The sequence below is a fragment of the Lactuca serriola genome, chromosome 7, assembly GCF_051521515.1.
Source record: "Lactuca serriola cultivar US96UC23 chromosome 7, Lser_US96UC23_V15, whole genome shotgun sequence".
Taxonomy (NCBI): Eukaryota; Viridiplantae; Streptophyta; class Magnoliopsida; order Asterales; family Asteraceae; genus Lactuca; species Lactuca serriola.
In genome coordinates, this window is record NC_136414.1 from 103,895,719 (window position 1) to 103,967,807 (window position 72,089).

At 35.3% G+C, this 72,089-nt stretch overlaps 1 protein-coding gene and 1 long non-coding RNA gene across 2 annotated transcripts; one reads left to right on the top strand and one right to left on the bottom strand.

Annotated features, from left to right (window-relative positions):
• Positions 1–15,183: 15,183 nt before the first annotated feature.
• Positions 15,184–34,076, top strand: LOC145062161 (cytochrome P450 CYP736A12-like). The gene is made up of 2 exons (XM_079009791.1): positions 15,184–15,933; positions 33,098–34,076. Exons 1-2 carry the CDS (start codon positions 15,259–15,261, stop codon positions 33,923–33,925), a joined length of 1,503 nt encoding a protein of 500 aa, XP_078865917.1. The 5' UTR covers positions 15,184–15,258; the 3' UTR covers positions 33,926–34,076.
• Positions 34,077–47,308: 13,232 nt separating this feature from the next.
• LOC145062162 (uncharacterized) lies at positions 47,309–49,582 on the bottom strand. Its single transcript, XR_013687462.1, has 2 exons — positions 49,373–49,582; positions 47,309–47,575 (listed from the first exon to the last, which is right to left on the bottom strand). It is a non-coding gene; the product is annotated as an uncharacterized LOC145062162 (long non-coding RNA).
• Between the last annotated feature and the right edge of the window lie 22,507 nt (positions 49,583–72,089).

Below are 72,089 nucleotides of genomic sequence, written 5' to 3' on the forward strand. Positions count from 1 at the left end.
AGTCATTTTGAAAGCTTCAATTATAAAGTTGGTGAGTTCATAAATATTTTTGTATGAAAATGGATTTGTAATTGTTTAAAACGATTTTGTATACTTTCAGAAAATTCGATATTTTCTATAAAATGTGTTGTTAGTCTTATATCCAAAACTAAGAAAAATGTATGTATGACTCTTGTATCTTTCCTTGTAAAATAAAAGTGTATGTATGTTCCAAGAAAATTCAATATTTTCTTATAAGTAAATTGTAGTCTTAAACCCTAAGACTAGAAATGTAGCCAATTGTGTACTGTAAAATGGTATGTAGTTTTATATTTTTATAAAACCGGTGAAGTGTAAGCTTCCTGTAAAGCAAGATAGTACTGTTAATCCCTATGTGAATTATTATAACCATGCTTAGTCTGACTTTAATGCCTGTACGACGTTCTTCAGGCGTCAGAATTGGTAGATATTTGTCACCCTAGACTGGCCCGTCTAGCTGTAGCGAACAACTCAGGTGTGGGGTTGTCAATCCTATATTTTATTAGAATTTTCAGTTTTATATTATAAAATTTTTCAATTACATATTTACCTTTTATATTTTATTTTTATTTTATATCTTTATGAACTTTATTAATAATAATTCTTTTGTTATAAATATATTATTAATGTGATATTTTTTAACTATAAACATCTTATTAAATTTGATACATAGACCTTACTAATTTATACAACTAAAAATACATCACTAACACCTTCAAACCAATACCAATTTTAAATATTATGGAAATTATATATAATAAATAAAACACATATTTCACATCATATTTATAACATTAAGAAATCACAAGACCAATTCAACATTAAATTAAAAAAATCAAGTAAACATGAATTTACAAGATCACTAAACTTGAAATTACTAAATCTATAAAATACATTGCTTACATCGCATTAAAGCGTGGTTGAGAATTTGGACAACTTTTTTGATTATGACCTGGTTGGTGGCATAATTCACATCTGCGAGGTTCACTAAGAAGATGCATGTCGATCTTGTTATGTATTCAGTTTGCACGCCTCCTACCTCGAGCAATAGAAAGTTTTGAGTAATCCGCTTCAATCACCCAATTTGAATCCAACGAATAATCAACATGGGGAAGTGGTGCAAAAGTACCATTATATTGTAGTTTATAGGTAACTCTAGTGTATACTGTTGGAAAATTAATTTTATTAATTTCCAAAAATGGATTTTCTCCATTTTTGAGCACAAATTTAATACTCTAAATATAATCAAAACGAGTTATTATATATATATTTGTGTTCTCCTCCGTGATATCTATGTTTCGATATATCACACGTCCAAAATGGATTAAAAATGAATGAGAAATTACTTGTCAAAGTAAGACAATTGAAGAGAAGATAAAGGAGTTAAGTGAGTTTTTAAAACTCATCTCACATTGGTGGAAGAAGGAAAAGAAAATTGGTTTATAACTAAAAAGACTAGCAACCTTTGTAAGACTAGCTATAACCAAGGCTCTCTCTTGCGCACGCACGCAGGGGGGTGCAAATGCGAGCCAAATTGGCTTCGGGCCACCGAACTTGTGTGCGAGCGCGTGTCCTGCGGACACAAATGCACCACCAGTCGACCAAAAAAGTTCAAGGACCTTTTTGCATTTTTTCTTTTTGGTTAACTGTTACAAAAACGAATTAAGAGCTATTAATCATAGATTTCGGTTTTGATTCTTCGATTAATTCTCTTATTTAATTGTGACAGTTACGACTCCATTTTAATGACATCGGTTACATTGGGTAGTATATATACAATCCCTATGTGACTGGTTAAACACACCGAATGAAACGAAATCAATCTCTTTCTCTCTTATGCTTCTGCTTCATCTTTTCTCTCTTGCTGCAACCAAGGTATAATCCGGGCCAAGTGAGGGTTCGGGCAATCTAGAAGAAGTGCTTTCCACTGTTGTATCTTGGGAAACAAACACCCATATAGGGCGAATTTGTTCTAAGGAAACTGTGTTAAACACAGGCCTCAGTAACTTTATGCTTTTGTTCTTTCGTATAATTTTGGGTTATGTTTTCCTAACTATCTTAAAACAAATCGTTTGTGCAAAACGAACTTGTGGAAAAAAAAATTAATTTTTTGTTTCGTCTTACAGTACTTATAAAAGCGATTTTTTTTCCTTCCCTCAGACTTGCATAATCTGTTTTTAGAATTCGTTTTCTAAGACATTTGCTGTTTATATCTATCTGTTTAAGTTTATTGCATCCATAATTTGTTACTGGTTTCAGAAACTGTTTTCTAAAACAGTTTTCAGATTCTTTCTTTGTTTCAAAGCTTTTCAGAACTTGTTTTCTGGAAATAGACAATACTTCACAGTATTAGTTTTTAATGATTTTAATCTTTAACAGTTTTACATTTGCTTCTTTTGTAGCATGACTACTGGTGAAGGTTCCCAACCACCAAAGCCTAATGGTACTCCTAATGCTCAAGAAGCTCCAATGATGACCATGCCGGTCAATCATGCTGAGAAACCTGAGAAGTTCTCTGGACTGAACTTTAAGAGGTGGCAACAGAAGATGCTCTTCTATCTTACCACATTGAATCTTGCTAGATTCTTAACTGAAGAGGCTCCCCGGATGCCCGAAGGAGAAGGAGATGTGCAAGCTTTACCTGTTATTGATGCTTGGAAACATTCTGATTTCTTGTGTAGGAATTATGTTCTTAATGGCCTTATTGATTCACTTTATAATGTGTATTGTGTAACAAAGACAGCCAAAGAACTATGGGACTCATTGGACAAAATGTATAAAACTGAAGATGCCGGGACAAAGAAATTTGTGGTTGCCCGATTTCTTGACTATAAAATGGTGGATAGCAAAACTGTTATGTCCCAAGTCCAAGAACTACAAGTCCTCCTACATGACATACATGCCGAGGGTATGAGGTTGATGAGCCTTTTTCTGTTGCTTCCATGATTGAGAAGCTACCCCCTAGCTGGGTTGATTTCAAGAATTACTTGAAACATAAGAGAAAGGAAATGTCCATTGAGGACCTTATTGTTCGCCTTCGAATTGAAGAGGACAATAAGATAGCTCAAAAGAGTAATTATACCCCTACTTCTGAGAAAGCTAATGTGGTGGAGCATGGTAAAACTTCTCGGAAGAATAAATCTAGAAAGGGCAAATTCCAAAAGAAAGGCATGGGTTCAAACTTGGGAGCAAAAGGTGGAACTTTTTAGAAAAAGTTTCAAGGAAACTACCATAACTGTGACCAATGGGGTCATAGGGCTGCAAATTGCAAGCTTCCAAAGAAGGCTAAGGAGGCAAATGTTGTGGAGAAGATAACCAAAGATGTGTCTGACATCGATCTTGCAACAGTTATTTCTGAAGTTAATCTTGTGGAGTCCAGTCCAAGGGAGTGGTGAATTGATACGGGAGCTACCCGTCATGTTTGCTCAAATAAAGAATGGTTCAGAAACTTCAAGGTTGTGGATAATGATGACAAGCTGTTCATGGGAAACTCGGCCACTTCTGATATCCAAGGTGTTGGAAAGATTGTGTTGAAGATGACGTCGGGAAGAGAGCTGACGTTTAATGATGTGTTGTACGTACCCGAAATTCGTAAGAATCTTGTGTCGGGTTGGTTGTTGAACAAGCATGGTTTTCACTTGGTGTTTGAGTCAGATAAATTTGTGTTAACCAAAAATGGTGTGTATGTGGGTAAGGGGTATGCTTATAGGGGTATGTTCAAACTTTGTGTAATGGCTCTTAAGCCAAGTGACAATGATAATGAAATGAATAACTCTTCTACTTACTTGCTCGAGTCTTCAAATATATGGCATGCTAGATTAGGACATGTTAATTTTGATACTCTTCGTCGTTTAATTAAACTCAATCACATACCACACTTTCACATTGACTCAAAATACAAATGCAACACTTGTGTTGAATCGAAATTAACACAACAATCTTTCAAGTCCATTCAAAGGACAACCGAACCACTTGGATTAATTCACACTGATGTGTGTGACATGAAATCATTTCCATCTAAATGTGGAAATAAGTACTTTATTACTTTTATTGATGATTACACTAAATTATGCTATGTCTATTTACTTAAAAGTAATGATGAGGCTATAGAGAAGTTTAAAGTGTATAAAAGTGAAGTTGAGAATAAACTTAAAAAGAAAATTAAAGTACTAAGAAGTGAGTGAATATGTATCACCATTTGAGGAATTTTGTACAACTCATGGTATCATACATGAGCTTACTGCACCTTATTCACCACAACAAAATGGCATGGCAGAAAGGAAAACTCGGACCTTAAAGGAAATGATGAATGCCATGTTGTTAAGTTTTGGGTTGCCACCCTCAATGTGGGGGGAAGCTATATTTTCCACTAACTACCTTTTAAATAAGGTCCCAAGAAAGAAATCGGATAAAACACCATACGAGTTATGGTCAGGCCTAAAACCATCCTACAAATACATTCGAGTGTGGGGTGCCTTGCAAAGGTGGTGGTACCTGCACCCAAGGTGGTTAAGATAGGACCCAAGACTGTTGATTGCATATTTGTTGGATATGCAAAAAATAGTAGTGCATATCGATTTCTTGTACATGACTCAAAAATTCTAGAAATTCACAAAGGCACAATAATGGAGTCAAGAAAGACATCGTTCTTTGAGAATATGTTTCCATGTCTTCACAGGTTGAGACAAATGCTTCGAAGTTAATTGAGCACAATGAATCCTCTTATGAACAAGAAATAGAGGAAGAAATAGAGCCCCGTAGAAGTAAAAGGGCATGAGTGGAGAAGTCGTTTGCAGATGATTTCTACACTTACATGGTTGAAAGAGAGCCTCAAACTTTCAAAGAGGCAGTCACCTCCTCAGAAGGACCTTAATGGAAAAAGGCAGTTAAAAGCGAAATGGATTCAATCTTGCAAAACCATACATGGGAGCTAGTGGATTTACCTCAAGGTTGCAAACCACTAGGCTATAAATGGATTTTTAAGAAGAAAATGAAAGCGGATGAAACCATTGACAAGTACAAGGCAAGACTAGTAATTAAAGGCTATAGACAAAAAAGTGGCCTTGATTATTTTGATACGTACTCTCCTGTCACACGTATTACATCCATTAGATTGGTACTTGCAATTGCTTCTATAGGAAATCTTGAAGTACATCAAATGGATGTTAAAACAACTTTTTTAAATGGGGATTTAGAAGAAGAAATCTACATGGAACAACCAGATGGGTATGTTGCCCCAGGAAAAGAATCAAATGTTTGCAAACTAGTGAAGTCATTATATGGGTTGAAACAAGCCCCAAAACAATGGCATCAAAAGTTTGACCATGTGATGTTGGAAAATGGATACAAGACTAATGAATGTGACAATTGTGTTTATGTTAAAAACACAAGTGAGGGCTATGTTATCTTGTGCCTTTATGTTGATGATATGCTTATTGTTGGTAGCAACGACAAAATGGTTCAATCTACAAAGAACATGCTAAAGGAAAGATTCGACATGAAAGATATGGGTCTAGCAGACGTCATCCTTGGTGTGAATATCACAAGGAATGAAAAAGAACTTACTTTGAATCAAACTCATTATGTGGATAAAATTCTTGAGACGTTCAACTCTGGTGATACTACTGTAGCTAGGACACCAATTGATACAAGTCATCATCTAAGTAAAAATAGAGGTGAAGGGCTTGTACAAGTCGAAAAATGCAAGAATCATTGGTAGTTTGATGTACCTTATGAGTTGTACCCGACCTGACTTAGCTTTTGCAATAAGTAGACTAAGTAGATATACCAATAATCCAAGTGCTGAACACTAGAAGAGTATTACAATACTTAAGGTACACTCGCAATTATGGGTTGCACTATACAAGATATCGCGAGGTCATAGAAGGGTATAGTGATGCAAATTAGATATCTGACATTAAAGACTCCAAGTCAACCAGCGAGTTTTTTTTCATACTTGGAGGTGGAGCTATATCATGTAAATCTTCAAAACAAACAGTTATAGCTAGATCCACCATGGAATCTGAATTTATAGCACTTGATAAAAGTGGAGAAGAAGCTGAATGGCTACGAAAATTTTTGGAAGATATACCAGGTTGGCCTAAACTAGTTTCTACGATCTCAATCCGTTGCGATAGTCAATCAGCAATTGGATGAGCGCAAAGTGCTATGTATAATGGTAAGTCTAGACACATCCGTCGAAGACACAACACCATTCGACAACTACTCTCAACAGGAGTTATCTCAATTGACTACATAAGGTCCAAGGATAACATTGCAGATCCGCTAACCAAAGGGTTAAACAAGGAGTTAGTTGCACAATCGTCAAAAGGAATGGGATTAAAACCCATGAATGAATAAGTTATTACGAAGGAAAACCCAACCTAGTTGACTGGAGATCCTAAGATCTAGGTTCAATGGGACAACCAACTTGCATATAACATATGTGGATCATAGTGGGGGTCAACCTCAACCCGTTCCTATAAATAACAGTGATGCAGTTTAAGCCTATAGTAGTTGGTGATAAGTTGGAAATCATCAAGCTATAGCTTTTAATGATTAGGATATAATCACCTATGTGAGAGAGAGGTGGGGTCCCTTCAAAGGGAATTGAATGGGCAAGTTCCTAAGAGCTCTTACAGAACCAGGCAAGTGTCTATGACCAAAACAGACATGTCCATGAGAACCTAACTAGATTAGGAAGAATCATGTGAGACATGTATTGATTATTTACACAAATGGCAGAACAGTTCAAGGACATCAAGTCTACTGGTCCGCTAGTAAAATAAATATGTATCTTTAGGGAAGGTTCAAAGGGTCAAACCTACTAATCATGTGCATGATTTAACAGCTGGATTTTACCTAAAGCAGCTAGCAATTGCGAATGTTGAAGCAATTTTCATTCATGTGGGGGATTATTGGAAAATTAATTTTATTAATTTCCAAAAATGGATTTTATCCATTTTTGAGCACAAATTTAATACTCTAAATATAATCAAAATGAGTTATTTATTATATATTGGTGTTCTCCTCCGTGATATCTACGTTTCAATATATCACACGTCCAAAACAGATAAAAAATGAATGAGAAATTACTTGTCAAAGTAAGGCAATTGAAGAGAAGATAAAGGAGTTAAGTGGATTTTTAAAACTCATCCCACATTGGTGGAAGAAGGAAAAGAAAATTGGTTTATAATTACAAAGACTAGCTACCTTTGTAATACTAATTAGAACCAAGACTCTCTCTCGCGCGCGCACGCAGGGGGGGTGCAAGTGCAAGCCAAATTGGCTTCGGGCCACTGAACTTGTGTGCGAGCGCGCGTCCTGCGGACACGAATACACCACCGGTCGACAAGAAAAGTTCAAGGACCTTTTGCAATTTTTTCTTTTTGGTAACTGTTACAAAAACGAATTAAGAGCTATTAATCATAGATTTCAGTTTTGATTCTTTGATTATTTCTCTTAATTAATTGTGAAAGTTATGATTCCGTTTTAATGGCATCAGTTACATTTGGTAGTATATATACAATCCCTTTGTGACGGGTTAAACACACCGAATGAAACGAAATCAATCTCTTCCTCTGTGACATACCCAAAATCACGGCCAAAAAAGACCAGTTTCATTTACGCTTTTAAAATAATTTCAGAGTAAATCTTTTGATTTAAAAGAGTTGTGGAATTTGCTCCCAAAACAAAATATGATAAAATAAAGTTTATTAAAGCATTTCATCAAGAGATGCATTTTCATTATATAACAATATTCGGGATGTCATGTTCCGATAAACACACGAAAAGCATAAACAACAAAAGATAGACCATACAACAGTTACATATAACAACTGGTCTAATATCAAAAGATCTTGATAAGTCATCTAACTTATGCTCTCGCACCACTACCTGTAATACAACAAAACTGAGTGGGTCAGGCTTGGGAGCTTGGTGAGCATATAGGGTTTTCAACCCACAATAAAGAATTATATTTAATTTCACCAACAATCCAACAATAACTCGATTACCATTCCCGTTATCCTCACTTTACGTCTCTAAAACAACATCTATTATAAGGGACCTAATCTAGGAGTTTCATCGGGATGGACCTTACTGCAAAGGGGTTTCCTCAACAGTAGATGTCCTAAAGGCAACCATGAGGGGATATAGTACACCGGTGAACACATCATTCACAACACTTACAGGTTATGAGCCTGCTAGCGTTCCACAGGACTGTCTAGAAAGAGTATGAGGTCGTTATCCATACCCCGCTGAATAACTAGATCAACAACAACAACATCGAGGCCTCTCATCTGTTTATCACACATCAATTATCTACCCATGTTCTACCCAACATATTAGTAGATAAAAATATATATTTTTATACATAGTTTAAAACCTGTATAGAATTCTCATTCAATACATATTCCAAACAACAGATGAGACACATACACATAACACGTATTTCATAGAGAATAAATCATATCTATGAGATAGAAGAAAATGAATATACATTCACACATATAACAACAAAATATACACATAACACGTATTTTGTATAAAATGCTTCATAATTATGCGTTAGAAGAATGTAACTACACACTCACTTGATTAGAAGATGATCGGACAGCACTACGACTTGTAGAAGTAGTATTCTTCGGTAGATCTGGAAGATCTTCACAAAAATTGGCTTCTCGCGGGCACAGCTTCGGCTCGGGAATCTCACTTCTCGGGATCTTCGGGGCTTCGGGATTTGCTTCGGGGCTCGGGAATGATACCGGGGCTTCGGGGTATAAGTTGCATGCAAAACGATGCAAAACTTGAGAGAGAGAAGAGAAATTGAGCAAAAGGATCGGCTGCCCTCGCATGCCTTTTATAGAGGCTGAAGCCTCGCATTACGTTGGGCGTAATGCTTAGTATGCGGGGCGTACACTTCGGATTCGTCATCACTTACATCATCGGAGCACTTGAGTGCAAGGCGGTGCATGTATCGGGGTATGCTGGGCGTACTCAACTACGTTGGGCGTAGTTCGGATCAGATCGGTGATTCCTTCGGATATCCATCCAAATTAAAGATTAAATAATAAATATTAATTATTTAAAAACTTCAGAAATTCATATCTTCTTCATACGAACTCCGTTTTCGACGTTCTTTATATCCATGCGTAGGTGAGACTAGGCTCTACAACTTTCGTTTAGACTCTGTTGGCTAATTTTGATTTTATTTTTTATTATTTATTTTTAGTAGGTCGGGACAGGAAAACTCCGTTATAAATTCATACTTCTTCATCTTACGTCCGTTTTCGTCTGTGTTTTCACCATTGCACTACTATCAACGAGATCCTCGATTCTCGTTTAGATTGTTTCGACCAACAATCACTCGATCTCGAATTCGAGTTTCGGGCTGCATACTGCTAAGCTGAAACTTAGAAAAATTATAACTTCCTCATACGAAGTCAGATTTGGGCATTCTTTTTATGCACCCTCTCGGTTTAACGAAATCTACTACATTCGTTTAGATCACTAAGGATAAATATCGCTCTAACGTAAATTCACTTTTTACGTCATTCAACGTCGTGCCGGTTCTGTCGCGAAACTTCGACAGGTCATAACTTCTTCGTTATAACTTGGATTTCGGCATTCTTTATATATTCGGAAAACTCGTTTCAACTACTACAACATTATCCATAGATATCGTCTTTATCTAATATTTCATTTTGACGCTTATTTTTATTCTTAATTAAATTAAGACACACAATTAAGCACAAAACACATAATACTCAAATAATACACTTCTATTATTTCAAAATGGGTTACAAAGGTTAACCTAGTCTATTATATCAACATTAATGACAAGCCCAGAAACACAGGCATTATATCCTCTCCTACGCTTCTGCTTCATCTTTTCTCTCTTGCTGCAACCAAGGTATAATCCGGGCCAAGTGAGGGTTCGGGCAATCTAGAAGAATTGTTTTCCACTGTTGTATCCTGGGAAACAAACACCCATATAGGGCGAATTTGTTTTAAGGAAACTGTGTTAAATACATGCCTCAGTCAAGAACTTTATGCTTTTGTTTTTTCGTATAATTTTGGGTTATATTTTCCTAACATATACATCATTCACAATTGAAATATGATTATCCGCTCTATTTCGACTACAAGAGCATGCAAACATGGAAATCTTTCAATTTGCCACTTACCACATGTGCATGTGTGTTGGAAATAATGGACAGTATGCGTAATTCCACCCATTCCATTTATTCGTGGCCTAGTAATGATTTTGTATACACATTCATTGTAGTAAAACTCGGATAAAGCATGTGTGACATCCCAAAAATCACGGCCAGAAAAGACCGGTTTCATTTATGCTTTTAATATAGATTTCAGAGTAAATCCATTGATTTAAAAGAGTTGCGGAATTTGTTCCCAAAACAAAATATGATAAAATAAAGTTTATCAAAGCATTTCATCAAGAGATGCATTTTCATTATATAACAATATTCGGGATGTCATGTTCCGATAAACACACGAAAAGCATAAACAACAAAAAATAGATCATACAACAGTTGCATATAACAACTGGTCTAATATCAAAAGATCTTGATAAGTCATCCAACTTATGCTCTCGCGCCACTACCTGTAATACAACAAAACTGAGTGGGTCAGGCTTGGGAGCCTGGTGAGCATATAGGGTTTTCAACCCACAATAAATAATTATATTTAATTTCACCAACCAACAATAACTCGATTACCCATTCCCGTTATCCTCACTTTACGTCCCTAAAACAACATCTACATCAAGGGACCTAATCTAGGATTTTTTTTCATCGGGACGAACATTACTGCAAGGCGTTTCCACAACAATAGATTTCCTAAAGGCAACCATGAGGGGGGGATAGAGTACACTGGTGAACACATCATTCACAACACCTACAGGTTATGAGCCTGCTAGCGTTCCACGGGACTGTCTAGAAAGAGTATGTGGTCGTCATCCATACTCCGCTAGATGACTAGATCAACAACAACAACATCCAGACCTCTCATCAGTTTATCACATGACAAGTATCTACCCAAGTTCTACCCAACATTTTGTAGATAACAATATACATATGCATACATATGCAACTTAAAAATTGATAAGATATTCATTTAATACTCATTCCAAATATACAGAGTCATTCCAGGTAACAGATAATATATATCTATATACACATAGCACGTATTCACTAGGAGATACTTTATATCTATGTGTTAGAAGAAAAGGAATATACACTCACTTGATCAGAAGATGATCAGACAGCACTATGGCTTTAAAAGTAGTATTCTTCGGTGAAACTAGAAGATCTTCATACACCGGGCTTCTCGCGGCAGAGCTTCGGCTCGGAAACTCTTTTCTTCTCGGGATCTTCGGGCTTCGGGACTTGCTTCGCGTCTCGGGATGATATCGGGGCTTCAGGATGGCTTCGAGGGTTCACAGAGCTTCGTCACGATAAAGAGAAGAAAATGAGCACCTAAACATGAAATCGTCGGCTTCTATTTATATCCCTATTTTGGGCGCAACGTTGTGGTCTTCTTAACCACGTCGTGGTGTTGATCCTATCCTCTTTCATGGACGAGACGTTTGCTGGCAACCCTGACACCCATCAGTCACAGTACCACGTCGTGGCCTTTTGGTGCCATGTCGTGGCCAGCCTGACAGCCTCAGATTTTGTGTCTCGAACTTGTAAAATCTGTAACTTCCGTGTACTAAATCTGTTTTCGACGTTCTATATATGCACGCGTAGGTGACATTATGATCTAGAACTCTCGTTTAGACATCGTTGGCTAAATTTGAATTTATTTTTTAACATATTATTAATATATTATTTTTAGTAGGCCGAGATAGGAAATCTCCGTTCGAAATTCATAACTCCTTCATCTGAACTCCGTTTTCGTCTGTCTTTTTATTTTTGGAATACTATCGATGAGATCTTCAATTTTCATTTAGAAAGTTTTGGCTAAATATCACTCGATCTCTATTTCGAGTATTCAGGCTGCATACCGCTAAGTCGTAACTTCAAAAAATCATAACTTCCTCATACGAAGTCAGATTTAGACGTTCTTTTTATGCATGCTCGCGGTTTAACGTATTCTACAACTTTCGTCTAGATCACTAAGGCTAAATATCACTCTATCTTAAATTTGTATTTTACGTCATTCAATGTCGTGTCGGTTTTGTAGTGAAACTTCGACAGATCATAACTTCTTCATTATAACTCGGATTTCGGCATTCTTTATATATTCGGAAACCTCGTCACGACCACTACGTTTTCGTGTATCAATATTGGGTTTATCTAAAATTTCATTTTCACGCTTATTTTTATTCTTAATTAAATTAAGACACACAATTAAGCACAAAACATATAATACTCAAATAAAACACTTCTATTATTTCAAAATGGATTACAAATGTCAACATAGACTATCACATCATCAATAATGTCTGGCCTAGAAACACGAGCGTTACAACATGACTTTGTGTGTGAGTATCATGTTTAACAAAGAGACACAACATACACGATGGTAGAGGTGTATTACATTTCTATGCAACATCACTATGCTTTATGAAAATTTGCACAATTATATTGAATGTAAGGTCAATACATACCCTAATCGGTAATTGTATTGCTCCTCGCAACACATTGTTCATACACTTAGAGATATTTGTTGTTAAGGAACCCCACCTGTGTTCTTTATCATATAAAAGACACCATTCACTTTTGTAAATTTGAATTAGATATAGTCAAGCTTCAACATCGAGTTCTTTTATCACTTTCTTTTACTTAATGACTTTTCTTTTTTGTGTTGTGCTACCAATAGACCAACACAATCTTTTAAGGCGCACATTCTTGTACCTTTCATGATATTACGTATGATGTGTCGAAGACAAAAGCGATGGTATGCTAATGGCTCTTTCCATTCCTATAAATCCGCCAATGCATGAATTATTCCTTGATTCATGTCTAAAATAACACATATTTGTCTATTTGTAGCAACAAATTGTCTAAACTGATAAAAAAAACCAACTCCAACTGTGCACAATCTCCTCATCAAGAATAACATAAAAAATTGGTAATATATGATTATTAGCATCTTTTGCAACAACAACAAGCATTTTTCCTTTGTACAAATCCTTCAAATGAGTACCATTAACATAAATAATAGGCCGACAAAAATGAAATGTCGTAATAGATGGGATAAAAGCCCAAAATATATATTTGAATGTTGCTACATGTGATGTGCCATTTGATTTATGAAACCAAGTGACAATTGTATCAGGGTTTAAAGACTACAAAGCTGCAATATACTTAGGTAACTCAACAGAGTTACTCTCCCAAGTTCCATAAATCTTTTCTATGGATTTTCTCCTACCATGCCATGCCTTATTATAAGAAACATCAACTTGCTAAATAGTTTTAATATCTGCTTGTATATGTTTCACCAGATAAGCAACATCTTTTTCAATCGAGTGGATGATATATGAAGCAATTATTTTTGAGTTCAAATTTCCTTTATCATTGCCAATACAAGATCCAAAACAATTATATGCATCTACCTGACGTGTAATCTGCCATATATTATGACTTTTCTTCTTAATTGCATGAATATACCATTGACAAGGTGATGCATGATGCATAGAACTAGAGCTTTCTCATTCATCTCGTACATGCTACATTCTTACATTTTGCTACCCATTTGGTACTTTGAACTCTCCAAAGTCATTATGTGTCTCATATCTATCATCATTAGGCAAAGGAAATGGTGCTTCAAAATTATGGAGGAGAACTATAAAACTAGTATTTATTGGTGGTGTTTTTTGTTCTATGTCATCATAAATTTTTTTTAGAATGGAAAATCTACACTACTCCTAAACTACTCCTAATACCACTTATGTCTCCAATGAGACTTGAACCATCAACCTCTAGGAGGGAGGGAAACACCCGATATTGCTGGGCTAGAAGCCCTTTGGTGTCAACATAAATTTGGCCACAATAATTTTCATCATTCTCAGTTAAATAATACATCATGTCTAAGGATGAATCATTTATGAGGGGTACCATGTTAGATCTCCCACAATATTGGTAACATAGTGACAAATTCAACTTATAGGCAGGCTTTTCAACTCATCATGGGTATAAATCAAATCTTTAAATTGTTTATACCGTATTTTGTGCCTAAGAATATCTGAAGCAGAAAAAGTTGCTTGGTCACTGTTGTTGAATCCATTTTCATATTCGATATTATCTCCCCAATATAAAATAATCATAAAGGGACAGTTTAGAGCCATAACACCATATATAAGAGACTTTAACTGCAAATCATATGACAAATAACATAAAATAATATCTTAAATTTAATGTTGACATTGTTTATATATGCAAGATATATATAAATAAATACACACCTTATGTTTGAGATAGAAAAAGAACTAATAATACAAAGATGAGAGAAATATGGAAACTGAGGATGCAAATATGAAAAAAAAAAATTCAATTCGGTGATTAGAATCCATAACATCTAAAAGTAAAATGTACTCGATTATAAAGAATTGAAATGACAATTCATCAATAATAGAATATCAAATGTACAATGACATTTTTGGATTCTTCAATTATTTTAAAATTGCTTTTACAAACATTATTATTGATTGGACAATTCATATATAAAATGTGTATATTAATTATTTTATATCTACTTCTAATAATATTTATATAACTATTTAATACATATAATTTTAATAAGCTTAATATTTATATTGACCGAAGGTAAAATAATTTTTTTTAATTATATAAATTATTAAGGTCTATGTATAAAATTTAAAAACATATTTATCAAAAAGTATGACTTATAAATCAAGGTGGAAATGGAAATGAAAATTGTTAAAGTCAAATATACAATTGAAAATGATAACTGCATAAAACTAAATGGACCATTTATGTAATTTAAATGTATACGCAAAGAGACGGGACTATAGTCCCATTTTTAAAATGAATTTCAAACAACACCTTTTTATAGCTCTTTTTGAAAACAACCCTTTTACAGAAAAAAACTCGAACAAGTGATACAAACAAAAGTTACAACGAAAGAAGCATTTACTCCTAAACAAATTAGAAGAAAACAAAATGGAAACAATGACATTGGTCGACCCAAGATATCTATATATCTTCATCACGAAGAAAATTACTACGACAAAAGCTTCAACAGGCGGCAACTATGTATTCTGTTATACTTGCAATATTATTAGTTTTCACCGGAATCTTGTTTTGGCGAGTGCGATTAGCTCATCTTCGCCTCAAGAAACTACCACCTGGCCCCACGCCCTTACCAATCATCGGAAGCCTCCACTTACTAGGAAACCTCCCACATCGTGCCCTCCACAAGCTCTCCCAAAAGTATGGTCCTATCATGTCGATCCGCCTAGGGTCCATCCAATTTGTGATAGTCTCTTCGCCGGAAGCCGCCAAACTCTTCCTCGGGACTCATGATGTTGTTTTTGCTTCTCGTCCCAATATCCAAGCAACAAAGTACTTTGCTTATAGTGGAAAGGGATTGACTTTTACGGAATATGGATCATATTGGCGAAGTGTAAGGAAGTTTTGTACATTGGAACTGCTTAGTGCTAAGAAAATTAATAGTTTTGCAGGGATAAGAAGGGAGGAGATCAGGTTGATGTTGGAAGAGATTAGGGTTGCGTCCATGGGACGTAAGGTGGTGAATTTAAGTGAGACTGTAGGTGCGCTGATTGAAGGCATGACGTGTAGGATGATATTTGGCAAGAAAAACAATGACAAGTTCCTTTTCAAAAGCGTAATGGACGAGAGCATGGAAGCAATAGGCATCTTCAATTTGGCCGACTATGTGCCCATGTTAGCTCCGTTTGATCTTCAGGTAATTTCATAATTTTTACCTCAAGTTTTATAAGGCTCGATTTTGATATAGTTTTGTTTTTGTGAAAAAAAAGGCATAGTAATTTAATCGAACCTTATAGGCTTACCATACAAATACCCGCATGTTGCGTAGAATACAATAATATATTTAGAATTTTTACAGATATATGTTTTTTAAATATATCAATGATGTTGTTGTTACCTCTTATATAATAAATCTTATAATAAGTTGGTATAAGCATTATTTGTTTTAAATTATATCATAATGTAGACATTTTTTAAAATTGTATAATCTTATTTGTATCAATGACATATACTTGTGGGTTACTAATGAATAAAATTAAATATAATATATGGTTTAATGATATTTATAGTTGTTTTTATGATTAATTAATTTTAAAAAATTTATTTTCATAAGATTTTGAATTCTATCATTGTAATTATGAAATACTGTTTTTTGTTTTTAAAGGTAACAATATAATTATTGTATATAATGTTACTTTTAACTATTGTTGTTGTAAGTTATTTATAATAACGTATTTGGAATCGTTTATTTATGTTTTGTTTTATAAATTTAATTTTTTAATAATTTATTTGATGAATATTGTTAGTTTCTTTTATTGTAATTATTTAAAACAACATTGTTTTTGGTTTTAAAGATAACATTATAATTTTTTTATATAATATTACTTTTAACTATTCTTATTGTAAGTTATTTTTAAGTTACTTATTTGAAAATTCTTAATGATTATAAAAAAATAGTTTCATGTTTTTGTTTTTGTTAATTTAGGACTACAATTTAGATTTAACATTGTAACTTATAACTTTTAACTATTTATAAAATAGTCTCTTGATTTTTTTCAAGTACTGAAATTTTGATTTAAATTAACCGTTTAACATTATATTGAAATTAATAATTTAACTATTTTGCATAAAATCATAAATTGTACAAAAGTTGTGACTTTAAAATGATAATTGCTCACATAGGACAACATATCTAAACTAATAAGTTAACTATAATATGTTAAAAAGTTAAAGTTATAATTTTATAAATAGAAGTAAAATATGATATTTTAATATTGTGGTTTAGTTAATTTCTTATTAGAATTTAGTTTTTGCATTAATTTAACATTATTAACAAATTTATAATAATTATTAAAAAGAAATTGAAAAGTATGAGATTTCAAATACATATGGTGCAAATAGAAATGCTTCTTTTATATATATATATATATATATATATATATATATATATATATATATATATATATATATATATGGGTTGATCTGACACACAACAATGTGTTTAATATTTATGGGTTGAATGTTCATAGACATATATGCATTAATTATCTTTTACTTTTCCATTAAAAGCATCATCAATGGTTGAGCTATACTATTGCTTTAAATTAGTGTTACTTCATCATTTCATTAATTTTTACCTCTAAGTAAATTATCTCTTCAATGGTTAACCTCTTCCACTTGCTTTTTCTTTAAATTTAACTAATCTATCCTAATTTATTTGAAATGATTTATATAACCCCCTCAATTTAGTTAGTCATTTTTAAACACACATAGTCATTTTTAAACACACATTGTATTAAACGTATTTTTATAATACATTTAAAAGTTCGTAAGATGTCACAAAATATTTGATAGATAAATTAAATAAAATGACAAATCAAATTAACTACTAAATAAATAAAATATTTGAAAACTAAAATATAATAAATAGGTAAATTAAAATATAATTAGAAGATGATGGGGTAAAATATACAAAATGTTAAACTATATTGACCACTCAATATATACCGAGTGGTCAATAAATATAAACAAAAAAATGATGCGCTCCAATGAAAATAAATGTTCGTTTATAAAAAGTCAACAATAATAAACTATAAAAAAAATCTCATTGAAAATGCTCTAAGACATTGCACCTTATTATCATATGTCATGTTTTAAGAAAATACATAAATTATTATTATTTAATAAGAGTTTCATCAAATCATAAGTTGTCATATCAAAAACTTCTTCTTGAAACACTATAATCAAATATAATTATTGTTCACAATTTTGGAACAACTGAATTACCATTAGAAACTTGAAGCTAGCTAAACATTAAAAATGATTACAAATCACAAGCAATAAAATAGCATTGCAACCAAGATACCGTGGTAATTTTTAGTTCGTGATTTCTATTAGGCTGGAAGGAGTGGGACTCGCCACGAGCTCGTTATAAACGCCAAACCCACTCCCATCAAACATGTTAGACTATTCATTTGGATCGGTGTGCTACTCAGTAGCGAGATGAAAGAGAAGATAAAGAGAGGAGAAATAGGATCTAAATGTCTGCTCCTTTTTTTTTCTTTTTTTTTTCAAAATAAAATACCATAATATTTAGTTGCTATCACTCCCTACAAATTTACAACTTCATACTATCATCATCTTATCCTATGTGGTTTAAAAAATCCTATGTGGAAGCAATTCTAAGCATGTTACCACTTCTTATATCCTTAACGAATGAAAAGAACATGAGCTTTCAAAAATAGTATCTTTAACAAACTCAAATTTTGTTTTCTAGTACCGTTAATTAACCTTATTTCGATTAATACATATTTTCATGTGATTACATTTATTTATCGATGTAGATTAATATATTTGGTGATGATATAATGATAGCCAAGTTAATAATATAGCGCACAATTGTTCTAATCATAATTTTGCTCTTATTTGGTTTGAGTGAATACACTTTGGTCTTCTTCAATACTTAATAGTTGTCCTTCAAACCCTTCAATTTTGTGTTCTTTTTCATTAAAAGGCTTTAATATGGTACCAAACATCTCCTTATGATAACAATTCCTAAAGTGGTACTCCCCATAATTTACCGTATAAATATTTACCCGGGAAAACTGCAATAAAATCCCTACATATTGGCCTCATAATCGATTTAGTCATTATATATTTTTTTTATTCAATTAAGTCTCAAATGCCAGTAATCGTATTCAATTTAACCCTTTGATCCGGTCAACATGTCATCCAACTTTCAAAAATTACATTTTTGGCCCAGATATCAAAATTTATTACAAAATCGATACAAAATTTACACTTTTGGCCTAGATTTTAAATTTTTTTACAAATTTGGTCCAAAATTTACCCTTTTTGCCTAAATTTTAGAATTTTATTATGAAATCATCCTAACTTTAGTTGTTTTTACAACTTTTTTTTCTCAAAAATTTGTTTCTAATATGTTTTTTCTTTATAAACTCATATTTATACAAAAAAAAACATATTTTCACATAAAAATCTTATTTTTTCTATATAAAAAGTTTTTTTGTATATAAAATATCTAGTTATAAAAATAGTTTTGGATTATTTGTGTGATATCTCTAAAAATATCAATTAAGAAATTAAAAGTAACCATAAATTATAAAAACAAGTTTGGATTATTTGTTCTTTAATCACATTTATATGAAAGTTTAAACTAGTTATATGAAAGTTTAATATATATATATATATATATATATATATATATATATATATACTATAATTATATTATATTTTATTCGTAAGAATTTTTTTAAGAAAAAAGTTAAAATCATAATTTTGATATATTTTTTATAACTTTTTAATAAATATATTATCTAAATAAAACATATCTATTCATGGCACGTGTCCGATCTAGGTTGTGAATTTTTATTGCCAATCAACCTCTTCTTACTTGGATTATTTGTAATCTTGTATTTCCTTTATTTTTTAATGTCTATTATATGGAATACCTGTTGCAATTTATTATCGATAAACATGTTTTTAGGGGAGTGAGAAATGACCAAAAATACAATAGCAACATAAATATATAAAATATTATAACTATCAATAACACAATAGAATACTTTAACTAAAGTTCTAAAGAATTTACACATGAGTTTTGTTAAAAAAATTACTCAAAAACATGCTTTAGTTGAACTTCACAAGGAAAGTATCACAACCTACTCAAAAACATGTTGTCGAAATTTTTTAATAAAATGGTTTTTTATTTCTATGAACTACAATTAAGAGCTAACATTATTTGTCTTATAAATGTGATTAAAGAACAAATAAATAATATTAAAATGAGTGTGATTAGTTTTTGACAAACTAGAATTTGATAGTATAATTTAGGGTTACTTTTAATTTCTTAAATGATTTTTTAAGAGAAATCACACAAATAATCCAAACCTATTTTTATAAGTAGATATTTCATATACAACAATTTTTTATATAGAAAAAATAAGATTTTTATATGAAAATATGTTTTTTTTTTTGTATAAATATGAGTTTATAAAGAAAAAACATATTAGAAATAAATTTTTGAGAAAAAAAGTTGTAAAAACAACTAAAGTTAGGATGAATTTATAATAAAATTCTAAAATTTGGGCGAAAAGGGTCAATTTGTAAAAAAAATTAAAATCTGGGCAAAAGTATAAATTTTAGACCAAATTTGTAATAAATTTTAAAATCTGGGGCAAAATGTAATTTTTGAAAATTGGAGGACCTGTTAGTTGGGTCAAAGGGTTACATTGAATACGATTACCGGTATTTGAGACTTAATTGAATAAAAAAAATATATAATGACTAAATCGATTATGAGGAAAATATGTAAGAACTTTATTGTAGTTATCCATTCTTCTTGCATTTTAGTACTTCTAGATACAAAATGTAGGCCACTTTACATATATAAATCAGTGTTAGGATTTTTGGTTATCTTGATGGTGCGAATATCATAACAATGATGAAGCTGAATGGATTATAAATAGCATTGTTGCTTCATGGATATATGAAACTGTTAGTGATGAATCCTGAAGCATGACTATCTCACCTGATGATACTACTTGAACTCATGATAAGTAGAACAATATTGTATTATTGTGTCTCTACTCTCTATTTCACGATAATCTAGGCCCAAAATGTTTCACACCCTCTTCACGTCATCCACATAAAATTTGGGTTAATTCAAAAACAACAAACAAGTTACGCGTCTAAAAAACCATAGACAACCAAAGTGTATCCGTCCCACATAATTAATAAATACTTACTAGTTTAAGATTTTTTTGGAGACAAATTTTTTGGTTAAAACAGAAAAAAGTAATTAAAGTTTTAGGTATTTTAAAACTAACCCATTATTTTAAATTTATATATATATATATATATATATATATATATATATATATATATATATATATATATATATATATATATAATTACTAGTTTAAGATTTTTTTGGAGACAATTTTTTTGGTTAAAATAGAAAAAAGTAATTAAAGTTTTAGGTATTTTAAATTTAACCATATATATATATATATATATATATATATATATATATATATATATATATATATATATATATATATATATATATATATATATATATATACTTTCTAGTTTAAGATTTTTTTGGAGACAAATTTTTTGGTTAAAACAGAAAAAAGTAATTAAAGTTTTAGGTATTTTAAAATTAATCCATTATTTTAAATTTAACCATATATATATATATATATATATATATATATATATATATATATATATATATATATATAGGGGATAGGAATATACATTACAGCCCCACCTAAACTTAGATACTAAACCTCTAAAATATGTCATTATAACTTGGTAAATATACCCGGTTTGGTTTCACTTGGTAAATATATCATCCTCCATAACATTTCTTTCTTTTATTATTGTTTTACCAACTCCGTTTTCTTCCCTCCATTATCGTTTATTACTTCACCCAAGTGAACATTAGTAAACCCTAAACCTAAACCCTAAACCCTAAACCTAAACCATAAACCCTAAACCCTAAACCTAAACCCTAAACCCTAAACCCTAAATCCTAAACGCTAAACACTAAACCCTATTGTGTCGATCTTGAATTTACATCTTAAAGTATTAATCGTGAATCCATTAATCGTAATCTTTATATAGTAAAACAATGTATTTTCAAGAGGTTTAGTACCTAAGCTTAGGTGGGGCTGTGATGTATTTTCAAGAGGTTTAGTACCTAAGCTTAGGTGGGGCTGTGATGTATATATATATATATATATATATATATATATATATATATAATTTATATTTCAACCGATTTATAATTTTTAGGGAAGTTAAATTTCAATTTCTATTAAATTGCACAACAAGATACAAACCAAATGCTCATGGGTTATTTTGAATAACATATTATCTATATAATCTTTAGAATTTAACTATATGGTAAATTACACAGACGGTCCACTGTTGTTTGGGGGAACTTGCACGCTTAGTCCCTAACAAGATTTTTAACTCGGACGATACCTAAAGTTTTGGTCATTGGTTTGAAGGAAGGTTATATATTATGTTTTTTTTTATCATTTGTTCTTCTCATCTCCATAATATAATCTCAATATGTAACGACCCAAAAATCACAACTAAAAATTTCTTTAAAAACATTACTAAATCATATTTATAAAAACTGTATCATAAGTTATAACATAATCTTCGAGTATAAATTCAAAACATATTATCATTATCAGAGTCAAACATTCCCAGGTTAACTGACTATGGTGTGTGCACTGCAATCTTCCCGAGCTCCTCCTTTGAAAACTGAGTACCTGAAACCAAAACTGAAAACCGTAAGCACAAAGCTTAGTGAGCTCCCCCAATCTACCGCATACCATGCAATAACATATAAAGCACATACTGGGCCTTGCCCACTGCATCGGACCGAGGTCCGGACTAACTGGGGCCTTGCCCCCTGCATCGGACCGAAATCCGGAGACTGATAGGGACCTTGTCCCCTGCATCGGACCGATGTCCGGACTAACTGGGGCGTTTCCCCCTGCATCGAACCGAAGTCCGGAAACTGACTGGGACCTTGTCCCCTGCATCGGACCGAAGTCCGGACTAACTGACTGGGACCTTGTCCCCTGCATCGGACCGAAGTCCGGACTAACTGGGGCCTTGCCCCCTGCATCGGACCGAAGTCCGGAACTAACTGAACATCACATAACATGAACATATCAACTAGCATGAACACACATATACTGCATACTGCATTGGGCCGTAGCCCGGAACACATAACACATAAATCCTGTCTGAGCCACGAAGGCATCAAACATACTAACTACTGCATCAGATCAAAATCTGGAAACTACTGCTAGCTAAACGGGCCGGCATTGTGGCCTTAGACCCGTTCCTACTGGAAGGAAACTCACCTGAACTTCTGAGCTCCGCCGATAATCCTCTGGCTGCTGATCGACAATCCCCTAAGTCGCTGCTCCTCCAGCTCTCCGAGCTACCAATATCAATATGACACTTAGTCTGACAGTCCTCTAAAAGTCAACAAGGTCAACTCTGGTCAAAGTCAAAGTCCTGGTCAAAGTCAACCTTCCAGGTCAACCCTACTCGCCGAGTCCACCTAATGACTCGCCGAGTTCATATGCTCAGGGTCTTTCTATTCGCGACTCGACTCGCCGAGTCAGTCCATGACTCGCCGAGTCCAACTATTTCCGAGTCCTGACCTGTCCAACTCGCTGAGTCTCCACCCGACTCACTAATTCGAATCTCAACACGAAAGGATTGGGGTTTCGCGACCTGACTCGTCGAGTCCACTAATAGACTCGCCGAGTCCAAGGCAATCTTCAACCAACTCGTCGAGTTGTTCTTCCAACTCGCCGAGTTCATGCTTAACTTCATCCGACTCGACGAGTTGTTCATCCCACTCGTCGAGTTCCTCCTCATCTTCATGCTACTCGCCGAGTCCACTCGAAGGACTCGGCGAGTCCATTCAGATCTACATACATGCAGAGGACTTTTGAGTCATGCATGGACTCCAAACTGTAGATCCACTCTTCTAAAGCCTATTCCTTACGTAAAGTGGCAAACTTTACGTGTAGCTAACGAGATCTAGTCTCAAATCACTATAAAATAGGGTTTGAGACAAAGGGGCTCAACAATCAACCCATAGACTGATGCTTTATGATTCTCTAGGCCAAGATACACATAGATCTGAAGTAGCAACTTCAGATCTGGGCTTCTAACTCGAAATAGGTCATAAACTTGTCTTAAAAGTCCCAAATCCCAAGATAAAGGTTGATCTATATGCAAAAGAGGGAAGGTAGCGACTCATTACCTTCAAAAGCTCTGGAAGACCTCACAAACTCTGGATCTACTGCCAATTCTTTAATCCCCAGTGTGTGCCTTCCTCCTTCTTCCTTCAAATCACCCAAATTGGCAAGAAAGCTTGATTGAGCAACAATGGAGGCTTAGGGTTTCTGGTTCTGGACTATAGGGTCGCAAATGAGCCCTAGGGAAGAGATTAAGATGCTTAAATAGGGTACCAAGTCCCGAAATTAGGGTTTCCCAACCCAGACCTGACTCGCCGAGTCCACTTGCCGACCCGCCGAGTCGGTCACTTGCTTTACACCCGGGTCCCGCTCCGACTCGCCGAGTTCCTCCCTGGACTCGACGAGTCAACCCTCTTTAACTTAGGGTTTTTCCTTTCCTTTCTTGACCTTTCTGATTTTGGGTGTTACAACTCTCCCCCACTTAAATTAAACTTCGTCCTCGAAGTTTGCTATGGCCAACTGTCCTGCGAACTGCCTCCAACTCTCTGTCTGGGAAAACTAACACCCTTTTGTCCATTACTCTAGCCACTCACAGTGCTGGTCACTACTGTTGGTACATACTGAATCCTTCTCTTTTCCATAATTTCCTCAAGGTTACTTCCTCCGACCAAAAATCCTGTTGCCCCTCATCCACCTACCGGATGCACTGAGACTACCCAGGTCTAACTAATCTGCCGATCTCTGAGTTACCGGACTCCCACCGGTCACTACACTCCATCGCAATCTCCTAGTCGCTCCCAGCGACTCCTGAAGATACTTCAACTATCTATAACTGTTCTATCCATTCTGCCATCCATATTGAATCGATGCTGCTGGAACCAGCCTAGTTATCTCTCATTTGACTACTCAATTCCTACTAACTCGAGCCTTCCAGCCTGAAAGAAAAGCTACCTGCCTAGCTATCCTTACAGATCACTTATACTTGGCAGAAGGCTCAAATGATCCTGCTGAGAGGGACTTGCCATTACCAAATCGACCACCTATACTGTCAGCACTTGCATTCCAACACAAATACTAATACTGTCTAAAACTCTAAAACTATCCAAACACTAAACTGCCTGCAATACTAAACATGCCTGAAACTATGAACTAACTGAAACACTGAGCTGCCTAAATCACTGAACTGACTGAAACACTGAGCTGCCTGAATCACTGAACTGACTGAAACACTGAGCTGCCTGAATCACTGAACTGACTGAAACACTGAGCTGCCTGAAACACTGAACTGACTGAAACACTGAGCTGCCTGAAACACTGAACTGCCTGAAACACTGAACTGACTGAAACACTGAGTTCCAACTCAACTGTGGAGTCAAAGGACTCCTTACTTAGTCGCTCCCACGACTTCTGAACGAAATCTTTCTCTGGAACTAGTTTCCACTAGTTATCCTGTCACTGTGGCTCTAACAACCTTCCGATCCAACCGATCGGGTCCATACATCACATCCTGACATCATCAATTCCACGACTAACAACATGATGGCTCCCAGACTGACGGTAGCCCTTAACATACCCGAACCCCAACGGTCCACTGCTACTCTGATCTCATAACTGATGTGATGATCTATAGCCAAATTGCTGACTTAGCCATAACTGAACCATTTGGGAAATCTGAAATCTAACCCGTGGATTCCCATATCCTCACTGCTGCACCCGAACGGGTGGGAACTACTGCTTTCCCGCGCTCATGCTGCCTACCAATCTGATAAAGGCCACGGCTACACCCGCGGACTTACAAATCTCTAATACTATCTGGCTGCTAATGGATGCTACGGCTACCCCCGCAGACTTACAACACCACTACTACTATTTGACTGCTAGTGAATGCTACGGCTACCCCCGCAGACTTACAACACCACTACTACTATCTGACTGCTAGTGAATGCTACGGCTACCCCCGCAGACTTACAACACCACTACTACTATCTGACTGCTAGTGAATGCTACGGCTACCCCCGCAGATTTACAACACTACTACTACTATCTGACTGCTAGTGAATGCTACGGCTACCCCCGCAGACTTACAACACCACTACTACTATCTGACTGCTAGTGAATGCTACGGCTACCCCCGCAGACTTACAACACTACTACTACTATCCCGAGGACATCCTGACTATCCCTAGTCTCGCTAGTGATTCCTCATCACGATTTCTCAAAACCAGCCCTCAGTCTTTGAATACTGCATCATCCTCGACATCTTATATCCTTAATATACTTAGCGCTTCGTCGAGGAACTCTTCGGCTTGGTTCCCAAACCAACCGTCTACTAATCCGGATACAAGAAGCTATTGTTGGGAAGTTTCCAAACTCCCAACTCCTGAATCTACACAATCCTGCATGCTGACTCTATCACTGGCTACTAATACGAAAACATCTCTTGCTAACCGTTCTCAGGATCCTCATTCCGATTCACTTGAGCCCCTACAGGTGGTCCTCCAATCCTGGATTCTCAACCAGCTTCCAACCATCTCGATCGCACGTGCTAACTGGTGGGGAGTTTCTCAAACTCCCAACCCTGAATCCTTAGTCCATCAAACGCTGAACTACTTCTTTTCCTTCTCGGAGGCCACATACTCGCTCTGGGTATGCGTGCTCTTACCTGGGCACACTCGGAGGATTCTCCCCCACTTCGATCCTGCTTACCCCTTGTTGCTCGATACTCAAAAGAGATCCCGATCTTTACTGCCATTCCATAATCATTCTGCTAAGGAACCCAAGCCTGCCATAGCTAGGGATCTAACCAATCCATCTCTAACACTCTGCCACTCCGAACTAGCAAGACGCACCAAATCCCTCCCAAGCATGCTACAGTTACCGCAACCTAGATAACCCGCTCTATTGGGGAGCAACCGCTGACTATGAATCTAAAACCAAGCTATGCAAATGGCATATAACTCAATCACAAGCAGGTAGCATAATACTCACAGATACATGCTTACTAACATCGATGCAATACTATAACCATAGAGTTACTACAAAGGAAAGAATTCAACAACATACCTGCGATCTAGTGCGGCTCGATCTTGAATTTCTGTGGAACGATGGGCGCCTGACCCTGAACTCTCTCCACCACCAAGACGGGACAGCGAGACCTGAAATGACCCGGCTGGTGACAATGAAAACATCTCTGATCCTGCTTACAATCCCGATACACATGCCCCCTTTCCCCGCACTTGAAACACCTGAACTTGTGACAAGCAAACCCATGAGTTCCTCCACACTTACCACACACCTCTAGGTCCTCCTGACCTCTAGCGCCCAAGTCAGCTGAGTAGGACTCCACACTTCTTCCCAATCTCCCTGCGACACATGCTCGCTTCCTTTTTCCGAGTTGCCCATCCAAACCAATCTCCTGCTCCTGAGTGACCCCGACTACTCCATCAACCGTATGAAGAGCAGCTGGTTGTCCCTGGAACTTAACGGTCAATCGACCAGTGACCCGCTCAATGATGTTGGGTAACTCCTCACGAATGACTAGCGAAACCTCATTAGCTACCCAATCATGCAAGGGTCTCTCCCGGAGACAAGGTGCCCCACTCACTCCTGACCCCTGATGGCAAAAGTCAGAAATGGAATCCCCCTCTCTGATGGATCCCCGAACTCCATAAGAACCGGGCTCTAGACGAGCCCCAAACTGCCCTGAAACTATCCCGGCCCTAAAGGCCTCAAGATGATTGCCCATAGGCTCCACGATGGCCTCTCTAACTGAACCAAAAATCACTGGAGTCTGATCAATGATGCTGCGCACAATCTCTGCGGAAATGAAATCCCTCGTCGGATCATCAAGTTGCCCGGCTCTAGAGCCTGAGCCAGATCCCTCCCCAGCACCTGAACTGCCAACTGATACCTCGCGCAACGTCACCATGCTAAAAACATAACACAATAACTGATCAATACACACCGCTACTGAGGGATCTCACACACCCTCCACCATTCCCTGGTTTCGTCTTGGCCCCCCCTTGAATAGAGTACGGATCCTCTGCTTTCAGTAGTATGGGCCCCTACTACCTTCTACATCTACCCGTACTTTCCTCAAGAGTTACCTCAACTCCACCAAATCACTTCTACTACTACTGATCTCTGCTACTCTCGTCCTAGGCTTGCCCTAAGGAACTTCTGACTCCACCTAAACCAGTCCTCAGCTGCTGAAGGCCTCCTTGTAATGCCAATTAGCCACCACCTGAATACCATCACATGCAATGAGGCTCGGATAATCCTTCGAGTAAAAGTCTCGTCCCTACAACGGTTAGACTCAGACGAGAGCTGCGCAATAGGGCCAAATCCAGCACTCTGAGATTATTCAACCCTGATCACATGTGGTGTGACGTATTTACCTAATGGCTAACTCCCATCACTCAGAATCCCACAAAGCACAAAGCAAACAACATTCGGATAAAGGAAACATACTCAGGCAAAATTATTCTCATAACAAGAAACTGTACTAGCATACAATGCTAAGCTCATACTATCAGGCATAACCTACACAGGCTATCCTACTACTGTCTACTCATTACTAGCATGAAATTCTTATCAAGCTGAAACACATAAAGCAAGCACATAAGGCATCATCCTAGATCCTTAGTCCTATTCTAGCATGCTGTTCTACTGAAGCTGAAACTGAAACTGAAAATCATAACATAACTCGTATGGGTAAATTGGGAGTACTTACTTGAGCTCGGCTGATTGCATGCACCACACCCTTTTCTTTTTTCAAAACTCTTTTTGTTTTTTCTAAAACTCTTATCTTTATATTTTTTCTAAAATTGTTTTCTTTTCCCAAAATCCTTTTGTAACCATGGTTTTTCTTTTGAAAACTCTATACCACTTCCTTAGTTTGAGTTCAGAAACACTCAGGAGTGCGCTCGAATCCCTCAAACCAAGGCTCTGATACCAACTTGTAACGACCCAAAAATCACAACTAAAAATTTCTTTAAAAACATTACTAAATCATATTTATAAAAACGGTATCATAAGTTATAACATAATCTTCGAGTATAAATTCAAAACATATTATCATTATCAGAGTCAAACATTCCCAGGTTAACTGACTATGGTGTGTGCACTGCAATCTTCCCGAGCTCCTCCTTTGAAAACTGAGTACCTGAAACCAAAACTGAAAACCGTAAGCACGAAGCTTAGTGAGCTCCCCCAATCTACCACATACCATGCAATAACATATAAAGCACATACTGGGCCTTGCCCACTGCATCGGACCGAGGTCCAGACTAACTGGGGCCTTGCCCCCTGCATCGGACCGAAGTCCGGAGACTGACTGGGACCTTGTCCCCTACATCGGACCAAAGTCCGGACTAACTGGGGCCTTGCCCCCTGCATCGGACCGAAGTCCGGAAACTGACTGGGACCTTGTCCCCTGCATCGGACCGAAGTCCGGACTAACTGACTAGGACCTTGTCCCCTGCATCGGACCGAAGTCCGGACTAACTGGGGCCTTGCCCCCTGCATCGGACCGAAGTCCGGAACTAACTGAACATCACATAACATGAACATATCAACTAGCATGAACACACATATACTGCATATTGCATCGGGCCGTAGCCCGGAACACATAACACATAAATCCTGTCTGAGCCACGAAGGCATCAAACATACTAACTACTGCATCAGATCAAAATCCGGAAACTACTGCTAGCTAAACGGGCCGGCATTGTGGCCTTAGACCCGTTCCTACTGGAAGGAAACTCACCTGAACTGCTGAGCTCCGCCGATAATCCTCTGGCTGCTGATCGACAATCCCCTAAGTCGCTGCTCCTCCAGCTCTCCGAGCTACCAATATCAATATGACACTTAGTCTGACAGTCCTCTAAAAGTCAACAAGGTCAACTCTGGTTAAAGTCAAAGTCCTGGTCAAAGTCAACCTTCCAGGTCAACCCTACTCGCCGAGTCCACCTAATGACTCGCCGAGTTCATATGCTCAGGGTCTTTCTATTCGTGACTCGACTCGCCGAGTCAGTCCATGACTCGCCGAGTCCAACTATTTCCGAGTCCTGACCTGTCCAACTCGCTGAGTCTCCACCCGACTCACTAATTTGAATCTCAACATGAAAGGATTGGAGTTTCGTGACCTGACTCGCCGAGTCCACTAATAGACTCGCCGAGTCCAAGGCAATCTTCAACCAACTCGTCGAGTTGTTCTTCCAACTCGCCGAGTTCATGCTTAACTTCATCCGACTCGACGAGTTGTTCATCCCACTCGTCGAGTTCCTCCTCATCTTCATGCTACTCGTCGAGTCCACTCGAAGGACTTGGCGAGTCCATTCAGATCTACATACATGCAGAGGACTTTTGAGTCATGCATGGACTCAAAACTGTAGATCCACTCTTCTAAAGCCTATTCCTTACGTAAAGTGGCAAACTTTACGTGTAGCTAACGAGATCTAGGCTCAAATCACTATAAAATAGGGTTTGAGACAAAGGGGCTCAACAATCAACCCATAGACTGATGCTTTATGATTCTCTAGGCCAAGATACACATAGATCTGAAGTAGCAACTTCAAATCTGGGTTTCTAACTCGGAATAGGTCATAAACTTGTCCTAAAAGTCCCAAATCCCAAGATAAAGGTTGATCTATATGCAAAAGAGGGAAGGTAGCGACTCATTACCTTCAAAAGCTCTGGAAGACCTCACAAACTCTGGATCTACTGCCAATTCTTGAATCCCCAATGTGTGCCTTCCTCCTTCTTCCTTCAAATCACCCAAATTGGCAAGAAAGCTTGATTGAGCAACAATGGAGGCTTAGGGTTTCTGGTTCTGGACTATAGGGCCGCAAATGAGCCCTAGGGAAGAGATTAAGATGCTTAAATAGGGTACCAAGTCCCGAAATTAGGGTTTCCCAACCTAGACCTGACTCGCCGAGTCCACTTGCCTACCCGCCGAGTCGGTCACTTGCTTTACACCCGGGTCCCGCTCCGACTCGCCGAGTTCCTCCCTGGACTCAACGAGTCAACCCTGTTTAACTTAGGGTTTTTCCTTTCCTTTCTTGACCTTTCTGATTTCGGGTGTTACACAATATACTTTAGAAATTGTAAAATACAATAAAGTTCAATACAATATCATTTTCATTGATAAAATGGTATCCTTGATACAAATCATATTCATTACAATGCAATCTAAACAACTGCGGTTACATGACATGATCTTGAACCTGACATTACAACTTGTAAACAATTATCACAAAAAACAAAACCAACTGCTTATTAACAATGTCTTGAGATTCCGAAAGGACAAACCATGTTTAAAGCCTGATAGATATGAAATAACAAAAATACTCTCAACGTACTTGTCACGTGGGGGGTTTCTAACCACAAAACAGACATGATGTTGAGTGAGGGACCAGGTGGGTTACAAATTTTAATATTAGGGGTCGTCCGTGTTAAAAATTTTGCTCAAGTACTAAGCACGCAAGTTCTCCTAAACCATAGGGACCATCCGTGTAATTTACCTTTTATATAAATGTGAGTTATTTTCCTTTATATAAATATGTGAGTTATTTTCAAAACTTAAAGATTTGCAAGAACTCGATAACTCCTAATACGCTCATTAATTTTCAAAACCAAGACAACTAATATATTCTCAAAATGGTGCGTCAAATTCATGTCTAGACTTAAAAAAAATTAATTTTTTTTGAAATGTTCCTGTATGCAAATTTGAATATATATATATATATATATATATATATATATATATATATAGTTTTAGGTTCTATGGAAAACAAAAAACCTTAAAAAAAACCTTAAAAATAATAAAAATTAATAAAAAATACTTAGAGATCACAAAACTTTTCTTTGACTTTTTTTTAATAAAATATCACAGGTTTTTCTTAAAATTCACTGAGAAAAAATAAAAAATCAATTTTTTTATAATTTTATTTTTTCAAAATTTTTTCCAGCCAAGTAGTATAGAAAGTTGCGATTTTTCCAAAAAAAAAAGTTTCGTGATTGCTAAGTATTTTTTTATGCATTTTTAGGGTTTTTTGTTTTCCAAATAACCCTTCCCTATATATATATATATATATATATATATATATATATATATATATATATATATATATATATATATATATATATATATATATATATGCATGCATATTTGTGTTTTTTTTCAATATTTTTCAAATCCAACACTAAAATGAGACTCTAATAGAAGTGTTTAAGATAATCACAAATTGAAAACGTCCAAAAAAAAATAGAAAACATAAAGATTTCGTGCATGCATATTTAGATGTGCATATATGCATACTTCAAAAAAAACAAGAAAAGGTTCATCAACTCTTTTTTTTTAGGCATTGATCCCTCTTAGATGAAACCTTTATGAATATTCGTGATCTTGGTTTTGAAAAATAACGAGTAGATTAAAAATTTTTGAATTTTTGCAAATCTTTAAGTTCTCAAAATAACATTCCTCTCTCTTTATATATATATATATATATATATATATATATATATATATATATATATATATATATATATATATATATTGTGTGAAAAAAATAAATGATTATATTTTTTTTAGTAGATAATAATTTCTAATAACCTACTTCTTAACGACATTTTTTCTACCATGGGACTTAGATTTGCAATAAGAGAATTCAACCATCTAATACTATTAGGGCAATGTCCCTATATAAATATATAATTATATAATGAGTGAAAAATATGTGGTTGGTAAAACCCTAAATAAGACGTATACTTAAATGATAATAAATTTGTAAAAAAGTTCAAATGATATAAAATTCAAAAATAACGTTCTATTAAGTTAGAGAAGTGAGGTACTTGGTCAAATGTGAGCATAGCAAACATTCCTAGTTACTTTTACTTTCATAGACCCCAACAGTACCAAATAATTTATTAATATGAAAATTATAACAAGATTCCCATATAATATCGCAAAATCGTGTACATCATATATTGTAGACCGATTGATTGGGATTTGGTAGTTTTGATGACTCCTTTACTCTTTTGTCACGATAAATCTAATATTATGTGTCCTTTTTTTCTGATTCGGATTTGTAGGGCTTGACTAAACGCTTTAAGTTGTTAAGCAAGGAACTTGATGAAATTTTGGAGACATTGGTAAATGAGCATGAAGAACAAATAATCATTAAATCTCAAAGTCCTGAGGAAATGGATTTCATCGACATATTGCTTTCACTAAAGCACCGGTATTCAAATACCCATGATGACCTATCCTTTACAATTGATAGGTCTGGTATGAAATGCATTTTAGTGGATTTGATAGCTGGCTCCATTGACACTGTTAAAACTTCTGTTGAATGGATTTTAGCTGCACTTATAAAACATCCTAGAGTGATGAAGAAGCTACAACAAGAGTTGAAAGTTGTGATTGGAGATAAACATGTGGTTGAAGAAACAGATTTGACAAACTTAAGTTACTTGCATATGGTAGTTAAGGAGACTTTAAGGCTTTATCCCATTGCTCCACTATTGGTTCCACATCAATCAGTGGAGGATATAGTGATTAATGGTTACAATATACCCAAGAATACACGACTTCTTGTAAATTATTGGGCATTTGGACGTGACTCAAAAGTTTGGTCAGAAAATTGGGAAGAGTTTCTTCCAGAGAGGTTTCTAGACACAGAAGTTGATTTTCGTGGACATGATTATCAACTTATACAATTTGGAATTGGTAGAAGAGGATGTCCTGGAATGAATTTAGGATTACTAAACACTGGCTTGGTGGTTTCCAACATGGTACATTTCTTTGATTGGGAGCTACCGAGTGGGATGTCACCAAGTGACCTAGATATGAAAGAAAAATTTGGATTAACTACCCCTAGGGCTAATCCCTTATTAGCCAATCCTATATACCACAACTGAGGAAGATGGACTCAACATTTGTTAAAAATATTTGGCAGACAACACTTGATCATGATGTAACTTTACCATATCATTTTATAATATTTCATGTGTGTATTTATGTAAAGTTTGTTATTTGTTTCTGCCCATGAAAAAGCATAAGCTAAACTAATGTCTTGGCTCATCAAAAATTATACTGTGTTTTAACATGGAACCGTTATTCCAAAGAGTTGTTTGATTGTACGCATAATTGAACTATCGTGTAGGTTTCAAGCAAACAATTGACATGATCGTGAGGGTGTATTAGGAGGAGAAGTGAGAGCAGATTGTGTGAGAACAAAGTTGGCTAGAATTGTATGTTTATTAAGAATCACAAACTAAATCGAATGATTACAATAAAAATCAGAACCTCTAGCCTTCGAGATGCTAGTATCACCCAAAGCCCTCGCTCTAACTGAAAATCAGTTACAATCAAAGCATAACCTACTAATTCAATGACCTCTTAATTATAACATGGCTAACCGACATAACGAATAAAAGACTACAATAACATGAAACAACTATCCTTATAACATCCTTATAACAAAACAGAGAAAGACTTCATCTTTTAATCTGTTTGTTCTGTTTGAAAAGTGAATCACAAAGGAGGTTTATTCAAGTGTATACCCATACCCATATGAAAAAATCATACCTTGTTCTCAAGATTGCAATCTGTAAATTATATCATCATTTATTTAAAGTCTTCCCATGAGGCTTTAAAGGCAGAAATGTCTTTCCATTTAATCAACTACTCTAACTTTCCGGCCCAACCTTCCGAAAGGTTAACGAATGTCTAAAATGTCCTCTAGGATAGTGTTGGGTGAAAACTCAAGAACGATTTGATGATTATAATGCGGAATATAAGAACGCACACAATAATGAAGATGTGATTGATGAACAAAATATTTTATTCAAGAACATGAGGAAATTACACTATAAGAAAATATTAAAGTAAATCTATTCTACCTAAGAAACCTCAATATTATTGGCGGCTACATCTTGCCTCACTCTTAAACCTAATAATGAATAATACATGACAATATATAGGGAATAAAACAAGTCTTGGGCCTAATAACCTACACTTCATCAAGGGGGCCCACTGTCATAATCTATGGAATAATTTGAACGCTACATTCTCCCCCTCAAAGTATGTAATGTATGACAAGGCTTCAACTTTCAAAACAAGCATCTAGCAAATAAGAAAGATCTTGTAACGAAGAATATCAAAAGCGATCCACGAATCTTGATTCTTCAATAGTTTTCAATCCGGGTTCTAGGATATACAAATACGAAACCAAGTACCGAAGTAATGTTTTTAAACTTCATATTCTAATGTAATCCCAAAGATCTTCAAGAAAGCCAAACCCGCCATAAAAACCCATTTCGGAATTAAGAAACAAAATCACTTCTTGTCTTTGAAGAACTCCCCCTCCAAGTCACAATGTTCTTCAAATAAGCTAATGATATAAGCCACCAAAAATATCATGTAACAAACCAAATTTAAGATTTGTAACGCCACTTGATCGAGAAATCACTAAAAGTCAGATATATTAAAAAGCTTTAGAGTAGTTCGATGTGAACTTCTCTGTAAACGCTACTTCTTTGTAAAAGCTTTAGAAGAGTTCAACGAGAACTTCTTTGTAAAAGCTACCTTCATATCGCTACCATAACCTTCATAAAAAAATCTTCAAATTTGAAAAGTTACAATCCAATTTCGAATGACCATATAAAATTCTCCCCCTTTTTATAATAAAAAATGTGATTATAAAACCTCCAAATGGTCATGAGAATGATCTTGAATTGGGTAAACAATTGTTATGCTCCCCATGACAAAATGGAATAAACAATGAAGTTTAAAATCCGAAATAGTCGGAAAATTTTGACGTTCTTATGAAATACAACCTTCCGAACCGCCAAGACTTGTTGGAATCTCATGTGTATTGTTCACGAAAAAATCTGTTCATGAAAAATCCAAATTTGTTCATCAGCCCTTAAATTTGTAAGCATTTTGGAATATTGGACTGAAACTGTCACTGTGCTGAAAGTCAGGGGACTGAAATGTTAAAACTTCATCATTTTCCCCTTTATTTGTAACAATTTCGGAAATGTTAAAACTTCATCATTTTCCCATTTGTTCTGATTAAACGAACACAGCAACTCGTAATCATGAAAATCGATTCTAAGGGGGTGTTTGGATAGGAAAAAAATAGGTTGCTTATTGCTTATTGCATATTGCTTAATCCCACCGCAATAAGCAAATTTAAGTGTTTGGATAGGAGTCTTTAAAAATCAGCTTGTTGCGGTAGGAATAAGCTAAATAAATTGATTTTAATAAGCAAGGGGAGATGCTTATTGCTTATTGATCATTTTACTCATATAAGCTGTTTTCTTTGCCAAACACTTCAAATGCTTATTGCTTATTCCCACCGCAATAAGCTAATCCAAACACATTTTAAAGAAAATGTTTATTCCCACCACAATAAGCAAATAAGCAATAAGCAAATAAGTTAAAAAGTATTTATCCAAACACCCCCTAAATCCACTCGTAATATGAAGACCGAATCCGAGATCAAACAAAATTCCGAACTCCTATCAACCCTAACGTTCCGAGCACACGATCTTTTCCGATAGTAGATGTGAGTTACGATTCCGAGCCCATTCATAATTTCGATTCCAAGCAGACAGTAACGCCGAAAATGGTTCTAAATTCGATACCAACCACCATCACAATTTCGAAACCGAATTCCGAGAACGGGTATTAGTTCCAATTCCGAGATCGAGTTCTTCCAGTTGTGAACAGTCTTCAAATCAATTCCGAACACAATGAATTCCAAATTCAGAATTAGAAACAACTTCTGATTCCAAAATAAATTCTGACTCGACAATAATTCATAATATGGTTCTATTACCGAACACTTCCACATCGATTACATCATCCCAATTTCAAATGGTTTTAATTTTGACTTTTCTGGTTTGACCATCCAAATCGAGATTCAATCCAATTCATCCATTCGTCATCTGTTTATCATAAGTCTTCAAAGTTTGCATTCAACAAACACCCAATCGATTTTCCAAAGATCGATTTCATTCACAGATCATCAGAATTTTTCAAGTTTAACACGAATCAAATTAATAAGCATGAAATCAAATCGATTGTAAGAATACAAATGAGAAAATCGATGAAAAATATGATCTTGGATTAAAACAAACAAAAATCGATTCATGAGAACTGATGTACACACGTTTACAACCAATATGTCACACCCCAAAACCGAAACGGCGGAAACGTTCTGGGGTGGATGACGTCATGTCAAGTATCACAACATATGCAGTATAGTAATCAAAGTACACAACCATTGCATTAATAGTAATAGTTTTACATAAGTTACATTTTATAGAGACATCAAAATAACATAGAAACTAGTATAGATGCAGCTCGATTCTAGGCTGGCTTCACAAACACTCCCGGGTGTACCTGTTTATTGCTGACATGAGAATACAAGTTATTTTGAAAGCGAGTATCAGCATTTTTATAAATGCTGGTGAGTTCATAAGTATTTAGTGTCATTTGTGTAAGTAAGTATTTTATTCAAAATAACTTTATAAAAAGTAGTAGTTTAGAATCTACGGTGTACTAGCATCCTTTCCAGAAAATCCTATATTTTCCAATTAAAGCAGTCTTCTACCAAAACTCGTGATAGCTTCATTTTATTTACTTCTTTTTATAGTTTTTTAGCGCATTCCATTCGCATTTTAGTTAATTTCCATGCATATTTTCCTTTTTGTTATTTTTATGACCATTTCGGGTACTTTCTAGTTTCCTGAGCATTATTGCAGATTTTAAGGAAACTAGAGGAGCGGGAGTGTGCGGGATCTTTTGGAAGGCGATTGGACTTGAAGAGCAGTGGGGATGTCATGCTTGATAGCTTTAGAGGTGATCCAGGGAGTAGGATTGTCGATTGCTTGAAGGCACAGAAGTTTTGAACTTTAAATTTGAAAGGGCGCGAGAGAATTCTTGAGTGTGCTAGATCGATGTTTAAGAGTTTGCGGAAGTTTTGAGTGATGTGGAAAGACAAATTGGGCTTTAATTGGAGAAATATTGAAGAAAAATGGACTAGAAGCTGATTGGACTCGAACTGGGCCAATGGATTAGCTGTGGGGGCCCAAGACTTGAAGAAGCCCAAAATACCCGTCAGATCCCGCGGCCTGCCTAAGATTCCCCGCGGCCCGCGTGGATTCCTGACAAGGGCAATTTCGGGATTTTGCTAAGAGCTCTATATTGAGAAGGTGGGTGTGCCTCTTTAGCCTAATCTTGAAGGTCCGAGTTTGACTTGTTCTCTTTGGAGTTTGGAATGCTTTTGAAGGCCAAGAACACCTCAAGAACATCTTGATTTCACCTCTTGATTACTGTAACATGTTTGGTACAATTTCCTCTAACTTTGTTTCTTTGAGTTTAGCCATGCTTGACTAAACTAATCTTGGTTGACTTTTTGTTGAATCCTTTGAACTTTTGTTGAATGTTGAAGAATCCATGAACTTGTTCTTAAATCTTTATGGAAATATTTTGTGTTTTATCATATTATCACTACTAGTATGTTTTTATTCATGAGTTTAAATGTGTTTGTGGTGATTAGTTGGCTAATTTCTTGATTAAGTAAATGATCCTCAAATTAGCAAGCAACAAATGATTTTTGTGTTGTTTTTGCTTCACACAATCATAAAAACATTTCCTCCAACATGGTGGTGAAAGCATTTGACTCCTCTTGGATTTGGTGACTTTTTGGTTCTTAATGCTAGTTGGCTTTCACTAATTACATGCTATTCGGAATTAGTGACTTTGACTAAGGAAATTGTTATGAGCTTCTCTAGCCATTTCAACAATTAAGAAAAGTCTAGGTAATCTCAAGCTCCTTGGATTACTATAGCCAAATTAAGGATTTAAATCAAAGTATTGCACCATTGGATTCTAATGATATGTTCATCAAAAGTCAAAGTGAGGAAACTTTAAGTCAACCATCTCTCCCTTATTGATTTTACATCAAACTCTTATTTTTGTTGCATTTGTCTATTTAAATCATAGTTAATTCTAGTTTGTTTCAAGTATTTCAAAACACCAAAACCCCCCATTTTATTTTTATTGTCATTTTACAACTATTTTTACAAAGAGATTTTTCATAGAGTTATAAATTGAACCAATCTCCGTGGATTCGATCCCTTTACCACTAGACACTATTTTAGTGTGTAATATTTAGGATTATTATTTGTGTTGGCCTCGACAACCACCAACTCGACAGTGTTATGTTTAAACATCCATATCCTCCACCTTCTCAACAACCTAAAATGCCAAGCATGTCCTTAGAGGACATTGTGAAGAGCATTGCCACATCTACCCAAAATTTCCAGGAAACAACGCAAGTTAGCCTCAAAAGCTTAGAGAAACAAATAACACAACTTTCTCAAACAATAAGTATAATGGAAGCTCAAGACAAAGTACCATCTGAAGAGAGCCCATGTCATAGCACATGTGCCATTCCTTTGAAAGATGAGAAAATTTTTGATGGCTCAAGAGTGTTATGTGAAGAAGAGGAAGAAGGAGCAGATGTGGAAGAGGCTATCAAGGAGGAAGAAGAAATTGAGAAAGATGTCAATGAAACTATAGAGGACATGTTGGGGGTTAACAAAAGAGAGGTTGAGCCACCCACTACCATTGAGAAACTAACTCCAGTGGTAGATGAACCACAAGAGCCGGGAATGATAAATATGTCAGACCCTTTAAAGGATACATATGTCGAGAATGAAGACGCCTAACCGGTCACCAACTTGACCATCATGTCAAAGATGGAAGAGTTGGTCACCTTACTAAACAAGTACAATAAAGAATATGGTTGGATGCTTGCTATTATCAAAGGTCTATGTCCGGTATGGTTCTCCCGTAAAAAAAAAGTCAAATACAAGAAAAGAGTCCCAATGGAGGTGTGGAAACTAAAAAATGTCGACACGGGGCAAATTTTCAATGTTAATGGACATCGGTTGAAACCTTTCTATGAAGGTTTTGATTCAAATGTCCAAGATTTCGTCCATTTGGATGCCACAAAGTGTTAAAGTGAAGTTTGGAGGCGTCTCGCCAAAGACGTTAAAGAAGGGCATTTTTGGGAAGCATTGTGCTTTCGTCTTTATAAACCGAATAAAATGATTTTGAAAATTTTTTTGTTTTGAAAATGTTCATTTTTGAAAAATTTTAAGCTTTATTCTCACCTTTGGTCCAAACCTTTTATTGTGTTTTTGAAACCGGGACTTCGTGGGAATCATTTAGGCCAAAAATCAAGTTTTTTGTAAAATTTCAAATTTTAAGGTGCAGGAAGTCACGCGGCCCGCGGGAAAATCCACGAGGCCCGCGTAAGGTCATGTGCGGCTTATGGTGCGGCCCATTCCTTGCCCGCGTAAAACAATCACCTCTAGCCCTGTTCAGCTCACGCGGCCAGCATGCGGGTTCCACGCTGCCCGCGGGGCTGGTTTCAACACTTAGTATTTTTTGAGCTTCAGTTCACGTGGCCTTTACGCGGCCCGCGTGTTTTGACCCAAAATTCTTCTGAACCTTCTGTGAACTCAAGAGGAAACCAAGAATGTTACACGCGGCCTCTACGCGGCCCGCGCCCCGCCCGCGCTCCACACAAAAACTCGATTTCCCGGAGATCTACCGGTCAGAATCCCGCGAGACCACCACCATTATTCACCATTTTTCCTCCTCTACAAACCCTTATGCTCTACCCAACCCTCTGATTTAGGTCATTTCCGCCCTTTCCTTAAGCATTGAGGACAATGTTTGTTCTTAAGCTTGGGGTGGGGCATTTCCCTTTCTTTTTAATTTTTCATGCATTTTTCTTTAGCTAGGTTGCATAACATATTAGTTTAAGTTAATTTGCATTCATTTTTTAATTTATAAAATTTCAAAAAGATTTTATTTTCTTCTTTTCCACTTTTTATTTTTGCATAACATTGAGCTTAAGGCATTAACATTCTTGCATTTTTGTTGTCTGTTTATTCTCACCTCTCTTGGATGCCATGGAACAGGTTCACAGTTATTGCATCATTATTGGTCCAGGATCTTTTTGCTACCTCACCCATCGAACCGGGACCACTAGCTGCAGTTTGGGATTTCATACTTGGGATCAGATGCTGGTAGCTTAAAGGGGTAAGTGATCATGGCCAGGTAGTTTCATGAAAAATTATGCATACAATACTAACAACTATAGAATATACTATAGAAATGGATGTTCTTAGCCTTGCGGCCACTACCGCTGAGAGGATCACACTTGATCATGTTTGAACTGTTAGGATGAAGCATTGGTGCTTGTCCCCGAGTAGAATCCATATCCGGTCTCTTTACATCACCATATCTTTTTGCGATTTTCTTAGAATTTTAGAGAGTCTTTTAGTCCACATTTGGACATTTTCATTATCTTTGAAAAACCACAAGTTTGAAAAGGAGCTTACATTACATCTTTATGCTCCACACATGGTCATTTTCACACTTAGGCCATTCGGATTATATCATTACCCTTTCGATTCCACTTACACACCTTTGGGAACCAAATTTTGAGTCAAAGGGTTTTCTTGTTAAAAATTTCGATAGTTAATACATTACCTTCATGTATTTAAAAAAAATCAAAAAAAAAACAAAGCAAAAAGAAGCATGCAAATTTTCAGTTGCAACTATCTTAGATAGGTGGCCGGTTCAATTATTGAACAAATTTCCCAACATCTTGGTCACCCGGTGCTTGATATTCATTTGTATAGGTCTGTTTTATTGTATATAGATCGAGTTGTTTTTTTTTCTCTCGCAAATTGGTGATGTTAGGGAGACTGTCGAGTCGGATAGTACGGAAGGTTTGGGCCAACACTATGTGAACTGATTCCTACAATGGTACCCGAGCGATTAAACCTAGTTACACATGAGAGAAACCGGCAGACGTGAGATCAAAGTGTGCACTTAAAGAAGAGCTCCACCCGAGCCCATCCGGTTGCTTTCTCCCTACTACAGATGTTCTTCATTGTATGCATGTTCCATTGAGGCTGCGACTGCTTATCCCTCCTTACTCACCTAAAGGAGTTGTCCTGGCTGTGGTTTATGGTTCCATTGTCATCGGATGAAAAAGTTGTGAGATAGCAGCGAGATCAATTCTGACCATGTTGACTAACGTCGAACAGGTTCCATGGTTCTATCCATTCTTTTTATTTCTAGGGTAGTTCGTCCCAAATTCATTTTAGTCTTGTCTTACTTGAGGACAAGTAAGACTTAAGCTTGGGGTGATTTGATAGCTTCATTTTATTTAATTCTTTTTATATTTTTTTTAGCGCATTCCATTCGCATTTTAGTTAATTTACATGCATATTTTCCTTTTTGTTATTTTTATGACCATTTCGGGTACTTTCTAGTTTCCTGAGCATTATTGCAGATTTTAAGGAAACTAGAGGAGCGGGAGTGTGCGGGATCTTTTGGAAGGCGATTGGACTTGAAGAGCAGTGGGGATGTTGTGCTTGATAGCTTTGGAGGTGATCCAAGGAGTAGGATTGTCGATTGCTTGAAGGCGCAGAAGTTTTGAACTTTAAATTTGAAAGGGCGCGAGAGAATTCTTGAGTGTGCTAGATCGATGTTTAAGAGTTTGCGGAAGTTTTGAGTGATGTGGAAAGACAAATTGGGCTTTAATTGGAGAAATATTGAAGAAAAATGGACTAGAAGCTGATTGGACTCGAACTGGGCCAATGGATTAGCTGTGGGGGCCCAAGACTTGAAGAAGCCCAAAATACCCGTCAGAGCCCGCGGCCCGCGTGGATTCCTGACAACGGCAATTTCGGGATTTTGCTAAGAGCTCTATATTGGGAAGGTGGGTGTGCCTCTTTAGCCTGATCTTGAAGGTCCGAGTTTGACTTGTTCTCTCTGGAGTTTGGAGTGCTTTTGAAGGCCAAGAACACCTCAAGAACATCTTGATTTCACCTCTTGATTATTGTAAAATGTTTGGTACAATTTCCTCTAACTTTGTTTCTTTGAGTTTAGCCATGCTTGACTAAACTAATCTTGGTTGACTTTTTGTTGAATCCTTTGAACTTTTGTTGAATGTTGAAGAATCCATGAACTTGTTCTTAAATCTTTATGGAAATATTTTGTGTTTTATCATATTATCACTACTAGTATATTTTTATTCATGAGTTTAAATGTGTTTGTGGTGATTAGTTGGCTAATTTCTTGATTAAGTAAATGATCCTCAAATTAGCAAGCGAAAATGATTTTTGTGTTGTTTTTGCTTCACACAATCATAAAAACATTTCCTCCAACATGGTGGTGAAAGCATTTGACTCCTCTTGGATTTGGTGACTTTTTGGTTCTTAATGCTAGTTGACTTTCACTAATTACATGCTATTTGGAATTAGTGACTTTGACTAAGGAAATTGTTATGAGCTTCTCTAGCCATTTCAACAATTAAGAAAAGTCTAGGTAATCTCAAGCTCCTTGGATTACTATAGCCAAATTAAGGATTTAAATCAAAGTATTGCACCATTGGATTCTAATGATATGTTCATCAAAAGTCAAAGTGAGGAAACTTTAAGTCAACCATCTCTCCCTTATTGATTTTACATCAAACTCTTATTTTTGTTGCATTTGTCTATTTAAATCATAGTTAATTCTAGTTTGTTTCAAGTATTTCAAAACACCAAAACCCCCCATTTTATTTTTATTGTCATTTTACAAGTATTTTTACAAAGAGATTTTTCATAGAGTTATAAATTGAACCAATCTCCGTGGATTAGATCCCTTTACCACTATACACTATTTTAGTGTGTAATATTTAGGGTTATTATTTGTGTTGGCCTCGACAACCACCAACTCGACAGTGTTATGTTTTAAAGAGAAATTTTCCCTAAAATACTATCATTACCAAAATACGGTATTTGACTTTAAAGAAAGTAGGAGACTATCACTAGTAAAATGCTAGTGGAAAATAACATATGCCTTAGCAGAAATACTGATGACCAAGGCAAAAGAAATCATAGACTCCAGGAGAGTATCAAATGAATGATACGCCTGGCTCAGTCTAACAAAAGGAAACACAGACCCAGACGGTATCGAATGAACGATACGGCTAGCAAGGTCTAAAACAAAGAAACACAGACCCCAGATAGTATCAAATGAAAGATACAGCTAGCAAGGTCTAAAACCAAGAAACACAGACCCCAGACAGTATCAAATGAAAGATACAGCTAGCAAGGTCTAAAACAAAGGGAAAATCCTAAGTGGGTTGTTTCAAGAATATAGTGTTAGATTCTCGTTACCTTAAGGCCATGAATTATAAGGTAAACATGGAGATACTCATAACCATACTGATTGACACTAGAGAACTTGACGCCCTGCAAGCGTCGGAATAATTATGACATTTGTCACCCCTTGGCTTGGTAGGCCGTGGACTGTAGCTAGCAGTCAGGGTGCGGGAGTGTCAGTACCGTATAGATCTATACACACAATGCCCGATCTCCCTACAGGAGACTCTGGTTACCAACTCGACAACGGGGAGATCCGTGTCTTGAAGATGCATCTCGGATTCTGAATTCTATTGGTAGTACTGGAATAATGATGTTGACTCACGAATGAACGGACTCTTTTGGAATTCTCGTACTAGAAAGAGTAAATAGAGGGTCCTAACTATTCCTATAATAGTTACTAGTGTCTCTGATCTATGAATGATGAATGGAAGGATGCCCTTTCTACCCAAGGGAAATGAACTGGTCGATGTAAACCTTTATGTTTATACATGTATACATGTTATATAATTAATGTTTAAACGACCTTCGGACGGATATCTGATACCCACCAGACCACATCCCAACGAGGAAAAGGAAATAGGGCGAACTAGCCTTCCTAAGTCCTTTAAACATTATTTATATAACTATACAAGTACAGGCATGCATTTAACGAAGTAGAAGCGTAGAAGCATAGAAGAAAACTTTGACAGAAACTTTGGAAAATCTTTATACTTAAGAAAATCGTGACTTGATATCCTTTTGTAAAATAAGCTTGACGACCTTTGGAAATCCTTTGAAAACCTTTCATAAACAAGTTTTGAATATAATTTTGATAAAACAATATAAGTAAAGAAAACCTTTGTTTAAAATACTATTGTAACTGGTTTTGAAGTAAAACATACCGCCCGAGAGACAATTTGAGAAAAGATTTAAACAAGTAAACACGTTTTGGAAAAACCACCTATAGTATTATACTTGGTAAAACAGTTGAAAGTGTGATAAATCCTTTTGCATGCGGGTTATCAATCACATATGATTAATATGATAACTAGCATGTTTTAACTTGTATTGCCCCCCCCCCCCCCATAAAAGCATGTAAAAACATTTAAAAGGTTAATTCAGGGGTATGAACTCACCTGTTGTAAGTGGATCGGACGGAGGTGCTGGTTGGGTGCTCGGTGTCAAGTGAAGACTTGAACACACTTAGTGACCTATTAACATATGATGACATATGTTTACATACAATTAGTAAATACTAATTAAACACGTAAACGCATCCTAATGTGCGGAAAACACTTTGGTCAAGTGCTAGGAGGCTATTGGGTTGCAAATAGGGGAGTGTATGGCCTAGATAGGGAGTTTACTCTTCAAGAGTAAACTCTTTATAGAGTTTACGGCCCTAAGACCATATCCCCATGAGTTTACAGCCGTAAACTCATGGTGGGGGTGTTCTAGGATGCTTTAAGGTCTTATCTCACTCGTAGAATTAGGCTAGGTCCAAATATAAGGCATATGAAGGGGTTTAAGGCTCCAAATGGACCATTTAAGGAGTTCACGGCCCTGAACAAGGATTTTACGATCGTAAACTCTTACATGCTCTATCCTTTGGTGTCTTAAATGGTAGGGAATAAAGTTCTATGCATTTTTCCAAGTCAAATGAAGAAGTTAGGGCATCATTTGGTTACTTTTTGGGAGTTTACGGCCCATGGACCAATCCTAGGGGGGTTTACGGCCGTAAACTCCTATGTCCTTGGTTTCTTTGATGTTTAATGCCTTTACTTCAATGGGGGTTTCTTCTAGACATTTTCCCAAGCCATAGGAGGTGTTTGAGGGCAATTCTAACACCTTAAAAGGTGTTCACGGCCCTTGAAGAGGGGTTTACGGTCCAAGAGTGTTCTTGGGCCGTAAACTCATGTTTACTCTCCATATCATAAGGTTTTGGTGTTCTAAGCTCGAAGGTGTAAGTCCACGAGTCATATCTAAGCCCTAGGGGTGATTTGGAAGGGTTTTGGGGCTTAAAAACCCCACTTATGGGTGTTTACGGTCCAAGGGTGTTCTTGGGCCGTAAACACATGATTTGGCCCCTATTTGATGTCTTCAACACAAATTTGCATGTTAACTAAGCTACACAACAAGTTAGGATAGATTACTTACTAGTTTGGGGCTCGAAACGGGCGTTTTAGATCGAAAGCAAGTTGTAGGGAGAGAGTGTAGAGGGAGAGTGGAAAGTCTCAAATGGACTCCACTCACCCTTATATAGGGGTTTGAGTTAGTGGCTCGGTGGAAATCTACCCGATACTGACGTTAAACGGGGCTTTTGGTCGCACCCGATTAAATGGTCGCATTTTGACTTGGTTGAAACTAAAACTTTTCAAGGGATTATTGAGAGTGTTTCTAATTTGTTTCAACCTTTACTAAGTCCTTTTAAAAAGTCCCAAATTAATTAACCAATCCAAAAGGTTAACGGACAATTTAATAAAGCGAGACTTATTAACGGAAAAAGGGGTTAAAATGACGGAATAAATTTCGGGTTGTCACACAATAAATACACATATATATTTTTCAATTATGTTATTGTTTAACTTTTATTGTTTGACTTTCAATAACAAATACTAAATTAAAACATGCCCATAAAATAATTAGACACAATAAGAAACATATTTTTTCTAGAGAAATTAAAATGTCTCCTACTTTTTATGCCTACAAATATATTTCTACCCACTAACATTATGACACGTATTATCATTCCATCATTCAATTTAATTTGATTTGATATATTCCTAATATACTCTTAATTAGACAGTTAAAAATATATAGAATACTGATATTTGTAATCCTAATCCTAATAAATAAGTACAAGTCTGCCACGTGTCAATCTATAAAACCCCCAAAATCGAGTTTCCCGTTCATTTATTCATCTATATTTACGTAAATGTCATTCAATCCAAATGAAATCAAACTTCAAACTGATGCAATAAATCCGGAAAATTGAGCAAACAACTGCATTCAAAATATTCAACCAATAATTTTAAATGAATAAAAGTTATGGAAATAATTTGAAAAAATAGGTTAATCAAAATTCAGATTCGAAATTCCCGATTAAATTTGAAAGTTTGTTTATTTTGATTGCAAATTAAATAATTTGCAATCATTAAATCCCTAAAAATCTGTAGTATTCTTCTTTGCAAACGTATTCTTCTTGATTTATAGAAATCTTTGCAAACGTAAATACCATTTATACGGTTCTTTTGTTTTTACCATTCTGCTACATAGAAATTCTGCTCCATAGAAATCTTTGCAAACGTATTCTTCTTCATTCTTCTTGATTCTGCAACGCTTCAATAATCAAATATCAGGTTAGTGTATTCAAATATCAGGATTACTAATATTTCTATGCTCTTCATGGTCTGATTTATTAGTTTCTATCATGCTGTCATTATATGAGTGATCTTCTTCTTCTTCTTTTTCCTAATTCTTCTTAATCATCTTCTTCTTCTACCTTTTCAGTTAAAAGGACGAAAAAACTAATGAACATGAGAACTTGATTTTCTTTAAAAAAAATAGTCTTCTTCAGATCTGAAGCTTTAACTATTACAGTATGTTTTTTTTGTTTTGCTGTTACATTTACTTTGATTTGCTGTTACTGTAAACCTAATTTATGATGTCAATTATTATTACTTTGTCTATTTACGTATGAATGTAGATGAATAAATGAGCATTTAGCAGTACAAATTCAAGATATCTACATTACCATTACTAATTGTTATGTTATCTATTAGTAAGTTGCAGGGGCATTGTCGGTATAATTGTCGTTTTCATGTTAATTTTATATTTAAATATATCTAAATGTTAAATATATTGTTTTTGTGTGATTTTTAATTTAGGGAAAATGCCATCTTTTTTCAAACTGTATAAAAAGGTTAAAAGATTAAAAGATTGTACATTTGTATAAAAAGGTTAAAAGGTTAATTTAGGGAAAATGCAGAACACTGGTAAATGCAAAAAAAAGGTTAAAAGATTGTACATTTGAATTCACTAGGGTTGGATGGAAGTGAAATGGGATGTCACAGGGGTATAACGGTCTTTTTTTAAAAAAACAACATAATGGTTAACAATTAATGACATAAAATCAAACAATAAGAACCTAAAATTCTTTATTTTTTGTATAATTTGTGGGAAAAAAAATTATACATTTGCTTTAAACCTTTAATTCAGGAACTATTTTTGTTCATTTTTTTGACAGACCATTCCTGTAACTTTTTTATACATATACACACATTGCTATTTGAGCATTTTTACACCATTGGATGGTAGATGCCTTAAAACGCATTGTACTTTCTAACTTTAAGTCTATATAACATTTTACTTTGTAAGTGTATAAAACAAAAGTAAGTTGCTAATTTATAATATTTTAAAAAATAAGAGCATTTTATTAGATCTTGGAAAGTAAATTGCTAAAAGTCAGTGAGCAATATAGTGGTACTTCTTTCAAGATTTATTTCTCAAACATCCTAATAAAAACTGATCATTTGCAGTTATGGATTATTATTATGTAATTTGCATCTTTCTTAAACAATGAGACAGGAGGATGAGTGTCAATTTCGATTGCTTGAAATAAATGTAACTTTGAATGTGTGTAGTATATCTTCTTGATATGTTTTCTACCAAATTACTATATTTCCCCTATTTAGTTCTTTTGTCACAGTTTTGTTAATGATACAAGTTTTCTTTTAAATGGAATGTACACAGTTTAATTTTGTGAAAAAAACAAACCCCATAAAAAAGTTACATTTTTCTTAGTCTGTTTGATATATAAACCTAATCATAATCAAAATCAATTTGCTTGCCCAACCTTACATTCAAAGTATTTGAGATTGATAGTGTAAGTGGTTAAGCAACAAATTATAATCATTTAATTGAATCGTGATTTAATCAAACCAAGCGGGAAATCTCAAATCTGAAAATTCATTTACACTAGCTGGAACTAAGTTTTTTTCAGGATATATAGAGAAAAATTCAGGATTTGTTTATTCACTACAATCAAATGTTATATACGAAGATTGAACCGGTAGAAAGTATTCGACCTGATTGCAAACAATTTGCAGCTTCCTAAAAAAAGCCCTAATTACTTACCAATTAAAATCGCATAGTCGGTTCAATATTAGCCAGAAATTCCTCACTTTCTTTTTGAAATCGCAGCAAATCGAACCTCCTTTGACCATTTTTCTTCCAAAGCTGCACAAGAACTTCCATCGTGTGGATTGTGAAGGTATTTCCCCTTTTTCTCTATTCCATCTCTATTCCATGTTCTGATATGTGATTCTTTTCAAGAATAAGATAAAATTTTAATTTAGTCCCCATACTTTAAAATAATACCAACTGATTTCGTTCTCTTATTTTCTTGAAATCATGTTTAAAAATTATATATTGTATTTTTAAATCATAGATAGGTTTATAACATTCATTTAACAAAAACATTTTGTAAATATGAATATTAATGTACAAAATTTATATGATACACAAGTTCATTAACAGTGGATACAACGTATACAATGTTTGGTATTTTTTAAAATTATTACATGGGCAAAAATAATATCAATTGTAACAAAATATACTTTGTATTGTAAAATAAAAACACAAAAATTATCCTAAATACATATTTATAAATGTAAATATGTACTTTTACATGCTACAAAAACAATCGAAATTTTTTAATCGTTATATTTAATTTATAATAAATACAAACTCCTTAGTTGAAATAAACAATCACAATCACTTTATAACATACTATTTATAAATTATAATATTAATATGAATCATATATTTTAAAATGTAGTTTTTTGTTTAACGTTCATTATTTTATTTCATTAAACTTTCATTACCGACATATAAGCTATTTAGTTCAATTGAACACTTCCTTAAAAAAAATCTCAAAATAATACATTTTAATTTTATCTTCTTTTTGTTTAAGTAAGTAGTCCTTTTTTGCAGATTTTATATGTAACATCCCAGAATATCAAGAATTAAGTTGAAGGGCTAAAGAGTAATTTTGGAAGGGGGAAACTCGGCGAGTCCATGTGTGGACTCGGCGAGTAGGGTCGCGACTTGGTCGCGTGTTAAGTGGCCGACTCGGCAAGTCAGTGGATGGACTCGGCGAGTAAGCTGAGTGTAGAAAACCCTTAATCCGGAGGATGAGCCCTATATAAAGAACATAACATCCTTTCCCCCAGCCTCTCTGCTCTCTGATAAGTCCAGAAACCCTAGTTATTGTGTGTGAGAGGATCAAAGTGCATTTGGAGGCTTGGAGAGGTGGTTGTTGAAGAAATCTTGAAGGAGAAGAGGCTTGGATCAAAGGGCTTTGCAAGGATTCGGGTTAATCTTCTCTTGGAGCTTCCTTTTGAGGTATTATTTCATTGTTTGAGCTGCTTTTATCTTGATTCATCATTTTTGGAGGTGTTAGAGATCTTATCTTTTGATGTATTGGAGTTTAGAGGTTAGATCTGAGGTTGTTACCTCATATCTGGAATGGAGAAGGGTTGGAATGCATGAAAGTCCCTGTTTGTGGGTGATTGATGGAGCTATCTTGTCCCAAACCCAAACCCTAGAGTGAAAATGCCTAGACCTCCTTGGATTCACGTAAAGTTTGCCACTTTACGTGATCGATGGCCTTAGGAAGGGTAGATCTATGGTTTGGATCATCTGCATGGCTTGGAAAGCCTCTGTATGGATTCAGACCCGGTGGAACTCGGCGAGTCACATGGGTGGGCTCGGTGAGTTGCTTGAAGATAGGCTGGAACTCGGCGTGTTGGAAGAACAACTCGGCGAGTTTGATGAAGATGGCCTGGAACTCGGCGAGTTGGAAGAACAACTCGGCGAGTAGGTTGAAGATAGCCTTAGACTCGGCGAGTCTGTTCTTGGACTCGGCGAGTCTTGTCGAAGAGTCCCAATCTTTTCTGGTTGAGCCGAGAATCGGTGAGTCAAGGGATGACTCGGTGTGTTATGTGCGAGTGGACTCAGAGTTGTTGGACTCGGCGAGTCTCGGGGTGACTCGGCGAGTTGAGTCGCGGATTGGGGAAATTCTGAGCATGGGGACTCGGCGAGTCATCAGGTTGACTCGGCGAGTAGAGTCAGTCAGGGGTTGACTTTGACTTTGACTTTGACCAAGGGTCGACCAGTGATTTCCAGGGGCATTTTGGTAATTGTTAGATATGTTTTGAGTTCAGTGCCTTGGTGGTTGTCTAGTGGTGGAGATCGTATCAGTGATCGGAGCAGCTTGGGTTATCTGTTCAGTCGGTAGTTTCGAGGTGAGTTATCCTCACTATATCAACAGGGTCTAAGGCACCAAGGCCGGCCCTTTATCGGATTGAGATCCGGGTATTTGTTGTATGTTATTGCTTTGATATGTTGCATCCTGGTAACTAGGATGGTATATGTTAGAGACCTGGTTGAGATCGGTATTCTGAGATGTAGGGTGATGCTATGCTAGTGACCTGTTAGGTCGGTATCCTGGTTAGGATGATGATATGTTATGTGATATGTTGATCGGTTTGTTAATTGTGAATTGTTATATGATTGTATGTTTATGTGCACATGGTTGTTTGGAATGGAGTTGGGTTGAGGCGGGTCCTGCTTTGTGCTGTAGGCCAAGATACCCAGGGCGGACCGGTTGTCCCGAAGGCCCAGCGAGCGGTCCGAATAGGCTGTAGGCCCCAAGAGGGCGGACCAGACGTGCCGAGGCTCGGAGAGTGGACCAGGCCGACTGAAGGCCCGGTGCGGGCGGACCAGTCATACTGTAGACTCGGAGAGTGGACCGGGTGGATTGAAGGCCCGGTGCGAGCGGACCAATCACTCTGCAGACTCGATGTATATGGCTAGACTCGGAGGGTGGACCAGGTGGACTGTTGGCCGGTGCGGCGGACCAGTCACACAGTAGACCCGAAATGCATGGTTGTTCGGTGATCGGATATGTTATGGCATGTTTTGTGTGTATGGTATATGTGGTTGGTATTTTGGGGATATCTCACTAAGCTTTCGGGCTTACAGTTGTGGTTTTATGTTTTTCAGGTTCTTCAGGAGACCGTGGCAAGGCGAAGGCGTGATCGTACCGCTCCTCATGTTTATATGTGATGTGATTCTGGGAATACTTTAAATAAATTGTATTGAAAACCTTTTTGTAATAACTTTAATGGAATCGGGTTGTTTTTGAAAAATTTAAATTGGTTGGAATTTTTCGGTCGTTACACTATAAACAACGCGGAGGATAATATCACTCGTCATACTGGAAGCAATATCGATATCAAATTTTTATTTGAAGATTGTCTTTACAACTTTTAGACGTCAAAATTTCTTATGGTTGTTTGTTTTGCTATTATCATAAATAAAAGTCAATGTCAATCATTGTCAAAGGTTGATTTGTTTTTACGAAATGCTGTAAGTTATATGTTGTTTTATCTAGAATAAATAGCAGATAATGATTAAAGTTATTAATTTTAGATAAAGATTTTCAATCTGAAATACATTGCTTTTTATTTTGTTAACATCTAATATTTTTTAATCTATATAATAAAAAAATTCAGACAACATATGTGAATCTGAATTTCTCCATGATCAATTTGATGCAAATTTACACTCTCCTGATGTATTAAATGGTCTCAAAGTATCCGGTTTACCAAATCATAAGTTAGTTTTAAAAATTGGTGTTCCAGTAATGTTATTGAGAAATATTGATCAGAAAAACGGCTTATGTAATGGCACAAGACTACAGACGTTATCATTGGGCAAACGTGTTATTGAGGCACGTATAATAACTGTAACTAATATTGGAAATCGGGCTTTTATTCCAAGAATGACTTTAACTCCATCAGAAAAAAAGATTCTCTTCAAATTCACAAGAAGACAGTTTCCTTTGGTCGTATGTTTTGCAATGATTATTAATAAAAGTCAAAGACAATCGTTATCAAAGGTTGGTTTGTTTCTGAAAGATCCAGTTTTTTCACATGGACAATTGTATGTTGCCTTATCTAGAGTTCAGAGCAGAGAATGATTAAAATTATTAATTTTAGATAAAGATGACAAACTCACAAATAAAACTTCAACTGTTGTTTAGAAGGAAGTTTTTCGAAATTTGTAGCCAACTTTTTTGTAGCATATTTTATTCATTTTTAACAAATCACACTTAATCCATCGTATTACTGTATTTTTTTATAATTACGTATTGTTGTATTTTATGTTAATTTCATTACACATATTGGTAATGCATCATCTGCATATGTCCAACAAGAATCATGCATCAAAAATAAAAGTTTTCAAAAATCTTCATTCCTAATTAAATACTTCCCATTTACTTTGTAATTAAATACTTACAAATAAAAAAATTTATTGAAAAATGCAATATTACAATTCATAAGTTATCAGAATTAATGAAATATTATTTTATTAAATAATTGATTTTTAAATTCAATTCAAAATCAACATTCGTGGGTTCCACGGATTTTAACCTAGTAATTTGAATAGATATGAATATTTGTAGGCATCAAAATAATAAACAATTTACTTTCTGTTTTTTCAATCATAGTTATTTTTACCTTTTAACCGCATAAACTTGTTTTCACCTGAAAATTTGCTATCTTTCTTAAACACGTATATCATTCAATGTGGCTATTAATTATATTTTGGACATTTAGAATTAAATAAACTGTGGCCATATGTATTTTATGGACGCAAAATTTCATCAGTCGTCGTGACTGACGTTTACTCTCTAGTCACATGAATTTTTTATTACGTACCATGACGTTTGTTTTCATTCCAACACATAATTATTTCTTATAGTGACTGTTATATATCTTTTAGTGACAATAATCTTTTAAAGTGGCTATGTACAATGGTTTTATATTATTGGAAAAAAAAATCAAATTTACATAAATATATATAAATTTTTGGCAATATGTAGATAAAAATTAAAACTATAAATTCCAGAAATGGTAATTTTTTTATTTTAATAATGTACATGGCCCGGTCCATTGGTTTCTCATGCCCCGGACGAAAAGACTAAAAAATGCCCTTATCTATCCATTGGTTTTTCATGCCCCGGGCAAAAAGACTAAAAGATATACATTACTCATTGCACATATTATCTATATACAACTTCATTTTTATAATACTAAAATATAATATATTTTATAAAGCCTTGATCCATATATCCATATAAAACTAAATCTTGCAGATAACACTTACACTTTAACACTCATCAAACTGTAATCAAATGCAACAATCTAGTAAATCTTTAATTCTTAGAAAAAAAATTCAGTTCTTCCTTTTTTTTTGTGAACTATAAACTTTAATAAACAATAAAAAATTACCAGCAGAAAATTAGCTGATACAAAGTTTTTGATTATATTACTCCCTCCGTCCAAATATTATTGTCCACAGACAAAAAACACACAAATTAAGAAAACAATTATTTACCACTAACTTTATATAATAAAATGACAGTTTTGTCCTTACTTTGTATTTAATGTTCCATTAAATACTTAGTTGGTTAAGTAATAATGAGGGAGTATTTTGGTAAAAATGTTATTTATTTTTAGAAGTGGACTATTATTTTGGGACAAACCAAAAAGGAAAGATGGACTATAATTTTGAGATGGAGGGAGTACAATATAATATAACCAACAAAAACCTAGAAGATAAGCTAAATTAGTAACTATATTATATAAAAAAAAACAAACACATCTAGGACTTAGAGAATAACAAAAAACAACCGATCCCAAGGAATCCCAAACAAAATAATACTTAGTAGCCCAACTTCAACCATTTCATAAATGGAATGAAAAAAATAGTATATACCAACAAACTAACAATCGCCAAAATTTGAAGAAAGATTATGAAATAATATATAAACCTTATAAAGAATAACAAATAGAAAAGTTTATTTGTATTGTGCATTGATCAACCATCCGATGCTTATTCTCCATTGATATCTAAATCCATCTCATTTTGACTACAAGATTCAAATCAAGAAAACACCATAAATATTTCAAAACAAAATTTCTCAGTTAACTCTAATAAACTGTAATTAAAATCAAATTAGCAATTCCAAACTAAAAAAATATTAATTTATCAATAATTTTAGATTCTTCTTTTTAAATTATAGAAACAAATATTTAGCAACTACTAAAATGAAATTAATCAACTCAGAAACAAATTAGCAATTTAGTGATTTAATTCGAATTGCCCACATTTAGATATTAACAAAAATTGATTCTAAGTTTCTAACTTACCAATTAATATGGTGAAAATCAATATAGATATTGAGAATTCGAATTGAAAAAAAAGGTTCACTGATTCACTAGTGATTAAGAAGCTTACAGATAGAATCATACACGGGCGAATTTATACACTTCCATTTAAAAAATCAACAAGTTACCATTTCTGATTGATTGGATTGATCGATATAGGTAGGGATTTTGTGCATCCATCTTTTATGAGGCATTCTCTCATCGTGTAAGGTTGTTGCTGCCTTCTTAACTCTCAAGCCATGATTATCAACTGGATCCTCATCTTCGAAGCTGCCATATCTGTCTTTGTGATTAAATATTGCTCCACCGTCTCCTCATCTTCTTCGGTTCTCACTGAATCTTTGATTTATAAGTGCGAGGTACATTTATCAAAATATTGAGGCGTGCTTTTTTTCCCGTTGCATGCTTAGAACCTCAAAATCGTGCCTTAGTTAACTCATCATATTTTTTGAGCCAAAATAAGATGTCTACCCATAAGACCAAAACAAAATATGACGCCCTCATGTCCATTGCTGCCCTGGGCCTTGGCCCGGCTCGCCATGCCCTTGGGCCGGGCCTGATAATGTAGATTGGTAGCATTTTTTCGTCACGTCTTATGCTTCCGTGTCTTTTATTTCTCTAGATGGGTTTCTTCTTTGGACACATAAAATATAAAAATTAAGACTTTGAACAACTTCATAATGAATTTTTCATTTTCCAAATATAAAGTACTTGGAGCGACATTTTAATACAGTGATGAAATATATTTGAAGAATTCTATTACTAACTAAAACTCAAACAAGTTTTTAGATCTAAAGTCATTTACTTTAGGGATTTAGATACTTATAGTTTTGAGATTAAAGGGATATCACACATTCCTAGTAAAATGCCATAATTAGTTAGGTTTTTCGATGCGCCATTCCTTTACTAGAAAAAAATAAATCAAATGTGCAATGTTATGAAAAAAACAAGTAAAACTAAGATTTTGGAAGCCTATAATACAAAAATATGTGCAATTACATAGTTATTTCTTACATTACCCGTCACAACTCGAACATCTCTTGGAAAGATCTGAAAACACTTAAAGAGAGAAACTATATGAAAAAGCTTACTTGGCCTTCGAAGATACGTAATCATTGTTGGATTAGCGTTTAAGTCCATAACTATTTTGGTATGTACTTGACCCGATGGTGCATGGTCCTTTTGGGTTGCCTTCACCAAAGCAACTTGATAGGATGAATTATGGAGAGAGGGGATTAATTATGATTTATTAATATATTATGAGAATAATATATAAATGGAGAAATCATATTGTTTAATTAATATTAGTCAATAATTAATTGAGAGTTAATTTTGTGGCTAAAAGAGATTAATTAAACTTAGGGGACTAGAACTATCAATTGTGTGATAGTTGAATACAAGGCTAATGGACTCCATATTAGAGGAGTGGACGAATTCTATGTGGAAACCCATTAGAAATCGTCCAAGGCCTCTAAGGAGGGCGTCTATGGGTTGTTTAGGGCCTAAGCAGTCAAATTAGGGTTTCCTTGTTAGATAACCCTAATATCCTAACTATATATAAGGACCCCTAGGGCACCAAAAACGTGGCTAAGAGTTTCCTTAGGGTTTCTGGACGTTTTTGGGTGCCTCTCCTCTTCTCCTTCTTCATCCTCATGCTCTTGGTGTTTGTGAGCCATTAGAGGTGTGACATTTGTGACACTAAGCTTTCAAAAGCTAATTACAAGGAGGAATAGATTGTTATTACTACATAACAATCAAAGGTAATTTCTAAACCCTTAATTCAGTTCATAGCATGATAGATCTAGGGTTTATTGATTTGGATGATTATTGCATGTTCATTAGACAAACTAGATCCAAAGCTTTAGGGTTTGCAAGTACACCATAGGAATGATGTAGTGTTCAAAAACCATCAGTGGTATCAGAGTCTAGGGCTGTTTGTTAATAAATTAAATTCATATTTGATCGTTTTTGGCCTGAAAATCGAATTTTTTTTCCTGACTGACTCGGCGATTCAGTGGATGAACTCGGCGAGCCAGGTCGACTCGGCGAGTCCAGTCCTTGACTCGGCGAGTCCCGGGGTCAGACAAAGGGAATATCGGGATTTTATGCTCTTTTTCTGTGGGATAATTACCAAAATGATTTTTATTGATAAGATTCAGATTTTTATGATATTGGGTGATTATCCTTGCCAAAATAGTAGATAATTGCCAATTAATCAAATATTTGTTGCCTTATAAGATAATGTTTAATTATTTAAGTTATTTGGTAAATTATCTTGAAAGTAATTGGACTAGGTCAAAATTAGATAACCATAATTAATTGTTAATTGCCTTATTTGAATTGTTGATCTAGAATATTCTTGATAATGTTTAGAAAAGTTTCAAAACTTTCTCTCAAGTTTTAGAATTTAAAATTTTGATTAAAAGTTTAATTTTGAAATATTTAAATTATAATCCCTAATGTTTTGAAATGTTTCAATACTTGCCCTCAGTTTTGGAATTTAAAATTGTTTGATTAAAAGTATAATTTTTGAAATTTTAAATTCTAAAACCCAAATTTTTGAAAAAGTTCAAATTGCACCCTTATGGTTTTATTAAATTAATTAAGTGTATAATTAAAAGATAGTTAATAAATCCATAGTGATATGGTTTACATTTAATTAAATTAAAAGTGTAATGTATTAAATTAGACAACCTAGTATTTTAAAAGTGTAAAATACACCCTTATACTATATATAACATTAAAGGTCTAATATTATATTTGTATAACTTAAACTACTAGTCTTACCGTTACTAGGCCTCATTCACGAAGCCGATCTATAAGGTGAGTATAAGGTTATGGCCTATAAAATGGTTGTTTAATGGGTGTCCACTCTCACCCACCGTTTCCTTGATCGGTGGAGGGCCGTTAGCCGAACAGGTAGGATAGGGCAAACCCTTTCCATTAAAAGTATAATGAAGTATAAAGTAACTAAATGTTTTTACAAAATTCCCAATCCTAGTTACTTTAGGTAAAAGTGAATTGATGCAATTCTATGAAATTACACTTTGTACCCTTGCGAAGATGTTAGTCGAGCGTGTGTGGTTAACCGGCACACTAAATGGTTCTAAGCAAAGGTAGCAAAGGGTGACTTAGTGTTTGTCATAGTTCGGTGGAGCGTGTGTGGTTAACCGACACATCGAGTAGGTGACTGTAACATTGGGGGCATCATGTATATTTGCATGGTTATTTCACACCCTGTTTTGTGATCCTCGGCATCCCAGTCACAAATCGAGGGGCATATCGAGATTTAAACATGCCATTGAAGAGTTCAATGAATCTCAAAGGATCTAGGAGTTTTTCAATACATTTAAAACCTAATCTCTTTTTCATTTTTCATGCTGGAAAATCAGTGAATCGTCATTCACTTACCTTCAAATGTTCTGTAATTTGGGTTACGACATCCCTCTCCCAAGTTGTAGAGTATTGTATTGGGTCCTAGCCTTAATATCTCATTTGGGTGATTTATTAAGGACTCAATCAATCAACTAACTTGATTTTTCTCCCATTTTGTAGATGTTTGAATCTAACCGTGGTCTTCCCGAATCCCAAGGATAAGGTTTTCCTACTCAAGGTGAAATTCTGTTACACAATGAAGGTGAAAGATCGATCCCTACATTGTGTACTAGCTTGGTTTCACTTCCTCCACCTCCTCCTGTTGTTCTCCTAAACACACAAGATCGAAGAATTGAAAAGTTCAAAATCACTCAAGCCCTGTTGGCAACGAAACATGAAGATGGAAAATCCGTGAGTGCTCACGTCCTAGAGATGATATCACACATCGATAGGTTGACAATGTTGGGTGCATATTTTCCAAAGAAGTTGGTTGTAGACTTGGTTCTTCAGTCAGTCCCTCAATCATATGATAAGTTCATAAGACAGTATTATATGATGGACATTGATGCGACCCTCATTGACCTAACTTACGTACTTATTACTGTTGAATCAGAAATGATTTGGCAAAGTAATGGAGCATATTTATCTGGTAACTCAACCAACCATGCTTCCGTGGTAGCTCCAGGAGAAGCCACCTGTTTCTGCGGCCAAGAGAAGGGGCATTGGCTACGAAGCTGCCCAGAGGACCTGAAAGATCTAAGAGTTGGGAGAGTCAAGGAGTATGGCTCTACTTCAGGTGATATCCACTATCTAACTCCATTAAGTTCCTATACATTGAGTCTGAATACATAATGTGATAAGATTTCATTTGAATGTTTTGCAGGATTAGAGAAAAGAGAGGAAGCTTGATGGAAGAGCAAGATGAGTCTGATCACGAAGAAATGGACCACGATCGCATGGATTCGAAGATCAGATTTTGAGCTTAGAAAGTTATGATAGATTTGTTAGGAATATTTGATTACATAGTTTTTCAGTTGATTTTGCATTGTAAGGACATGTTTTCTGCTGCTTTTATGAATACAATAAATTTTTTATTTGTCTTATTTATATATATCCTTGCAATGAAATCGTTGTGAAAAATTGATGTTTGTGTATTTCTATAAATGGGTGTGATTCTTAGTTATGTTATTTATGGAAGCATCAAATTTCTCTAAGTAAGGAAAGATTCCCATCGCCCAAGTTTTAGTTGGACAGAAACTTGGAATCTTATGATTTGAATCATGTGATATATGGAAATCTTGGTACTTAGGAAATTAAGACTAATTCCTATATCACACAAGTATGTGAGTCAAGCGAAGGACTAAAGGACTAGAACACAATGTTGTGCACCAGTCAAGTCCACCACAAATAACAATGAGATTCGTCATAATTTACCAAAAGTCTGGTAAATATGGTTATACTTACAAGATTAAGTGTAATTCTGAATCATTAAACAGTTTCAATGAATAGCAGAACGAATACGAAGAATCAATGAAGGCAGAAAGATAAAAGGTTTCTCAAATCTAAGAAGAAGGGAGAGTACTTTTATACCAGTTTTATGACCGTCATAATGATTAAGAACCATATCACAATTGATCCTCTAAGGACATATTAGTGCACTAGTATGGCTAAGAAGAGGAATCAGAAATTGTTGAAATGGTTAAATCAAAAGGATGAGTCATACTTCGTTCCAAAATCAAGTCTTAAAATCATACTCCAAGATTGTGAATTGAGTGACACACACTCATCAAATGTGAAGTAGAAAATTATTTTTCTTACTCTTGCACGTTTGAAATTGATAAGTTGTGATGTTTTGGAGAAGACAAGGACCAACTAAGACCAAATGTGTGTAATGTTTTGTCTTGATATAGACACATACTAACTATTGGATATTTGTTTATCAAGAAATATTTCTTGATAACAGAATCTAATATGTCAAGAGGTCAATGGGAGTCTGAAGATCTTGAAAAGATTCAAGAACTAATTAAGAGTAAACTTGTTAAACACTAGTACACAACTTGAGGTTTGTAACCTATCGTGTTGACTAAATTCTATTTTTGTGCCAATCCTGTTAAGTGATTATGCATATGAGTTCTACAAGTTCTCAATAGACTACATAAGGCAAGCACCTTATTCAATGAAAGTACATTGACTGGCATAGGTGAGCTACTAGATAACCTAGAAGCAATGGTGGGAACCTTGATGGCAAGAAATTAAGAATGAACAAGTTATGTCCATAAGAGTTTGAATTTGTCACAAACATTATCTTTTGATAATGGTTATGACAAATTCATATGGATAGGAACATATACACCACAAAATCCGAGTGTCATAAGGTTTCTCCCCTTCAAGAAAATGATTGTGAGGAAACGATTTCACTAAAAGAGATTTTAAAGATTGCATTATGTAATTTGCATTTCTCAAATTCGATTATGATTACGGCATCCCTCTACATAGTTCGAATTGTGGGAAATGGCAAATGGGTCTGAACATTTTAGACTTATTGTTATAAGTACTAAAATTTTTTAAACACGCATATAGGTTATCTAAGGAAAGGTGTATGAGTTTGAGAAGCTTAGATAAAGGTTTATCGAAGCGTCTCGGTTTCAGAAATCTGAACTTTTGTAAATAAAGTCAATAAGTATTGTTTCTAAGAAGTTTAACTGATTTCTGAATATGTGTCAAAGCTAGGGGAGCATAAATGTTATGTTGGAATGGATATAATCATCATGTTAGTGGGAGCATGATTATTATTTTAAGTGTTGCAAGTTAACAATATTATTTATAGAAAACAAAAGGTTCCACTTTGCAAAGTTGCAGGGGTTGAAAAGTTGTTTTGCTATAACTAAGGGAGAGAATGTTATACTTTGTTTTGAAATCTAAAAGCTTAGATCGAGAAATTTTAGTCATATTTAGTCAAGGATATATTAATTGCGTTCTCAAAATTCGATTATGATTACGGCATCCTCTTCATAGTTCGAATTATGAGAACGTGGCAAATAGAAGTGTTATGGCAAATGGATGATAAAGTATCATGCTTTTATGTAAGACATTATGAATCGTGTCCCATACGCTTCTGGCATAGGATCGATTGCATATTCTGTAATATTTGACCGTTCTAAAATTCTCCAAATGCCTAGGGCATTAAAAGGGAAAATGGACTAGAACTGGATTTGATTAAAATAATTAAACAACTGTCAAGGACAATCTAAGGTTTGCCAAAGATTGGTCGCTTGTGGACAGTTGAAAGTATACTAATGGATGGACCATATTGACTTTATTATGAATAGATAAGACTCTATTTAGAATAACTTGTCATATGGTAAATATGGAAATGTTTCCATATTGGGAGTTGGACGTTAAAAATTTATGTCTAGATTAGAAACTTTTATGCGAGAAGGATGTTCAAAGGAATGTACTTTGAATGTGAGACTTCACATCTGTGGAATTGTCTTGTAACAATCTCCAATAGAGCATTTTGTAATTTCATTGGCCGAGTCTTGGTGACTTTTGTGCCGCGACATTACGAAAGGACCGTTACATAAAATGTTAGGATCTAACATATTCTAGTAGTGGCGAGAATTTTGTATTCTTACACTAGTGATTAGGAATTGTGAAATGAGCATCATTGGAAATGTGTTCAATTGATCTATTTCACAAAGTAAGGACCATAGGTAAACATAGTGTGCATGCTTGGAGCATGGGACAACTGTTGTTATAATTCAAGTAAGAAGTTGAGTACCCAAAACAACAAATAATGAGTAATCAATATGATGATTAAATAAAATGCTTTATTTATTCTCAAAGGTTTGGGACCATAATAGTAGTATTATTCTTGTGTTTCACTTTGCATGTTTTGACTTCCCGAATAATAAGATTATTTAAACCCTCCACAGTCGCTCATTCTTTGGAAGTAGGTATAAAAGAAGACTGTCATGAATCTGACTGTAGATTGTCTGAAGTGTTTTAGACATAACAAAAGTTTGCTGTAGGGTACATGAGTGCTCCTATAAGATTAGAGTATTGGATTAAACCCACGCTCACTTGGATTGCTTCATGGATTTTATCATGAGTGATTGGTGAGACGATAATATCTTATATTCTTGAAACCAAGATGTGTGAGTTGTATCTTGCGAGTCGGTTACACATTGATAATATGTAAATGCATGAGTAACTTGGTGTCATAAAACGTATTGTTGTGTGTGATTCGGTGAGTGACTACAAGCAATAATTGAATCGCAGTTTATCCGTTCCTTTTACCTAAAGTGGGATACAAGCGATATATGTGGGCCCCTCAATGATTTAGTGATGACACCCTAAGCGCTTGGCCAATTCGGGACTAAGTTGATGTGTTCAACTGTAGTGTTTTGTCAGTCGTCATACATCGGAAGCCGGGAAACAATATATGGACAAAGAGAATGATTTAAATCCATGTCTCACGTCTATACGATATCTAGAATGGAGGAATATATGATCCCTTATCTAAAGGACACACTATCTGATAAGATCAGAGTTGACATCGGCTTTTGAAAGCTACGATTGCGGATCAGGATCTGAAGTCATATGCAGAATAGTTATTAGACTTATCCAAGTGGGAGACTTTTCGATTAGTGTCTAAGTCCATAACTATTTTGGTATGTACTTGACCCGATGGTGCATGGTCCTTTTGGGTTGCCTTCACCAAAGCAACTTGATAGGATGAATTATGGAGAGAGGGGATTAATTATGATTTATTAATATATTATGAGAATAATATATTAATGGAGAAATCATATTGTTTAATTAATATTAGTCAATAATTAATTGAGAGTTAATTTTGTGGCTAAAAGAGATTAATTAAACTTAGGGGACTAGAACTATCAATTGTGTGATAGTTGAATTTTGGGCTAATGGACTCCATATTAGGGGAGTGGACGAATTCTATGGGGAAACCCATTAGAAATCATCCAAGGCCTCTAAGGAGGGAGTCCATGGGCTGCTTAGGGCCTAAGCAGTCAAATTAGAGTTTCCTTGTTAGATAACCCTAATAGCCTAACTACATATAAGGACCCCTAGGGCACCAAAAACGTGGCTAAGAGTTTCCTTAGGGTTTCTGGATGTTTTTGGGTGCCTCTCCTCTTCTCCTTCTTCATCCTCTCGCTCTTGGTGTTTGTGAGCCATTAGAGGTGTGACATTTGTGACACTAAGCTTTCAAAAGCTAATTACAAGAAGGAATAGATTGTTATTACTACATAACAATCAAAGGTAATTTCTAAACCCTTAATTCAGTTCATAGCATGATAGATCTAGGGTTTATGGCTTTGGATGATTATTGCATGTTCATTAGACAAACTAGATCCAAAGCTTTAGGGTTTGCATGTACACCATAAGAATGATGTAGTGTTCAAAAACATCAGTGGTATCAGAGCCTAGGGCTATTTTTTAATAAATTTGATGCATATTTGATCGTTTATGGCCTGAAAACCGAATTTTTTGCTCTCTGCCTGACTGACTCAGCGAGTCAGTGGATGAACTCGGCGAGTCCCGGGGACAGACAGAGGGAATATCGGGATTTTATGCTCTTTTGTTGTGGGATAATTACCAAAACGATTTTTATTGATAAGATTTGGATTTTTATGACATTGGGTGATTATCCTTGCCAAAATAGTAGATAATTGCCAATTAATCAAATATTTGTTGCCTTATAAGATAATGTTTAATTATTTAAGTTATTTGGTAAATTAGAGCAAGTAATTGGAATAGGTCAAAATTAGATAACCATAATTAATTGTTAATTGCCTTATTTGAATTGTTGATCTAGAATATTCTTGATAATGTTTTGAAAAGTTTCAACCTCAAGTTTTGAAATTTAAATTTTTGATTAAAAGTTTAATTTTGAAATATTTAAATTCTAATTCCTAATGTTTTGAAATGTTTCAAGACTTGCTCTCAGTTTTGGAATTTAAAATTGTTTGATTAAAAGTTTAATTTTTGAAATTTTAAATTCTAAAACCCAAATTTTTTAAAAAGTTCAAATTGCACCCTTATGGTTTTATTAAATTAATTAAGTGTATAATTAAAAGAGAGTTAATAAATCCCTAATGATATGGTGTACATTTAATTAAATTAAAAGTGTAATTTATTAAATTAGACCACCTAGTATTTTAAAAGTGTAAAATACACCCTTATACTATATATAACATTAAAGGTCTAATATTATATTTGTATAACTTAAACTGCTAGTCTTACCGTTAGTAGGCCTCATTCACGAAGCCGATCTATAAGGGGGATATAAGGTTATGGCCTATAAAATGGCCGTTTAATGGGTGTCCACTCTCACCCACCGCTTGCTTGATTGGTGGAGGGCCGTTAGCCGAACAGGTAGGATAGGGCAAACCCTATACATTAAAAGTATAATGAAGTATAAAGTAACTAAATGTTTTTACAAAATTCCCAATCCTAGTTACTTTAGGTAAAAGTGAATTGATGCAATTCTATGAAATTACACTTTGTACCCTTGCGAAGATGTTAGTCGAGCGTGTGTGGTTAACCGGCACACTAAATGGTTCTAAGCAAAGGTAGCAAAGGGTGACTTAGTGTTTGTCATAGTTCGGTGGAGCGTGTGTGGTTAACCGACACATTGAGTAGGTGACTGTAACATTGGGGGCATCATGTATATTTGCATGGTTATTTCACACCCTGTTTTGTGATCCTCGGCATCCCAGTCACAAATCGAGGGGCATATCGAGATTTAAACATGCCATTGAAGAGTTCAATGAATCTCAAAGGATCTAGGAGTTTTTCAATACATTTAAAACCTAATCTCTTTTTCATTTTTCATGCTGGAAAATCAGTGAATCGTCATTCACTTACCTTCAAATGTTCTATAATTTGGGTTACGACTTCCCTCTCCCAAGTTGTAGAGTATTGTATTGGGTCCTAGCCTTAATATCTCATTTGGGTGATTTATTAAGGACTCAATCAATCAACTAACTTGATTTTTCTCCCATTTTGTAGATGTTTGAATCTAACCGTGGTCTTCCCGAATCCCAAGGATAAGGTTTTCCTACTCAAGGTGAAATTCTGTTACATAATGAAGGTGAAAGATCGATCCCTACATTGTGTACTAGCTTGGTTTCACTTCCTCCACCTCCTCCTGTTTTTCTCCTAAACACACAAGATCGAAGAATTGAAAAGTTCAAAATCACTCAAGCCCTGTTGGCAACGAAACATGAAGATGGGAAATCCGTGAGTGCTCACGTCCTAGAGATGATATCACACATCGATAGGTTGACAATGTTGGGTGCATCTTTTCCAAAGAAGTTGGTTGTAGACTTGGTTCTTCAGTTACTCCCTAAATCATATGATAAGTTCATAAGACAGTATTATATGATGGACATTGATGCGACCCTCATTGACCTAACTTACGTGCTTATTACTGTTGAATCAGAAATGATTTGGCAAAGTAATGGAGCATATTTATCTGGTAACTCAACCAACCATGCTTCCGTGGTAGCTCCAGGAGAAGCCACCTGTTTCTGCGGCCAAGAGAAGGGGCATTGGCTACGAAGCTGCCCAGAGGACCTGAAAGATCTAAGAGATGGGAAAGTCAAGGAGTATGGCTCTACTTCAGGTGATATCCACTATCTAACTCCATTAAGTTCCTATACATTGAGTCTGAATACATAATGTGATAAGATTTCATTTGAATGTTTTGCAGGATTAGAGAAAAGAGAGGAAGCTTGATGGAAGAGCAAGATGAGTCTAATCACGAAGAAATGGACCACGATCGCATGGATTTGAAGATCAGATTTTGAGCTTAGAAAGTTATGATAGATTTGTTAGGAATATTTGATTACATAGTTTTTCAGTTGATTTTGCATTGTAAGGACATGTTTTCTGCTGCTTTTATGAATAAAATAAAATTTTGATTTGTCTTATATATATATATATATATATATATATATATATATATATATATATATATATATATATCCTTGCAATGAAATCGTTGTGAAAAATTGATGTTTGTGTATTTCTATAAATGGATGTGATTCTTAGTTATGTTATTTACGGAAGCGTCAAATTTCTCTAAGTAAGGAAAGATTCCCATCGCCCAAGTTTCAGTTGGACAGAAGTTTGGAATCTTATGATTTGAATCATGTGATATATGGAAATCTCGGTACTTAGGAAATTAAGACTAATTCCTAGATCACACAAGTATGTGAGTCAAGCGAAGGACTAAAGGACTAGAACACAATGTTGTGCACGAGTCAAGTCCACCACAAATAACAATGAGATTCGTCATAATTTACCAAAAGTCTGGTAAATATGGTTATACTTACAAGATTAAGTGTAATTCTGAATCATTAAACAGTTTCAATGAATAGCAGAACGAATACGAAGAATCAATGAAGGCAGAAAGATAAAAGGTTTCTCAAATCTAAGAAGAAGGGAGAGTACTTTTATACCAGTTTTATGACCGTCATAATGATTAAGAACCATATCACAATTGATCCTCTAAGGACATATTAGTGCACTAGTATGGCTAAGAAGAGGAATCAGAAATTGTTGAAATGGTTAAATCAAAAGGATGAGTCATACTTCGTTCCAAAATCAAGTCTTAAAATCATACTCCAAGATTGTGAATTGAGTGACACACACTCATCAAATGTGAAGTAGAAAATTATTTTTCTTACTCTTGCACGTTTGAAATTGATAAGTTGTGATGTTTTGGAGAAGACAAGGACCAACTAAGACCAAATGTGTGTAATGTTTTGTCTTGATATAGACACATACTAACTATTGGATATTTGTTTATCAAGAAATGTTTCTTGATAACATAATCTAATATGTCAAGAGGTCAATGGGAGTCTGAAGATCTTGAAAAGATTCAAGAACTAATCAAGAGTAAACCTGTTAAACACTAGCACACGACTTGAGGTTTGTAACCTATCGTGTTGACAAAATTCTATTTTTGTGCCAATCCTGTTAAGTGATTATGCATATGAGTTCTACAAGTTCTCAATAGACTACATAAGGCAAGCACCTTATTCAATGAAAGTACATTGACTAGCATAGGTGAGCTACTAGATAACCTGGAAGCAATGGTGGGACCCTTGATGGCAAGAAATTAAGAATGAACAAGTTATGTCCATAAGAGTTTGAATTTGTCACAAACAGTATCTTTTGATTATGGTTATGACAAATTCATATGGATAGGAACATATACACCACAAAATTTGAGTGTCATAAGGTTTCCCCCCTTCAAGAAAATGATTGTGAGGAAACGACTTCACTAAAAGAGATTTTGAAGATTGCATTATGTAATTTGCATTTCTCAAATTCGATTATGATTACGGCATCCCTCTACATAGTTCGAATTGTGGGAAATGGCAAATGGGTCTGAACATTTTAGACTTATTGTTATAAGTACTAAAATTGTTTAAACACGCATATAGGTTATCTAAAGTAAGGTGTATGAGTTTGAGAAGCTTAGATAAAGGTTTATCGAAGCGTCTCGGTTTCCGAAATCTGAACTTTTGTAAATAAAGTCAATAAGTATTGTTTCTAAGAAGTTTAGCTGATTTCCGAATACGTGTGAAAGCTAGTGGGAGCATAAATGTTATGCTGGAATGGATATAATCATCATGTTAGTGGGAGCATGATTATTATTTTAAGTGTTGCAAGTTAACAATATTAATTATAGAAAACAAAAGGTTTCACTTTGCAAAGTTGCAGGGGTTGAAAAGTTGTTTTGCTATAATTAAGGGAGAGAATGTTATACTTTGTTTTGAAATCTAAAAGCTTAAATCGAGAAATTTTAATCATATGTAGGTTAAAAAAATACCAATCTGAAGGAAAAAAAGTCAAAAATGCGATTGCATTTCCCTATATATGCAATCACATTTTCATGTCGAAGTCTCAAAATGGTCAAAAATAGCATCGTACTTCATTAAACGACAAGTCAGTAGAAAATGGCAAAAAATGCAATAACATTTGTGGATATATAGGATAGTGGAATTGCTTTTCTTGCTCCAGAAGCTTCTAACTTGCATATGAATACGACCTCTCTGATCAAATACGATGCCAGACGATGAAAAACCCTTCTCAAGGCGATTTCTGTTACTTTTCATCACTTTCTGAAGATCAAAAGGTTGTTAATCATCTCCTACACTTACTTTAGCAAGATTAATCATTTAATATCTCTTTTTATTAGTTTTAATCGAAGTTTAGCCATGTCTAACTAAAACCCTAGTTTTCAGTTCTGCAAAAGACTAGTACTTTTCATGTGATCAGTTATCAGATTTGGTTTTCATTGTGTGCTTCTATCTAGTTGTTTCATTGTTGAGCTTAATCTATGTTTGAATTTTAATTCTTGTTAGTCTGATCACCTAACTAGGGCTTAATCATTTTAGTTAATCAGTTAATAGAATCCATAATTTTTTTTTCAACTTGTAATAAGAAACAAGTATCAGATTGGTTCCATGTTGGGATTTAACTATGATATAAACTGAAATTTCATACCTTTATGCTTCCAATATTGTGAGAAAATATTGGGCATTGTTGGGAATTTTACAATGATCTTAATGCAACTTTTTTGATCTGAATTAAGAGGTTGGTTAATTAGACAGTAAAAAGTTAGGGTTAACTGTAGACCTTGTTTTGGTTAATTTAACTAGGTAAAAGAGATTACACTAGAGCTTTTTAGTTTTTCATAGTACTAGCTCAGATAGAACGCATTTTGAATAACCATATCTGAGCTAATAGCATGATTAGGAAAGTCGCAACCGAACTGAATTTGTTTTTATTACTGATTTCATTTAATTAATTTCATTGTAATTTTTAGTTTTAGTTTTAAATCAAAAACCACCTTTATTATTTTCTGTTAATTAACTAGTATGTACCTTACGCAAAGAGACATTGACCATTAGGCTGTGTCTCTAAGGATTCGACCCTGCTTCCCTGTACTATCCTTTAGTGCAGCCATGCAGTGAAAAAATTATTTGCTTAAATCGTACGCGACATCGGTTTAACAAATTTGTGTCGTTTCCGGTGACACGGTGCTTCTAATAGTTTGTATGCCAAGAACTTTTCATACACGTACACCTCTAGTTTTTGATCCAAAAATTGAGAAAATTGTAAGAAAACGGAAGAAAGAAGCAACAAAACAAAAACAATCAGTTGGTTTCTTTGGTTCATCACCTTCCCTACCTCCAGTCATCACCACACCATAAGGTAAGTCCCTTGTGGAACGAACCAGAGCCAACTTTTCTGTCTTTCCCAAAAGTACCCCCATCCCCACCTTCCCAAAACCCAGTAAAAACATACCCCCCAGCAAATTCTAAAAATTTTGAAACCATAATGACGTCTGAAACTGAATCTGAAATTTCAGCCATGAGTAGTGATGAAGCAGAGAAAACTCTTAGAGAATGAGTAGCATAAGAGGTTAATCAACAACTTCTTTACATCACTTTTCTAGAAGCACAAAACTTCGAGCTAAAATCTGGGCTCATACATCTTCTTCATACGTTCAGAGGCTTAGAAAACAAAGACCCACATAAATTCCTTGAGGAAATTCATGTGCTATGTTTTAGAATGAAGCCACACGCCATTACTGAAGAACAAATAAAGCCAAGGGCATTCTCCTTCTCACTTCAAGACTCAATGAGAGAATGGATGTATGAGCTCCCATCTGGGTCGATAACCATGTGGACTAAACTCGCAAAATTATTATTAGAAAAATATTTTCCAGAAACGCGAGTTTCGAGCCTTCGCAAAGAGATCCTTGGTATCAAACAAGGTAGAAGAGAAGCTCTACACACCTACTGGGATCGCTTCAAAAAGCTGCTGGTTCGGTGCCCACAACATGAGATAAGCGATTATCAGATGTATAATTGTTTCTATGAAGGTCTAACACCCATGGAGAGATGTCTGATAAATGCTTCAAGTGGCGATTCCTTAGGCGACATGACACCAACTGAAATCCGGGAGCTGATAGAAAAGCAGGTTATTAAGTTAAAACACTCTGGAAACGAAGAGGAGTCAAACAAGTAAGCTCCCATCACCTAGACGCCTAGATTTTTGAGCTGACAAAAGTTGTTTTATTACTGAAAAAAGAAAATGTAGTTGCAAAGAGACAATATGGAATCTTCCTAAAGACCGAACATCCAACTGGTATGTGTCCACTGCTAAAAGAGGATGTCGATCTAGTGAAAGCCACCGGAGGATACCAGCAGCATAAAATTTTTAATTAGCCTCCAAACTTTTATCAGAATGGATGTAACATCCCAAAATCCAAGACCAAAAATTTCATTTTTGATGTAATAATTCATAAAAAAGATTATTGAAAACATCATTAATTTATCTCATATCATAAAAACCCATAAGTCATATGTATCAAAAAATGTCATAAGATAATAATGTCAGAGTACAACTCCCAAGAACATCATAGTGAAGAGAATCATGGTGTGATGCGCTGCACTCATGCCAACTCCTTTCCTTTCAAAGAAGAAGTACTTGAAACTAAAACTGTAAACCGTAAGCACGAAGCTTAGTGAGTTCCCCCATCATACCACATAAACACATACTGTCAGGCATATCTGGGTGCCCGACCAACCCTGCTGAGCATACCTGGGTGCTCAACCTACCCATATTAGGCATACCGGGGTGCCCAACCTACCCCTGTCAGACATACCAGGGTGTCCGACCTACCCCGGTCGGGCATATCTGGGTGCCTGACCTACCCTCCAGTTTTTCTCAACCGGTTACGGGGATTATTTCACCCCTACCACTACCACATAATAACATATCATAACCGTACTGCTAGGCATATATGGGTACTGTCTAGCCCTTCGGTCTCTTTCAACCGGTAACCGGGGACTATTTCACCCCTCCTACCACTATCACATATTATCATAGCATCCTAGCACATAAAGCATAACAAATAGTGGCATACCAAACAATTATCACAAAGACAATCATCTCAACTATAAACAACTCCTAGTGAGCCGACATTGGTGCCTTCGACCCATTTCTACTGGAAGGTAACATACCTCAAATGCTGTAAAGTAGCTGGAAATTATGACAACCCATAAATTCCTATCTGTAAAGACAAGCTAATCAATCAAAAGTCAAACTTGTTTCTCGTATCTTTTAGC

Coding starts and splice junctions, on each gene's coding strand:
- LOC145062161 (XM_079009791.1), top strand. CDS start 15,259: ATGTATTCTGTTATACTTGCAATATTATTAGTTTTCACCGGAATCTTG. Junction 15,934..33,097: donor TAGCTCCGTTTGATCTTCAG/GTAATTTCATAA, acceptor TCGGATTTGTAG/GGCTTGACTAAACGCTTTAA.